At 30.8% G+C, this 60,948-nt stretch overlaps 6 protein-coding genes, 1 long non-coding RNA gene, 1 other non-coding gene and 1 pseudogene across 17 annotated transcripts; 5 read left to right on the top strand and 4 right to left on the bottom strand.

The window, feature by feature from the left end:
* Positions 1–4,790: 4,790 nt before the first annotated feature.
* On the bottom strand, positions 4,791–7,006 carry LOC137822043 (LIM domain-containing protein WLIM1). The gene is made up of 5 exons (XM_068626934.1): positions 6,670–7,006; positions 5,969–6,065; positions 5,839–5,879; positions 5,502–5,591; positions 4,791–5,329 (listed from the first exon to the last, which is right to left on the bottom strand). Exons 1-5 carry the CDS (start codon positions 6,802–6,804, stop codon positions 5,102–5,104), a joined length of 591 nt encoding a protein of 196 aa, XP_068483035.1. The 5' UTR covers positions 6,805–7,006; the 3' UTR covers positions 4,791–5,101.
* Positions 7,007–8,035: 1,029 nt separating this feature from the next.
* On the top strand, positions 8,036–8,107 carry TRNAP-UGG (transfer RNA proline (anticodon UGG)). Its single transcript has one exon. It is a non-coding gene; the product is annotated as a tRNA-Pro (tRNA).
* QQT1 (P-loop containing nucleoside triphosphate hydrolases superfamily protein) lies at positions 8,064–12,467 on the top strand. Of its 2 annotated transcripts, XM_068626932.2 has the most exons (11): positions 8,165–8,407; positions 8,733–8,858; positions 8,980–9,024; positions 9,151–9,230; positions 9,526–9,600; positions 9,738–9,841; positions 9,923–10,079; positions 10,184–10,271; positions 11,173–11,245; positions 11,324–11,455; positions 12,169–12,467. In XM_068626932.2, exons 2-11 carry the CDS (start codon positions 8,767–8,769, stop codon positions 12,226–12,228), a joined length of 906 nt encoding a protein of 301 aa, XP_068483033.1. In that variant the 5' UTR covers positions 8,165–8,407; positions 8,733–8,766; the 3' UTR covers positions 12,229–12,467. The 2 variants fall into 2 exon arrangements, with proteins under 2 accessions (XP_068483034.1, XP_068483033.1); XM_068626933.2 differs by lacking the exon at positions 8,980–9,024 and having other exon boundaries at positions 8,064–8,407; positions 9,048–9,230.
* A 2,336-nt stretch (positions 12,468–14,803) lies between these two features.
* On the top strand, positions 14,804–15,997 carry LOC137822922 (uncharacterized). Its single transcript, XM_068627946.2, has one exon. The coding sequence runs from the start codon at positions 14,911–14,913 to the stop codon at positions 15,667–15,669; it is 759 nt and encodes a 252-aa protein (XP_068484047.1). The 5' UTR covers positions 14,804–14,910; the 3' UTR covers positions 15,670–15,997.
* A 4,680-nt stretch (positions 15,998–20,677) lies between these two features.
* LOC137821481 (uncharacterized) lies at positions 20,678–21,391 on the top strand. The gene is made up of 3 exons (XR_011082815.2): positions 20,678–20,698; positions 20,930–20,974; positions 21,332–21,391. It is a non-coding gene; the product is annotated as an uncharacterized LOC137821481 (long non-coding RNA).
* A 1,012-nt stretch (positions 21,392–22,403) lies between these two features.
* LOC137821647 (protein NPGR1) lies at positions 22,404–26,550 on the bottom strand. Of its 4 annotated transcripts, none has more exons than XM_068626336.2 (6): positions 26,224–26,550; positions 25,791–26,019; positions 25,086–25,344; positions 23,659–24,890; positions 23,121–23,268; positions 22,404–23,018 (listed from the first exon to the last, which is right to left on the bottom strand). In XM_068626336.2, exons 2-6 carry the CDS (start codon positions 25,986–25,988, stop codon positions 22,708–22,710), a joined length of 2,148 nt encoding a protein of 715 aa, XP_068482437.1. In that variant the 5' UTR covers positions 25,989–26,019; positions 26,224–26,550; the 3' UTR covers positions 22,404–22,707. The 4 variants fall into 4 exon arrangements, with proteins under 4 accessions (XP_068482437.1, XP_068482435.1, XP_068482436.1 ...); XM_068626334.2 differs by having other exon boundaries at positions 23,121–23,271; positions 26,224–26,518; XM_068626335.2 differs by having other exon boundaries at positions 23,121–23,271; positions 26,111–26,346.
* Positions 26,551–32,479: 5,929 nt separating this feature from the next.
* ATCSA-1 (Transducin/WD40 repeat-like superfamily protein) lies at positions 32,480–35,579 on the top strand. Of its 6 annotated transcripts, none has more exons than XM_068626450.2 (9): positions 32,480–32,831; positions 32,917–33,183; positions 33,382–33,541; positions 33,852–34,030; positions 34,188–34,398; positions 34,554–34,708; positions 34,783–34,872; positions 35,088–35,150; positions 35,254–35,579. In XM_068626450.2, exons 1-9 carry the CDS (start codon positions 32,670–32,672, stop codon positions 35,293–35,295), a joined length of 1,329 nt encoding a protein of 442 aa, XP_068482551.1. In that variant the 5' UTR covers positions 32,480–32,669; the 3' UTR covers positions 35,296–35,579. The 6 variants fall into 6 exon arrangements, with proteins under 6 accessions (XP_068482551.1, XP_068482553.1, XP_068482550.1 ...); XM_068626452.2 differs by having other exon boundaries at positions 35,088–35,169; XM_068626449.2 differs by having other exon boundaries at positions 34,173–34,398.
* A 5,252-nt stretch (positions 35,580–40,831) lies between these two features.
* Positions 40,832–42,207, bottom strand: LOC150025183 (increased DNA methylation 1-like; annotated as a pseudogene).
* A 7,890-nt stretch (positions 42,208–50,097) lies between these two features.
* Positions 50,098–56,865, bottom strand: LOC137822041 (uncharacterized). The gene is made up of 13 exons (XM_068626931.2): positions 56,202–56,865; positions 55,926–56,094; positions 55,760–55,840; positions 55,307–55,401; positions 55,115–55,230; positions 54,903–55,013; positions 54,668–54,777; positions 52,654–52,963; positions 52,479–52,556; positions 52,350–52,400; positions 52,172–52,261; positions 51,966–52,043; positions 50,098–50,342 (listed from the first exon to the last, which is right to left on the bottom strand). Exons 1-13 carry the CDS (start codon positions 56,209–56,211, stop codon positions 50,292–50,294), a joined length of 1,350 nt encoding a protein of 449 aa, XP_068483032.1. The 5' UTR covers positions 56,212–56,865; the 3' UTR covers positions 50,098–50,291.
* Positions 56,866–60,948: the final 4,083 nt, after the last annotated feature.

The following is a 60,948-nucleotide window of genomic DNA, read 5'->3' as shown; positions in this document are numbered from 1 at the left end:
ATTGTAACATCCTTAATTTTACCCATATATAATGAAATAAAAGTAAAACAAACAATATCTAATTACAAATAAACATATACTACTTTCTCATATGTGTATTTCAAAAGAAATATCCCTTTTCATAGGGATTTAATATATAAATCAAAAGTTTTAACAAAACAAAACATTCAAATAAAACCATCTCATCCTTCAGCTGTTCAGTAAGGAGCTCTATTACTTGCAATCTCATATGCTCCCGTGTAAAACTCGATCATCACAGATAAAGAAACAACACAAACACATAACAGCGTAAACTATCTATATAAAAAGTTTTGATATAATTTAAATTTCAAATTTATAAGCATAATTCATCAATTCTCATATGATTTCTCAAACCATCAAGTGTTTATTACATTCATAAAATTCATCTTTCATACGTCAGACTTCTACTGACTCACAACACATAGACACTTGACTCTACTTTCAGAAGACTCGTGCGTTGACTTAGACTCAGAGATTTGCACCTGTCATACTATCTTACTGTGAAATCCACACAGCTATGCGCATAAAGAATCTCATTATCATATCTCTCCTTGTATGACAGGGTTAACTCATATAACATGTCAAGTTAGTTATCTTTCAAACAACTTACCCATTCATATGAACCTCCTTCGACTCTCACCACCTGAATAACTTCATCTATATGATTTCATTATCTCAGGAGAGTCAAGATATCTCCTTCTAAACGAATCCCTAGTCAATGCACATCCTTAACAATCTTAACACGGTATTTTCTTTCCTGAAAATACTATGTTTTGATTAAAATTCATATTCTAAACATCACAATCTCCAACATCAAACAATCAAATCATTCCAAATTTTAGAATTTCCAAAACACACAACAATTCATTTACTAATCATATAAATGTCTTGAATCAAAAGGGCTTCAAAGTGTATCTAAATAACATCAAGTTTTACTACCAAAAAGAGAGACAATAAAAGGAGAATGAAAGAAAATTATCCCTCAACTACAACTATATCCAACCGTCCTCAACTTCTTCAAATTTGCACAAACAAGAACTAATTCCAACATGTATTATAATACTTCAATATTTAGAATTATTGCAAGATTGTTACACCAATTACAAAAGGAGAAAAGGAAAGTATTATCCAACATTGTATAGCATTTATAGAATGAAAGAAAAGAGCATGAACAATAAATGTTCTTCTTTTTACTTTACATATACCTAGCACCACGTATCCAACATTATTTAATAAAAAGGATGGGAAAGCCACAACATGAAAATTAAAGTTTGATCACCAATTGTTAAATCCAACAACTAATTTATCTCACCAGAATTCAGATTACAATCGACATAACAATTCTCTAAATAATCAACTCATAATTTACTTTAAAAATTGTCACAAACAATTTTTAGTTCATAAACTGCATCATCACGAAATAATCAAAATATATACTCTGAAATTGTCAAGAAAATCATCACAAACCTTTTTCAAATACAATATATATATATATTCTACACCATCTACTATATCTAAATTTTTCATTTCAATCTCAAACAATTTTCAATCTACACAAAACAAGAGATCCTGCAAGAAAATTTGAAACTGGTGACCACGTCACCTCCACATCCAGATTTTCTAGCCTAGGGTTCTATTTGACAATTTAAAACTAACTTCCCTTACCTGAACTTTAGTTGATGCTCACTAGGAGCTCCAAATAGCCTAAAGGTAATTTAACCTGCACCACATAATCCTGATAAAAATCTAACTATATAACTAGGTTTGTTAACAAAATTAACTCTGAAGCTAAAAGAATCATATGCAAAGCATTCTAATAAGATCAAAATTAACTCAAAAAAAAGGACCAAGAATGAACTTAGGTTATGATCGGACAATCTTATAGGGTTCCCTGCCAGGAGTCCAATGGCAGACTCCGATCGCCAAACTGATAAGCGAGGACATTAGAATCTTAGAGAAAAGGGAAAGAAAAGGAAAAAGAGGAACAAAACTGAACTTACTAGTGAGGAAATCATAATCTTATAGAGAAGGAGAAAAAGGAAAATGGAAACTTTTAGAGAGATAGTGGTTATTTTAAAATGAAACCTGAATAACTGAATTTTTTTATTTATATGTCATTTTCATTTTAGTAATAAAATACTCATGTATCATTTAAAATATACTACTTCTACTTAAGGTTATTTTTTAGATCCTTACATTAATATCTGCTTTAAAAACAATCTTATCATCTTCTTTGAAGTCATTTAACATACAAAAATTCTTCAATTTCGTTCCAAGTTTTGTTAATTTATTTGACGCATTTTCTTTAACTTTTATGTATAAAAATATAATTTGTATAATTATATAATTATATATATAAATGAAAATGTAAATAAGAAAAAAAAACAAATATTAATATATAAAAAATAAACATGAGCATATACGAATAAATAAACAACTAAACATAATAAAATAATATAAACTATGCATAAACATAAACAATACATGTAAATAAATAAATTGTTCAAGAATCAACAAACTAATACAAATTTTGAGAAAATTAAGTAACAATAAATAATTATGTAAAAGAGAACTCCATTGTAAAAGGCTAATAAATCGAATTTCATTATTTAGTAGGTTAATCTCTATTTGAAAAAGAATCTTATGGTTTTCTTTAAAGTCATTTAACTTACATAAATTCTTCCATCCCGCTCCAAGTTTTATTGATTTATTTGATGATTTTTTCACTATTTTGTATAAAAAATATAATTTATTTATATATATATATATATAAATGCAAATATAAATAAGAAAATAAGAAAAATTACAAAACAAATATCAATATATAATAAATAAACATTAGCATATACGAATAAATAAACAACTAAACATAATAAAATTAATATAAACAATGAATAAACATAAACAATACACGTAAATAAATAAATTGTTATGTAAGTAAGAATAAACAGTTATGTAAAAAAATGATTCATCCAAAAAAGCGAATAACTTGAATTTCATTATTTGGTAAGTTAACATCGGCTTAAAAAACTATTTTATCGTCTTCTTTGAAATCATTTATCATATATAGATTATTTTATCCTGTTTCAAGTTTTATTGATTTATTTGACACTTTTTATTAAACTATTTTATATAAAAGTATAATTGATATAATTAGATAAATATATATATATATATATATATAAATAAGAAAATAAATAAATAAATTACAAAACAATTATTAATGTATAAGAAATAAACATCAACATATATGAATAAATAAATAAAACTAAACATACTAAAATTAATCTAAACAATGCATAAAGATAAATAATAAACGTAAATAAATAAATAACGAGTATGATATTAAATAATTTAAGATTTGTATTTATTTAAGATTTTGAATAATTTAGAAAATTTATTTATTTTAAATTTTTATTTGAGTAAACATTAAATCATTTAGATTTTGTATTTGTTTAAGATTTTGAAAATAATTGTATTAAGTATCTTAAAAAATGTGAGAGAATCGTTATCTGAAATTTAGTGCAGAATACATGTGCAGATGTACAAAAAAAAACCCTGCACATGACCAAATGAATGTCATAATCTAAAGTGCAGAATTTAGTAGAAGCAAATGTCTTTGACCATAAAAACAAAGATTAACCATAAAAAGGGAACGTCTTTGAGAAAAAAATGTTTTAAAATACGGTTAAAAATCAAGTGAAAATATTCAAAAACCTAAATGACTCCGATAATGATTAAACCCTAAAATTTAAACAACAAATCTCGAAAAAGAACCAATCGCATCTCGCAAAGTTCTTACAACTTTAAAAAAGACTCAGCGAATGATGCAATTTTGTTTTCCAATGCGTAAAAAAAAGAAAAACATTTTACCCCGACGTGGTGGAGGATACAATGCTTGAACATACGGGCATTCAGTTTCACAAAGAAGGAAATAACGAAGAACCTATGAGAGAGTAGCAGTGATTGTGACAGAATAGCAAAAAAGAAAATAGAGTAGAGAGAATGAGACAGAGCAATGAGAGACGCGGTGAAGGAAGAAGAAAGTATGGATGTGCCACGTGTTAGTTTAAATGAGAGTAGAGAGTGCCACGTGTCAATCGTAGAATGGCATTCTTGAAAGATATTTTGGATAAAATTTTGAATGCTTGAATTTTCCCTTTTTTAACGAATTTTGCGGGATTGCCATGTGTCAAAACTTTTTATGAGAATGCCCTCCATTTATATTATAGATAGATTTGATTTTTTTTATTTTACTTAGTGGAAGACTTAAATTCAAACTTGAGTTTCTAAGTAAAATTTAAATCTAAAGGTAATAAGAAAACTTATTGAAATCATTTTATAATATATAAATAAATGCAAATTTTATTATGACTTAAACATAAAATTTACTTTTTAATTCAATTTCAAGAATTGTTTCGAATCTATCTTAATAAAAGTTTATTAAACTTATTTAATCATTCATTATCAATCACTTATAAATATATAATAATAAAAAGAAATACTAGTGTCCTGAGAGAATGTGTGAGAGATTCCACATTCGGTGTATAAGTTGAGATAGAGTTAAAGATAGAAGGGAGAAAATAACAAAAATATAATAACCGAAACATGACAAAACTGGTCCTGGTTTTACCCACACCATCCTATAAACCACAGGCTTTTGCATATGTTCAACGAAATTGAAATAGAACTTATTTATTTCTTTCATTGAATATTTGGGTGACAATTGGTGAGTGGGAAGCGAAATTTCGAGAGTAGGATGCCGTATCTGTAGCAATATGAATACATAGAGAAAGTTTTAAGAAATTCAGTAGCAGTGGCTTCTGAAGCACATTCAGAATCGAATGCCATATTGATGTCTCATTTTTGTATCCACAACTCACAACAGAAACAAAAGATGGATTTCCACACACCCCACCCACTAGAAAAGGGAATATCATATTTTTCAAGAGTATTCTGGACTCAGTAATAATGGTAAAGCATGAGAGAGATATAGCATAAACACATGATATACAGAAATATGGAACTTGAGGAAGGGAATATTCATTCTCAGACTTTGTCATAAGTCCAGCATTTCAGTTCATGTCTCAGCTGCAACTACTTCACCGTTGGTTTTCTCTTGAATTGCATTCTTCTCGTGGTCACCTTCAAGCTGGCTTAAATTTCCCTTCTCCTTGATCAGTTGGATGTGGTGGTGCTTGCAGTAGAGTTTGCCATCGTGTGCAATGTAATTAGAGGGACTAATAACACACCCTCCATGAGTGCATTTGAAACAACTCTTGTGATAAGGAGTTCCATTCACAGTGACCTACACCATTTCAAAATATATAAAACTTAATATCCCTTTCTGTAATAGAATGAAAATTTTAGCACTTGGCATCATGGTTTAGATTAGAAAAGGAGGTGCGATGGATTCTTTGCACTTATGTTATGAATGGTGGCACAAAAATGTCTGATGAAATTAAAGGTTGTGTTGTTACCTTTTCGGTGGGATACACTGTTTTCTGACAACCAGCACATTTATCTCTGGTTCCACCAAACATATTCAAGACTTTTGTTGCTGCAGGTTTCTGATTAGATACAGCCCAAAATTAGATAAATGCTAGGTAACTAACATGTTGTCGAGTGCCAACAACTAAAATATTTTTTATTATTGATTTAACTTTATTATAAATTATAGATTCATTAAGAATTGAATGTACAAAAAATATATATAACTTTGAATAAATTTTTATCAATAATAAAATTTATGCTTAACGGAGTGTGTTAACCTGTTTTATTGTACATTAGTAAGCATCAAGATGTAAGATTGGTTACCTCTTCGCCTGTCTTGTCTGGTTTAGCAATTTTTGGTGTCCCTGATCAGCCAAAAGGAAATAAGGATAAGTGACCGAAGAAGAAAAAAATAGCAAGGCCTTGAATAATTGGATTTTGGATCCTTTGTTACCTTCGAAGCTTTTGTCAAGACTACCAGTTCTTTTGAACAGTTGATCAAAGTGTGGCTTGCAGTAAAGAACTCCCTCAAAAGAGTTATAGTTGCTAAGCTGCAAAAACATTACTAAATCAGTATATTTCATAAAAAAACAACTCCAGTTACACGCCTTGAAACAGTAAACTTTAGAAAAATCAATACACATTGCCGGGAAAATTAGCAGAACATCAGGGTAATCATATAAAAACTAAAGATTTCCAAATCAATTTTAGTTTTTGATTAAAAACAAGTGAAAGGAGAAGGCGGAGTTAGATCCACGTATCTGAATGAACAAACTAAAAAAAGGAAAATAAAATAAATAAGAGTAATAGATAGATTTAGCAATATAACTTTGGATGGATTGTTTTGAGGTTTATTTTTCACTGTTTAATTTCACAACCTGGCGTTCAATTTGGCAAAATGAAATCCAAGTGAACTTTTGGAAAGAAAATTATTAGGAGACATGATCGAAAACATTGAAGTTATAATAATATCAGGAACTGGCACAGGAAGTGTCTTGGGATGAAAATGTATAATTTTGAAAACCGAATTATTAGTCAAAGACATCAGATCCAGGGACAGAAAGATCTGAATAGAAACACTACAAAACCATGAAGAATTATTATATCATATATCTGTAGATACAAATCCAAAGATGTTAGTTAGAAGAGACAGACCTTGAGTGTTCCTTTGCAATGGTGGCATCTGAAGCAAGCCTTGTGGAACACTCGATTATCCGCTGTCAACTTATCAACCAGATAAACTGTTTTGTCACAAGCCATGCACTTCTGAGTTGTTCCTGCAAATGCCATATTTTCCTATTTTCTCCCCTTAGCAAGGTGCAAATGATCCCTGTGTGGCTTAAGTAGATTTTTCTTGGTAAGGGAAGAGCAAAACGATGAAGAAGAGGAGATAAGGATAAAGGGGGTGGTGAAATGTGGGAGGCAGGAGACAAAAGCAGACACCCCAACAAATATACTGTCATTCACAATCATTTTGTCTAATATTTTAACCACCTAACTCACGTTTTCTCCTACACATTTTTAATGTCTTCAACTGTTAAGTTAAATGCGTCACACTAAAAGACAAGAAACAGCCACAATAACATAATTTGTACGCAACAAAAAAGATGAAGTTTAACTTTTGAGCCAAGTACATATCCAGCAGTAACTTCCAATTACAGTGTTATGGGGATTTTTTTTTCTACCATCATCATTAAATTTGTATTTTTACTACTTTATGAAGTTTGGAAGATGTATAATCATTATTTCAAATATAAATATAATGCAAGATAGGTGGAGACCATGACCCTACCGATCATAACTCACTGGCGTTTGACCTAATAGAATAGCCAAAGTCTCCAACTAAGTCCTTAGTTGATTAATTAAGGAATATATAGCCTGTGTCCACACTTTTTATATGGTTATGAAAAACAATCAATATAATTAAAACAGCTAAATTATTATAAACCAAAAACAATTATGAAGATATAAAGAGTTACACACAGAACTGTTTTATTAATGATACAGATATAAGATGATTAAATTATACGTATTAGATTTGAAAGCCAGTTTGTAACGTGGGGTTCCATGGCACTGCGTTGTTCAACATCCAGCTGGCTTGGTTTCATTGTCGAATCCCACTTTTGAAACAGTATCTGAGATTTTTCTTCAGTTACAAGGGATGAATGGCATTCCAATGCAACCCTTATAGGCACCTGAATTTTCTAAAGTTGCACTACTTTTACGTTTAGCATTTGGAGTAGGAGGTGGAGGAGTGAAATATGTTATGATATATTGCGTTGGCGATTTTATTTGTATATGGAAAAGATGGGGGATCAACATCAGAGCTATAATTTAGCACAAACTACCTACAATGATGGGTTTGGTGTGTCTGCAATCTTCAGTAACACTCAAATTATGACGACAGCTTGCATTTAATTTCTTATTGTCCCACACTATGCAACTCCACAGTTTGCATTCAGGTAAGCAAAGTGTCAACAAACAAAGGTTTAATATTTTCGATTCGTTAATATAATAAAGAGGGCATTTGGTCTAGTGGTATGATTCTCGCTTTGGGTGCGAGAGGTCCCGAGTTCGATTCTCGGAATGCCCCTTCTTTTTGGTAAATAAACACATTTTATTTAAATTTCAAAATTAAGCGTGGAAGGGTAGGGTTTATAATGACCCAATTCAAAAAATTAAAAAAGTTTTTTTTTTCCTAGGTTTCTCCATCGCAAATCAGAACCAAACAACTTCCTGCTCTGCTCGACTGTGTCGCCGATCATCACAGCTTACCCATTATAACGCGTCGCTATTTCCGACGCTTTCATCGCCGCCGACAAGGTTCGCGTCACCATCGCCGGTGTTGTCTTCATCGTCGTTGGTCTTCGCCGACAGTGACACTACTGTTGGGGTGCGTCGGTCTTTGTTTTTGCTGTTCAGAGTTTTTATTCTCATAGATACTTCTTATTTTATCATTTTAGTACAATATAGCATTTTAAAACATATTGTTTCTCAGTGTTGTGATCTTGCTTCCCCATTTAGATTTGGAGTGTATTTTTAATTTATAATTTATGTTCATGCATATAAATATTCCGAACTCTTATGTTGGAATCGTCTTTTATCGTCTTCCTATCTTCCAGTTTGAAAACTGATTTATCTCAAATCAGTTATTCAGATTCTGCTTTGCCCTTTTAGAAGGTTTAATTCGACTTGTTATTATTATTATTATTATGTAGAGAGGTAGCATTGGGTCACAAGGAAGGAAGGAAAATGGTGTTTGGGCAAATAGTAGTTGGGCCTCCTGGCTCTGGCAAAACAACTTACTGCAATGGCATGTCTCAGTTTCTAAGTCTCATTGGAAGGTAAGCCTTGCTCTCTAAAGGGATATTATTACATATAGAACTATTTCTTATTATGCTGATTGTAGGTTTTTTCTTATTAATTTTGGGTATTGTATTTGCCTTGCGTTGCTTTGGAATCTAGGAAGGTTGCTGTTATCAATTTGGATCCTGCTAATGATTCATTGCCGTATCCTTTCCACTCTTTTACAGTGTTGTTCTCAAAAGTACACATCTTAGCTGTATAGTTCTATTGATGTGTCCCGTTTTAGTTGTATGGTTCAAATGTTATGGTTTCCCCTAATGAAGAATATAGCTATGAATGTGCTGTGAACATCGAGGATCTTGTGAAACTAAGTGATGTAATGGTGGAACATTCGCTTGGTCCAAATGGGGGTAAGCCACTTCCTTCTTTTGTTGAAACTATTTATTTATTTATTTATTTTAAGAGAAATTCCTTTCTAATGCCATGGAACCATAGTACTGTGTGTATTGGACTACTGAAAGTATAGACATGGGCTGATGGTTTTCTAGATTATGCTGTGTAAATTTATTACCACAAGTTAAACAAGTTACTCAGTGTGCAATGGTTCTTGTAAAAGGAACTTTGAATGTGCCACACCAGCTTTTCAAATGTATTGTTGCCTTGCTGTTTACGTATTCAGAAATTTTTCTTGTCTTGTACAAGCAGGTCTTGTGTATTGCATGGATTATCTTGAGAAAAATATCGACTGGTTGGAAGCAAAATTGGAACCTCTTCTGAAAGGTCGGTCCATTATTGTGCCTTAATTTCTAGATGTACAGGCTAAATATCAAACTTTCAATTCCAAAATTATTCTTATCTAGACCCTACTTGTTCTGTTAACAACACACTATAGTAACCTGGCAGTATTTACATTTCAGATCACTACCTACTCTTTGATTTTCCTGGCCAAGTTGAGCTCTTTTTTCTTCATTCAAATGCCAAGAATGTCATCATGAAGCTCATAAAGAAATTGAACCTAAGGGTATAGTACTGTTTGTTACGTCTTACTGGTGTCAAACCGTATGTTACTTTATGAACTCATTTATATGTTTATTCTATGCAGTTAACGGCAGTACATTTGATTGATGCCCATCTTTGCAGTGACCCTGGGAAGTATATTAGTGCATTGCTTTTATCCTTGTCCACAATGCTACATCTAGAACTCCCTCACATAAATGTCTTGTCAAAAATTGATTTAATTGAGAGCTACGGAAAGCTAGGTGCAGTCATTACTCATTTTCAGATCTCAGGCGTTAGGAGTATTTTACTTTATTCTGGTTACAGTGACAGATTTACATGCTGACTTTATGTTTGATTGTTGCAGCCTTTAACCTTGATTTCTATACAGACGTGCAAGACTTGTCACATTTACAGTATCATCTTGATCAAGATCCTCGCTCTGCTAAGTACAGGTGTGATGTGCTATGGTGATTCTTTGACTGCTAACCAGCTTTTGTTTCTAATAGTATTTTGATATTTTGTAGTTCTGTTGATAATATTTAACTGTTTTCTTTCTTAAGATAAGATGCAGAATTTAACATTAGTTCTGTTTGGAATAACAGTGTAAAATTTAGTTTATGGATGCTCATTTTATTTTTTTGCTTCTTAATTTCTTCTTCTTGAAATGCTTATGGAGAACAATTTATCCAAAGAGACCTATTGCATCTTCTATATCTTGTCTACCCTGGCCATTGAGGCCATACTGAATCGTTGCAAAGCTACATTGTTTTAAATTTATTTCTGTATACTACTCATTAGACGAAAAGGAATAAAGACAGATTTTAAATTTTAGTGCTTCTGTCAACAGCTCCCTCTATGATAGAGAGCTACTGGTCTAAAATAATATTCATACACCAACATTGCATATATAATTTCTCATTAGGGTGCTCCATTGGTTGTAGCAACTTATAATGACAAATGTGCAACAATTTTGTTTAAAAGAAAGAAGAAAAATATGTATTAATTGAATGATTCATTCATTTGGGTCACTTGCAATGTTTATAATGGGCTAGGATCCAAACTGTCTAGATGTTGAAATATGCCAATGTGGATGGATTAATCAAATTCCTCGGTTTATATTTGGGATTTATGTTTCCTTATTCTGAGTACATTTTAAATGTTAGCCTTACAAAGTAAATAAAATGTTGGAAATGGTAATAAAGGAACGTTAACATGTGTCAGAAATTGTTTTGTGAGTATACATCATACTTAACTCTTTCTTGTTGATCACCTTCTTCTGTTCTCGAATTCATCCTTCAGATTGACATTTGTTGTTATTCTGAGTAGTAGTATTTATCTTAATGAAATTTGCAGAAAGCTCACAAAGGAACTATGTGAAGTTATTGAGAACTTCAGTCTTGTGAGTTTTTCAACCTTAGATATTCAGGTAAACTAACTATTCCCAGTATTTTCATCTGTTTGCATAAAATGTTTTGGAATCCTGAATTCGAATTTGTTTTTTCAGGACAAAGAGAGTGTAGGGAATTTAGTGAAGCTGATAGACAAATGCAATGGGTACATATTTACCGGTATAGAAGGAAGTGCAGTTGAATTTAGCAAGATTGCAGTTGGTGCGGTAGATTGGGATTATTATAGATATCCTTTTTTGTCATCTATTCTCAATTCTGAACAGTTGAGGTGATTTACTATAGAAACTACCATAACTTTCACTATTGCATGACGGGACTACCCTTGCTCATTGCTTTCCAATGCATATACTGTTTTTAACTGATTCTTGGCAGCCTATAATAACAGTGATCGTAAGTGGTATCATATACATTATAAACACAATAGTTGTCTTTCCTTTGGGGAACACGTTAACTAAATTATTGTGGATTCTGGATTCAATGCATTAGCATTAGAATATTCATGTAAAACCTCTTTGGAAAATGTTTTGGTTGGAGGAAAATTTGCCCTGTTTTTTAAATCAGTTGTTCATGGGAGCATTACATGGCCAACCTTTTAGATGATTTGAACATCATAATCAGCTCTGTAACTCTGCAGGTAAGTGGGCACATTTTTCCGTTGTTCCTTTGAGGATTTATTACATATTTGTATTTGATATACAGAAATTATGACATTGCTCTCAACCTCATTAGAACATTACCTTGCATTATTGATATCAGATGTGGTTAGACAATCACTTGTGTGATCAATAGTCTCTAAGTTGCTTTTGAGATTGCTAATGCTGTAGTCTTAACCAGTGTTCTGATAATCATGGATGTATTAATTTTATTGCCTATTCTCCTTTGACCTCTTTTCTGGTCAGATTCTTTTAATTCTGAGCTTCCCTTAATTCAGCAATCTACAGTTGCAGCAGTGCAAGAGAAGTACATGAAGGATGATGAAAATATTGATGATAATGAATGATGGGGAAAGGTGAATAAATTAAAGAGAATGGCACTTTGCTGAGTATTTTTACTTTCTCCATTCCCTGTTGGTTGTTGTTTTGCGTACCTGTGAAGCCATGGTGAACTCTACTGATAGCTTGTGTTGTGCCTAAAAAAATGTTCCAGATGTGGTTGACTGTGTATAATATTATAATCCTGGATGAGAGTTTTGGTTGTTTTTTAAGTCATTTCATCTTAATTATCGCATCAAGCGTATAAGTTTTCGCTTTGGGGCTGATAAGTTTTAGGGTGGAACTGAGATATCTATTAATACCACAAAGGGCTGAAATGAATTACATTTTATAAAAAGAGAGACTATATTAATTGTTTATAATTTCAATAATTAAAATGACATTTTTTTCTAAATGACATCATAACAGTTGAAATGCTGGGCGAATGTATTATGCTATTATATGGTCAGAGGCACCCTTCTTCCACCATAAGATGGATAGTTTCCATAAACATGTTAAATTAATGCGGTTGACTGAAGAAAATGCGTGATGAGGATGCTTCAGAGCCACGGTTTCTTGAAGGATGTAAAATATAGGAAAATGCAGAGTTTTGACATTGAACATGTCAAATGATTAACGTGTAAGTTCCCAACCCGTGAATATTATTGAATAATAGGAAATTTCACCGAACTGAATTTCTACAGGTTTGAGAATGTTTCTAACTGCACCGGCACTTGTATTCAAAATAATTCTAATAAAGAACATACAATAACAAAGGTATCTTCAGTAAATTTTAGAAACTACGAAAGAAAAATTGTGTCTTATAAATGGTAGTTATGATTGTGTAAACTTTCAAGAATGTGAATCTAAATTGAAAATATTAATTACAAACTTGTACATATTAATTAATGAAATCAAAATTTTGATATTTTGAATGTTTTTAGTGAACATATTTTAGGGGCATTAAAATGGGTTTGATTGCGGGTCACCATGGATTAATCTACTAACCCACCTAATTATTTTATTTGGTAGTGTAAGTTATTTTGTTAGGTTCAAAATTTTGAATTTAATATTGATTTTTTATAAAAATATGTTTATTTTATTTTTATTGCATTTAAAGGAAAATGGATTGACCTTGCCAACCTAGATTAATATCTTGTATTTTGGCTGGTTAATTTGTGAACTGGATCAAATGCATGGTAAGTTAGACTCGAATTTCTAACATATACATTACTTTTACAAATAAAAGCTATACATGTATACAAATAAAACTTGTTAATATGAAGATTGTTCATTTAAAGTGTGAAGTTATGTTATGGAAAATAAGTGTAAAGTTGCTCGTTAAGAAATCAATAATAGAAATTAAAATACATATTTTTAATACTTATATTTTGTAGTCAGTATCAACTGGTTTTAATGCATGTTTATTGTATATGACAATTTTATGTGCACTACAACTTTAACTACTAATTTTCTAATAGGATTATTAATGTGCTTAATCCTTACATTAAAAATAAAAACATGTACTACAATTATTAATATGTAGATTTTGGATCCACATACTTTTTTTGAAACCCTTTTATCAATTATAGTGTTCACCAATTTTATTAATAATAAATTTTATAACTCGAACAAACAATTAATTAGTTTGTATGAGACATCTAATGATCAAGTAGGTGTGTTATAGATGGAAACTACACTACTTTCTTTAATTATAATCTAAAAATGCGATAATGTTATAGTTTAATGAAAAGTAACTTTTAATTTATATGAAAATTCTAAACAAAAGAATCTAAATTAAATCTTCTTATATAAGGAGTAAGTTATGTTTAAGGAAGTCTTTGAAATAGACTTTTTCTGTATCAATTTAATTTAATTTTTTTTGAAATAGCAGTAGTTTTATATGTTGATTAATTTGGAAACTTCGTGTAACCAAGAATTGTAAATCACGATTTTTTCTTGTTTTTTCCCTGCTGCCGCAGTTTCACGTTCGATCTCAATCAACCCATTTTCCTTCTAAAAATTCAACCTGTATATTTGGAAAAGTATATCCATAAACGTTTCTAAGAAAAATAAAAGAAAACTACCTTTTTTATAACTAAAATTACTTTTTATATAAATTTAAAATAAAAAAATTAGGAGAAGTGATATAAAATAATCTTTATAAATACTAATCTAAATTTATGATAAAGTTCATTTTTTTTATAATTTTCCATTACTATTTATAGAAAAAAAATATTTAAAATGTCTTAATAATTCATATATCTTAAATTGATAAAACAAAAAACATTGAAGTAGGTGTTGTCCAATTTGGTATCATTAATGAATGACAAAGACTTCTTCATTTAACCAATTCCCTCCTCCACAAGTATGTTTAAATTAAAAGAAAAAAACAATTCTTTTCATTACAGTGTTTGAAATTTGAAAGAATAGCCTAAGCAATGAAGCAAATTTTCTCTCTCTCTCTCTCGGATAAGTCAAAGATCAAGATAGCCACGTTGGAAAATCTTGATGATTAAATTTGAAGCAGTTTGATTTGACCCTAAGGCGTGTTTGGCTTTGTTTATTATTTGATTGGATCCAGTCAAGTCATAGTCTTAACCGCGATAGATATATTTCTCAATTCATCTTCTCTTTGTTTCGCAATAATCTTAAACTCTCAGAAAACTCCGCCCAACAACGTTAAGCGAAATCTGTTGTTCTTTCCACACATGTTGAACCATTTTGTCTGTGGCAGTTTCCAGCACCAAGAAGAAGATGTTGCACCATGTTCAAGCCCCAAGAGGTCCAAGAGAAAAAAAGAAAGTAGAAGCAACAACCCGTACTCCGATCGAGGCTTAGATAAATTTTCAGCACTTTTGGCTGATCTCGACGAGAGAAGGCAAAAGGTTTACTCTCAAAGCAGTCCTCAGGAGATATCTTTGGTTCGGTTTGCGTATTCAAGCGATGATTTCGTTCCCATAGTGGTCAAAGTGAAAAGCAAGGATCGGAACAAGAAACACACGAGTGAAGAACTCGGAATACAACACTTGACATCTTTCTCGGAGCAATTGGAGAAATCAGCTGAAGAAGCAACCGTGGAAGAAAGGAAGCAACAACACAAAAAGTTGGACTCTCATAAGAAGAAGAATTTAAGCTTTTCTTGGGATATGCTGAAGTGGCCTTCTTTCTACGTGCCAGCGGTTGTGGTTTTGATTTTGGTTTTTTTGATTGTGTTTGGGAGATCTGTTGCAACACTTTGCACTTGTGTTGTGTGGTATGTGGTTCCCACGTTGAGTGAATGTTATTCTGATAGTTCAAAGCCAAAGAAATCGGTGATGAATTGTAAGAAGAGTGATTATGTTTGGGGATGGTTGAATGACATGAAGATGGTGAATCCTGAAGAGTTAGCATCTCCAAGAAATGGCGATTTCAAGGCTTATTCCAGTGGCAAGAGTTCAAGGAAACATGGCCACCAGAAAAGCTGGTGAGAATTCATTTTCTGATATAACCCGTTTCTGTTTTTCTTTTTGGGGTTTCTTCTTCTATTTCCCAATTATGGGTTGGAAATAGGATAGTTTCCTTGTGTAAATATGTTCACTTTTTGTTGGTGACGTTCTTGAGACAGATTCATATTTCAATTTTTCTCTTCTTAACGTTCTGCCAGTGTAATTAAATCTTTATAGGGTTGGGTTGATCCATGTACATGGAGTTTGTTAATATGGTTTTGTTAGAATCAAGGTTCTCAGAAACTTGCTAAAGAATTAAAAAAATTACAAAAAAAATGTATTTCCAGTGACTAGTTCTAGATTTTGTCCTATATGTTTGGTCAAAATATTATAGTTTTTAACACCAATGATTTATTATGTTAGAGGTTAAAACTCTACGCATTGTTTTATGTGGTTGACTTAATCTGCGTGTTCATATAGTTTTTTTTAATTCTTACAGAATTAAATGATTCAAGACAATCCTTATAAATTTAAACGATTTCAATTTCAATTAATTTATGGAAACTTCACTTCCTTATACTATTCCGGTAAATAAACCATTCTTGGGTATTGCACGTGAATGTGTGGATTTTTTTCCATATCATTTGTCCATTGGCCATGTTTCATCGAAAAAAATTGGGGAACCTTTGATATTCATACAAAGAGTACTGATATTTTGTATAGAGATAAATATTTTAAAATAATTAAAAGTTTTTTAAGGAAAAACTAAATTACAAATTTAAAAATATATATAAATTATTATTTAGGACAAAATAAAAGTGATATTTACTCGTCTTATAATGTGTTTTGCGTTAGTTATTTTTATACTGAATATTTTCAATTAAATAGAAAAGGTTATAATGACTAATCATTACTAGAAGAGAATGGGTATTAGTGATAACATAATTTTAAAATGCTTCCTCCATTACTACTCTTTAAAGATTTTAAATGTACTATGTGTGACCTTTCATTGGATTATTTTTTTCAAATTGACCTAAGTTAATTACTCTGAGTCTCATTAATTGAAAGTGTAAGATTAATTTTTAAAAATATCATATTTATTTTTAATCTTAGTGTATTAAAAAATTACATTTTAGAACAGAAATTTCTTTAACATATTTACTATATATTATCAACTAAATTATTATTGCTTTAGTCTTTAAATATAAGGCAAGAATTTTATAACTTTTTTAATAAGGTATTTTATATTAGTATGTTCCTCTCATAGAATTTTAAAAAAATAAAATTTATGTGACTGTTATTTTTAGAGTTCAAAACTACATTATATTTTATCATTTTATACTATTATCATTCCCTCAATACTTAATTAATTATTTTTTACATCATGTATTTATTACAATGAAAAAATTAAAAAGGTAAAATAGAATATCTTATAAATATTTTATTAAAATTAAAAAGAACATTACATCTTTTTATTTATGTAAAAGAAAGGATACTTCAAAAGGAATAAGTAGTTTTTATCAAACATACAATTTATTTTCCTTATTTTTTCCTATTAAATACTACGAATATGTGTATTTTTATAAAGAAATAATAAGAGTATATTTAGTACGTTGAAAATTTTATTTTAAAAAATCAATAAAGTTAATTCAATTAATTACTTTTTATTGATTTGTGATTCGATTTTAAAAGTTTAATTTTGATAAATTAATTAATTGGAATTTATAACCAGCATTAGATATTTAATGACTAAAACAATAAAAAATAAATTTTCAAGTGAGATATTTAAGATTGAATGAAACACTTTACTTTATAAATTATAGGTCATGCATAGCGGTTATGATTTAGGTAGTGCAGTCACCACGTTTATCACCTTCTTTTGCTTTAACTGCCAACTAACTCCCTTCCAACCAAGTTAGACTACGAAAATCATTTGAAAAAAATTATATATTTGCAGCCAAGAAATTTAAAAAATTAAATATAATCATTTAAAAAAATACAAAATGTATTTCATATTTATCTAATAAGGAAAGTAAGAGAAATAAAAAAAAATCAGAAGCAACGCAGCTCCAGCTAAAGTGAGTATAATTGTGTTTTTTTAAAATATATTAATATAATCAAATTATTAATACAATTATATTTACTAAATCGTGAAAAAAAGAAATATATAAAAAGATCATATATATATATATATATATATATATATACTTTCTTGTTTATTTTACATATTTATTTACTTATTTTATTGAAAGAAAAAAAAGTTTTATTTATCTATAAATTTTTCCTTTCTTAATATTACTATTTTATTTTACAACTAGAGATATTTACAATTAATTATATCTATGAATTAATTGCATATTACTATTTTTCCTTTTTTAAACATTACTGTTTTAATATCTATGAATTAAGTGTATATGCAAAAGTTAAACTTATATTCACCTGTATATTCATTAATTAAGTTAATTCAGGAAAACAGTGCGTATTTAATTTTAGTACTCCCAAATTCAACCACTCTTCCTTACAAGTCTAGAAGCTTTGTAAGAACGTAAGATCACGTCATAACTCCCACGCCATACAATTACTGAATAAAAAATATATATTTTGAAATCTTAATAATTGCATACAACTCTTGATTTAACTATTTACTAATAATAAAAATTATCATAATAATAATAATAATTGTGATAATAATAATAATAATAATAATTGTGATGTGGGTGTAAAAAAGGAGTTTGTGAAAGTATCATCTCCTTCCTTCCAGAATAGAACACAAAACTGCTATTTCAGACATATTCCGTTCGCACTGTAAAATACAAAAAAGTTAGGGTGAATACTAAATTATATAAAGTTTCATAGTGCATTTCATCTGTATTTCGGGTAAAAAATTCTTTCTAAGATACATTATTATATACAAGTTTAGTGAAACACACAGACGCGACTCCTGACTACCATTTTTCTCTATAGAAATAATATATATATATATATATATATATATATAATTTTAGATTAGTTAAAATTAAAAAAAATTAAAAATAAGTATAAAGAATGATTGAAAATTAATGTTATTTTATTTTATATGTAAAATTTTATATAAAAATGTGTGAAAGTATCTTTTCTGTCTCTTTTAAAATAAGTAATTAAGGAAAGAGCGAAGAAATTATATAATTAATTAAAATAATTTTATTTTTTAAATAATTTATATAAAATAATAAAATAATTTATTATATTAATAAAATGAGATATATTAAATAAAAATAGAATTAAAAAAATTGTATAAAAAAAATAGTTATAATAGAAAGTCTGTTTATATGTGATTTGATATACAATTATATTTAAATTATAAAAATTAATTATGTATCTCAGGACCAATATATTAAACAAACAAATCTTATCTTTTACTTTTTATAACTTTTTTTTATCAAAGAGTAAGCGGCAAAGTCATATGTTTGGAGTTTTTATTTTCCAAATGTCAAATCCCAAGCGAATCAGAAATTCGTGCAAAGTCATATGTGGCCGCAGAAACGCAAGACAGCTCAACAAAAAAATTGTGAAATTTTGATTAAATACAAGTCAACGGTATGATTTGATCCATGTAATTGATGAGTTATTTTTGTATATCCACGGATCTAGATGACACGTTATTTTTGGATAAACTTAAATTAATAATTTGAAATTAAAAACAACAAAGTAAATAAGGTAAATCAAACCATATCTATAACAGAAAATCAAACCATATTTTTTTATTTTATATTTAGTGAGTGAAGAATAGGGTGTCACGTTGTTATCTATACAAGAATATGATTGTATAAAATATTTATTAAAAAGAGTGTATATATGAATAAATAGCATAAAATAGTTTTGTATTGGTTGATTAGGGTAATTAAAGGAGAGTGCGTTGAAAGAAGTATAAATTAAATAAAGTAATGATTGGATGACAGAAAAAAAACGCGGAATGGCGCAACGGAATTTGATAAAAAGATGCAAAGCACGTTGGCATTTCGGTGTTAAAAAATTGTTAATAGTAATATTAATATAGCATCTTAGTCATCATCACCGAATCCACAATAGAAAGAAAGAGAAATCCAAGGAAAAAGGGGAAAATACAGTTTGTGGAGGCGTGAGGGGAAGAAAGAGAAGGGAGAAAAGGAGAGAAAAGGAGCATAGGGTAGGGGTGACACACAGAGAGAGAAGGAGAGAGAGGGGAGGGGGAGAAGCACGAAACCATGGGGTTGTGCTTTGGTTGCTTCGACGGAGGCAACAAGCGAATGACCAAAGAGGAAGAGAGATTGGCCTCTGAAGAAGCACGTGCAAGAGCTGCTGAAGCCGCCCAGAAAAAGTATCCACCATTTCATCTTCTTCTTCATCTTCTTCTTCATCAATGCATGCATTCATTCTTCCAAATCTTTCATGCATGCATGCATGCATGCATATATGCTTCTAAAAAATAATCCATCTATTGCTTTCATTCTTATGCATCATATCAATCTATGTCTTACGTTAATATATATCCTCCTTGTATTTCTACGTCAAGCATTTTCCATGGTGCTTCTTATTCCTGCAAATTGGGATTATGGTCTACGTTAATTACATGCGTCTGATAAATATAAACATGCACGTATCACATATGCATGCATGTTGTGACATGAATTTGGCATAATGGCAGAGCAGAAGCGGCTGAAAAAATGTATGATGAAAAGAAGTAAATTTTTTGAAAAACTTTTAATACTCGGAGAGTTTTAAAATTTGGTCAAAAAGATCTTGAATTAAAAAAAAAAAATGTAGACCCTGGGCAACACAGAAAATTTGTAAAAAGATGGAAAAATAATATTTTTACCATGCCTTTTGTTTTTTGGGTGACGATTTCGGTATATATTCATGTAGAGTAACTTTTTGGTGTTCATTGTCATTGCAGGCAAGAGCAACCAGGAGAAGCAAAGCAACCAGAAACGGGAGAAACGGCAGAAGCGGCAGAAACGGCAGAAATGGCAGAAATGGAAAAGGAAGCTGAAAACTCCAACAATGGCGAAGCGTTTGTAAAGGTTTAGAGAAACTAGGGGCCACTTGATTATTGGTAAATATTTTTTACTCACTCTGGTTAAATTTCTGCTAAATCGCTATCATACAATTGTAGGGAAATTCCCTGAATTTTTTTAAGAATTTATTGCATTTTTTTCAATTATATCTTTTTAATATTTTCCCTCGATTTGGTGCCTTGTTGCCCTTGCCGTTTGGCTATCTATGTTTTCATGGATTCATTAGCTAACATTGATAATATGTTTTGACTTTTCATCCGTTGATGCAGTGGCAGCTGGGTTGAGGGCTAGACCAACTGTTTATTAAATTTAAGGTGAATAAAGTTTAGCTCTAGGTTGCCCCTTTTAAAACTTTTGTTTCTTGTAAACAAGATTTGCATAAACAAAGTGTAAATGAGGCTGCAATATAACAATTTATAAGGTAAAATCAAGTTTGCATTGGATAAAATGGTAGCCAAATGAAAGATCTTTCAAGAATTCTGTCTAGATGATTTTCTACATTGTGTTGATCAGGACAATTCCTGAGTAACTATGTTGCTAGCTGAATGAATTGTCAGTTAGCAGTAGAAATTTATACCTTGTTTTCTGTGCAAAATGAAAATATCTTCTTCCAATTGAGAATTTGGAAATGATTTGTCTCATTGGTTTTCCCCTTTCTTCTTATTTTGCAGTATTAATAAGTATAGGTCCAGACAAATCCTCTGCACTGCCAGCTTTCCCCGGAGATGAACAAACGGTCTTTACTACAACTGTACCATCGGTCAAATTAGTTGTTTCCCAGATCATGAAATATTATGTTTGATTGGAAAGAATTCGTGATGTAAAAAAGGAAACAAGGATGTAGCTTGGTCATTTTATTCCATTTGTTGGTATTGAAAAAACTCCATTTTCCTTCCGCAAAAATTGAACGCATCAATCAGTTTACGTTATCTGTTATTTTGTATTTGCTTTTATTTTGGGAAGGGGTTCTTACAAGTAAGAACTTGAACTTGTTTCATGATTCTACCAATGGTGAAATACGTGCTATGTATGCCATTAATATTTTGAGCTACCGATAATATGAAACAAATTAAACGTCAAGAGAATAACTTTAAAGTGAAAGATTTTTAGCAGTACATTCAGAACAAATTAAACGTCAAGAGACTAATTTTAAAGTGATCTTTTAAATAGCAATACATTCAGACCAAGCGATTCCAGGTCCAGCTCTGGGCACGCATTATAAATTGCACCAAGAAAAAGTGAGAAATTTGAGCATCTCATCTTGCAGTCAACCGTGTAAGTTAGCAGGGGACTTTATTTTGGATTTATGATGACTTTGCAATGAAGCCTTCCTATCATATGCATAGACCAATTTGATTATCGACATGTAGAACAGCTCAATACTCATTTCCCAAATCTTGGTGTTTCTTTCTTTTACGGGAGAATTGAAGAAAGCAAAACTTTATTGAAAATGTTGGATGCTAACATAAAATTAATAATGGGATGCTAGATCAATGGTTGAAGTCGTAACATGAAGCTTGCTTGTCATTTTTGTTCCATTTTTTCGTTTGCACAATAACAATTAGTAATAGTGACGACAAATAGGTAATTTTCTTTCACAATACAGAATCGATGTACCAGAAACACAAAAGTAATAATCAAGCATACAATCATAAGAACCTTGACTATCTAGTTCGTGTTACTATTTGACAGGATACTATGTAAATAGGTAATTCTCTTTCACAGTACAGAAACGGTGTACCAGGAGGACAAAAATAACAATCAAGCATACTATTATGAGAGCCTCGACTATCTAGTTCATGTCATTATTTGACAGGATACTACATGACGTTACACCATTTCTGTCCACGGTTAATTCTACTTGCGAAACAATGACAATTTGATTTGAGTAGAATGAAGAAAATCTGTTGATAAGTAGCTAGATTTAGTTAAACATTTTCAACAAATCAACAACCAAGCAATGATAATTGCGGGATGAGTATTTTTGTCACTTAGTTGCTGCTCGGTGTTTTCTATCATTCTCTTAGTCAAACTCATTTTCCCTTGATTACTTAAATTTTTGCACTGGAGCAGAAAGCTTCAGCTCATAAGCAGCTTGAAAGAACTCTGCTGCTTGCTGTAATGAACCTTCCATTTTTGAAACCAATCCAAGGTTGAACCAAGCATCGTGGTTTGTAGGTTCTAATCGTAAAGCATTCATTAAAAAACTTCTTGCAATTGGAAGTGATTGCATACCAAGTTTCGTCAACAATTCTGCAGTAGAAATGATACTGGGAACGTAATCTGGTTCTACTGACAATGATATTGAAAAGGAAATAAATGCCTCTCTGTATAATGATTGAGCTTCAAGCATCAACCCTGCAATTGTGCACAGGAATTGCAAATTAGGTTACCATGGGCACAAATACTCAATGCAGACATGAGTTCAACCATAAAAACTTGAACAGACAGGTTCCTTACCTGTAATATGCCAACTTCTTGGAGAAAAAAACTCTATCAATTGGGCCTTGTCAACACAAGTTTTTGCATCGATCAAGGAACCGATATCTGTATAAATTGTAGCCAAATCCTGCCAGGCTTCCATTTCCAACTTCCTTTCTGTTAATGCCTGCTGAGAGGGATGAAAAAGTTAGAAGGGGAATTCTTCTCAAGATTTCAGAGATGAAACTAATATTTACTCAACAAATAATATATATATATATTATAATATATATTGCACCTAATGGTTAATTCCCATTGTTCCACTCTAGGAATAGCTAATCTTTGGACATCCAAAATTAAAAATCTAGCATATAGTTTTAGGAAGAGTGAAGGATGACAGGAGTTTCTTGCAACAGACATTCAAATCCCTTAAGAGAATTACTGTTAAACAAAGTCAGGGGATAACCATAGTTGTCCTAGCAGAAAACAGTGGACAAGGTATTTTTTCTTTTGAATCAACTTTAACATCAGTCTATACAAGGGATGTTAGGGTTCTTCCTTTGAATGTACTACACACCTCTTGCCTGCATGCTTGTTCTCGATTAATGTTATCTTGAAGCCAAAGTTCCTTTTTTGCTTGAATTAGTGCAAGCAAGATCCTATATGTTTCTATTGCTTGCCTGGGTTGCTGTTGAGCAATTTGAAGTATAGCTTTCAATCTCAGAAGATCAAGTTGATCCATCCCCCCGGCCTCATCTAAAGCAAAATCAACTATAGTTTCTGCATCCTTAAACCGATGCTGTCCAGATACTATAAGTGCTAACAGCTGCCAACCTCTCGAACTGCCAACAGTCATGTCTGAGAACATCATTATGTTGTTGTAAGCTGCATCCAGATTCCTTTGAATTGCATTTTCCAGTCCAAGGCTGAATATTGCTTCCAGGTCATCATTTCCATTTACAGCAGCACAGTTTAGAGAGTCCAAAGACTCTCTTTCAAATATACTTCTTTCAGAATCCAGTACAGAAATTCTGGCGGCAGCACCATAGCAGATTCCAAGAAATGTATGGCCTTGACCCAGAAAATGCTCATTTTGATGCTTAGCTAGCTCAATAACTTTACGTGAAAAGTTAATGCCTTCATGAGCATGGCGAGAATCTAGGGAACAGAGTTTTGCTCCAAGCAAAAATGAAGGAAAATGGGGTTTATGGTTTGCTTCAGAACTCCCGCAAGCCTTCCTTAAAAGGTTCAATGCCACCTCATCATGTCCTGCTGCACTAAAACACAGAGCAAGAAAGTACCACCTCTCAGCCCGACTATAGATACCTGGAAGGATCTGCTCTACATGATCTGCAAGTAGCTCAAACATCCCAGTGACTGAAAGTGCAAACGTAAGATGATCCATTATTTCAGCATCCCAGTCTATTTCCCCAATTGCCACCTTGCTCATGAGTATTACTAGCAAATGTATCGCTTCTTCAACACTGTTGGTAGGTGTTGTCTCACCCCACACCTGCAACTGAGAGGATAGGCTAACTTCAACACCGCCATAGAGTAGTGTCGTAGCTAAATCTTTTTGTACAGCAGCCAACCTTTGTGGCTCCAAACTCCATGGCTTGACCAGAGCACGACGATACGCAGCTACAGCTTCATCCAGAAATCCTGCTTTGATCCAAAGCCTTGGAAGTAATTCCAAAGCTTTATGAAACATCTCTTTCAACTTACAATCTTCGCCAATACCCTCAGGTATTCCATTAGGAAGGGCAGATTCAACTGTATCAAGAATTATTCTGCACTCCTTTGCAGCCTCTGTAAAATTTATAAAGCACTAAACTCATCGGAATTGGCACCCGAAACCTCTCATCCTTAATAATGAAGTTAAATTCAAATAGAGTAACGTTCATGATCTCATATGCAAAAATTCAATTGCACAATTTAACATAGAAGATATTGGAAGTAGTTCAATTCAAGAAAAGGTAATATAATATAAAATTAGTTACCAACCAATGCATTCCCCAAGCTCCTCCAATGACCTTGCTTTAAGCAAAATTGCCTCAAGAAGCAGGCTAACAGAGTGCAATGACATCACATTTGAAACAACGATATCTGCCTTGGAACGTGGTTTCCTCTGCTTGGTTCTTTCAGCAATAGCCTTGATCATTCTCAGGGTCAAACCCTTGATGTCTATACCCTGAAACACTTGAAGTGCAGCATCGAAATTCCCTCTTTGGTATTCAAGTCTCCCCAACAAAGCCCTAGCCTCCTGGAATCCATTCAAAACACACATGACACATATAAACCAAAAACAAATTCACACGGACACACAAACACAAGATGATTGTTCTATTTTAAGCAATGCTCAGAAGTATGCGGTTGCATTAACTACTCAGAAAGAGAATTTTACCACCTATAGTAATCTAAATCAACTCGAACACGATTACCCATATAAGAACAAATTATTAGATAATGCAGGATTATCATGCTTAGATGGTCTCCATTAATCTCTACAGTATCAGAACCCGAGTAGTTCAATTTAAAAAATAAAATTAGTAGCACTCAAATACTTCTTATCAAGTAGAAGATTAGTTGAATCATCATAGTTAGTTGCGGACCGTACAATAATTTCTCTAGTAAAACATGCACAAGGTATCCTAAAAAACACTAACGGAAAAAAGTAATCGAAATGCATTGGTATTTGGCACTACCAACCTCATAGTTTAAGGAAAGAGCTTCTTTAAGCGTAGATTCAGCTTGTTCTACTTGCGCTTCATCGAATTTAGGTTCCCATTCCCCGGTGGTCCTGGAAGAGAGCCCGCTAGCGGAGAAATCCCTGGTGGCGAGGGAGTCCGGCGACTGCGGCGGCTCTTCAAATTTGAACTGCTCACCGGAAGAACAAGCGCACAACATCTTCTCCGGTCACTCCGCCCTCAACGCACACCTTTTAAGAAACGCGTTTCCGTTAGTGCAAAAGCAATTGACAAAGTAAATGAAACGAAGAACAGCGCGATTGTTGGTGTAACGTGCTTTACATTACAGTAATCGAGATGGAGACATGAGAGAAGAGGATGGTGAGAAAAAGTGAAGAGGACAAAAGGTTGTGAAAAGGGCGAGACATGGAACTTGAACAGTGCATTGGACTCACCAGTGTTTGCTCGGATTCCGATAATTTCAACTAACTTTACCCATTCGTCAACACAGGGACCAATCCCCAGGTTCTTGTGCAAATCCTAATCCGAGATCTGCAAAATTCAACTTTATTTTTTCTGTTTATTCTGTGAGTCGTAGAATAATAATAGGCACAGTAATGAGAAGCAATGCTGCTGCCGGAGCCTTTCGTCTTTCAATTTTGAACTATGAAGTTGGTTAGTTTGGCATTTGAGAGTTGGAGGTTTGGCGTTCAAATATTTTTTTGTTTTCAGTTTTTAAAAGAAAGCAACAAAATGCGAGGAATGTTGAAATTGAAAATTGTAAACGAGGGTTGCACTGGGACCACCAAAGTGAGGCCTACGCTGGACGCTATTGGAAGGGACAAAATTGTCAGATACATACAAAAGGAAATAAGGAGAAATAGATAATAAAAACAGAGCTAAATATTAAATAAATCGATACCGTTTGGGATTGGTTTGTTTATTTTAGAAAATCACATTTTAATTTTAACTACGAAACTAAGACACATCTCTTAAATGATGTTGGTGTAGAATATTTATATCGGATACTAATACTTGTATAACATTTGTAGAACATGTATATGTGAAGTGTCAAATTCAAAAAATATTTGTTGAATTTTTAACAATTCTAATACAATTTTAACATAATTTAAAAAAATATTTTTAAAACCTCAGTATCTGTTTGTTTCTAGCCGCAGAATGGTAAAGAAAGTTGAATTGTAGGAAAAGTTGAAAAAACGAAAAAATAAAAGCATCAAAACACAAAAAAAGAGACAATTCTTTGGTTTAAAATTTTCTCATACTTGTGAAGAGATTTGTGGGGAAAGATGAATTAACATTATTTTTGTTTTAAAAAGTTAATAAATTACATCCATGTAAATTATATTTCAAAATATATATATATATATATATATATATATTACATTTATAATTTCTTTATTAATTATTAATATTAATTTGTATATTATAAAAAAATAAATAATAAACAAAATATTAATTTTAATTATTAATACGTATTTTTATTTTAATTTATTTTTATTCTAAAATATATTTCTAAATTCTTTTATATTAAATTATTTTATAATTTTTTTAAAATTTATTATTTATCAAATTTGTAAACTTGTATTTTAAATATTTTTAAAAAATTAAAAAATTTCACACAACTATCACATCATTCACAAAATTCAATAAACTTTCCTCACAAATCTACTCTAATATACCCCACTCCAAACAACTTCACTTTCCTCTCAAATCACTTTAAATTCACTCCCTCAAATCTCTTCCCCAATCCAAACACACCCTCAAAGTTCTTGTATACTTTTTTATTATGATTATAAAAATAAGAAACAAATCTTTTTGAATCTGTTATGAAAAACATCTTTTTGCTCTAAAAAATAATCTGAAATATACTTGTGCACGTAAATCTTTATTGTCAATTTTTATAATTTATAATTATATAATATATAGATTTGTATCCCCGTATCCTAAATTTTAGAGATTATACGTATCTATTTGTCCGTATCAGTGTCTGTGTTTGTGTTACATAACTTTTAACACAATTTTTTTAGTATTTTTGTAAGTTTATATTCATAAAAAAAATGCTCCAGTTTGTGAATTTGACGTGTTATTATTTTTTATTTTAATAAATTTAATCATTCATGAAAAAAAGTGCATAACTAGCCTTTCTTTAACAATACGTGAAGAGAATATTCGTTCTTGGTTCTTGTAAAACTTACTTAACCCCTCACTAATTTTAAAACTACACTGAAGAATTATTCATTACTTTCTTATCATTCCCTTCCGCTTTCAATTTAAGCTTTATATGATATCCTCCTTTACGTACTTTTTATTTTACAAAAATAAAAAATAAACAGTGTATCTCTCTTTCATCGGACATTAATATTTGTTTCATCATATAGTTATTTAAAATATAAAAAAGGTGTTAATAATAATAATAATAAAAGAATATAAAATCATAATACATTAATGAAATAATAAAGAATGTAGTATTATTGATATAGAGTCGGAATTATTATTGTTAAATAGGATATATTATGATATTATAAAACTAAAAAAATAACATGATAAGATAAAAAAAAACAAGATAAAGTAATGATAATAAAGATAGCAATAAAAATGAAAATAGTTATAATAATAATAAATAATAATAATAATGAATAGAAGGAATAAATTTGATAATAATAGTACTAATGATAACCACATTAGTGATAATTAATAATGAAAAGATAAAGACAAGGAGAAGTTATTTACAATGCTACACACCAACTTTATATATGATGGTGAAATGATAATAAATAATAATAATGATGATGAAAAAATTACAATAATAATAATTTTGATAAAAATAATAGTAAAAGTTTTGACCATAATAAAAGTGATGAAAATTGTTTTAAAAAAAATTATTAGAATGACTGTACTAACGTGATTTCTGTTATAACGAAGATGAAAATGATAACAGATATAATGTAGGTAGAGATGGTAAAAAAAAAAAAAGAGATGATGATATAGTATGAGAGTAACGTATTGTTTTCTTACCCAACTCCATCATTCGAATTAGAAATATAACTACGTTAATAGAAAATGATTAATAAAAAGATGAAAAAATATCACGTACTGTTGGTGCACAGGACAATTAATTATAACAGAATATGATAATTATAGCAGCCTTAAATTTTATATCTTGACCACCAAATAAATCTTATGAATTAACTGAGAAGATACATTTAAGTAAGATATATCATTACATTGAGACAAAACAAAATGTAAGATAATTTTCAATTCTATCTTGTATCTATACTATATTATATTATAATGTCTTGATACTATAGTATAGATCATGATAGTTTTCACACTATCATTTTTTTTCATACTCTTACTTAATAATCAATAATATTATCATTTTATCTTAAATTTTTGTTTGTATTTATTTTATTAGTTAAATATAATATATTTTATTGTTAAAATGAGTTATAAGGTGAAAGTAAAAGAAAAAGATGAATGCCAAAGAATTAGTATTGTATAATATAATAGGATACAAATATGCAAATATGATAAGAACAATATAAACATAAATTTTATTTTGTGTGAAAAATGAATAATGGTAGTGATAATGATTATGGTTTGTGGCAAGTATGTGGGCGATGATACCGAAAATAGTAATTACAATAAAAATAAAATAATAAAGATAAAATAAGAATGTAAGTGACAATTAGATTATCAACAATAAAGTAATTATTTTAAAAAATAAATGATAAAAATGTTATTGTTTTAATAATTATGTTGTAATTGTTGTTACTAACAATAATAGTGATATAATAATAATATATATATATATTATTATACCGTTAGAAAATCTACGTTCACGCAATATATTATACTTGTCAAACATACTTAATATATATACACATTTCATATCTAAATAACTAGGTTAAAGTATTATGTCAGACTTAATACAAGATTAATATCATCATAAACATCTTAAAAGTTCAAAACACTCTAAATAGGTTTATTGCATTCAAGTTAATTATGCATTTAATAACAATTAATATTCAAATCACTGTAGATCGAGTCCTAATTTGAGTATTGAAATATCTTTTGCATGTATCTCATCACTGACTAAGATGAGAATTGAAGTAAAAAAATGAACCCATCAGAAATTAACATAAACAAAGATCACAAAGGACTTCTTTCCTACCCATATAAGAACATGTATGATAATAAAAATAACAATGGTGATAATCAAATAAAAGTGCACTAATTGAAAAAATAAGAAAAATATGGAAGTGGAACAAAGTTCATATTAAAATTGCTCAAAAAATAAAACTGAAAAAAAGGAAAATTGGTGCGTTTATTGAATTAAACTATTATGTAATTTTTTTTTAATATTTTGCATGCTTTGTTTCAAGATATACATTATTGAATCATCCTACATTGTGCTATGAAGGAAATTCCTATTCGTTTTTTCTTCAAAATTTTATGAATTAGCTATACATAATATTCTAGTATATTTATTTGATCAAAATTTCATTGAATACATTATTCCTACCTCATTTCGAATCGCAAATATAAAAAGGGTAAATTTTTTAAAAATATAAGTAAATGAGCAAGTGGTGTTTAAAAGTATAACTTGGAAACACACAAAAAAGTTGTGTTAGAAGACTTTGATTTGCCATGTTTTAATGCATGCTTTCATTTTGTTTAACACACGAAGAAGTCAGATGTTTTAAAATGTGATTTTCTTTATTACTAGAAGTCACTCATGTATATATATATAAGTGCACAAAACATATAGAGAAAAGAGGATAGTGACTAGACATAACAAATATTATATGATAATAAACAAATAACCCACTCCCCTTCAAGAAGTTAACCATGTGCCAGAAAAATACCTCCAAGTTTGATGCAACATCTTTCTCGTTCCACCAACCATCTCAAACAACTTTTATAAACACATTCATGATAAATGAAACTATAAATGGTAGAAAGAAAGAAAAGTTATTCCTTTGGAGATGCGATTTGAACCAATAAGAATATGGAATCCACACAACCACACTGTATATTAAGATAAAACAAAAGAAAGAAACAAACTTTAACATCTTTGCTTTTTAAGCAAGTAAAGTTATGAGAGTTGATGCAACATTATTCTCCTCAATCAAACTAATAATTAAATTGACAAGAAGCAAGGTAATCATACCCACAAAGTCCTGTCAATCAGTACTTTTCCTTTTCACAACTTTTCATATAACAAGTTTCTAAAATCTACCTATAAATACACACTTTTATTCTCAATGATGCGACTTCTTCATATATACACATATATAAGAAGGTGAAATCGTACATAAAATCACAACATCTTCATTAAAATTTTAAAAAACTTTGCAAGCTAAATTTTACATTGAAGTCTAATTTTATTTATTTTAAAGCTGTAATTTCAACATGATTTATCTATTTGAATATTTTTTACAAAATTTATTATGATAAATTTTAAAAAAACTACTCCATAATATACTTTCTTTGTGTCCGGACTAATCATATGTTTTATACATCATGGTTTAAAGAGTATATTCAATATTTTTTTTAAAAAAAACTTCTATTAGTAAAAACATTATTTTAACAAGTCTTATAAATATAATTTTAAATTAAAAAATATTATATAGAATTTTTCTAAATTAATATTTACAAGTTTTACAATTAGAATACTATTTGTAATAATGAGGAATTTGTATACGAAACTTTTATCTATCTTAATTTTTAAAAAAATCATAATTCTAAAGTTAAACCTATTTATTATGATGCATGAGAAGAGTAAAATTCAGCAGCGGAGGCTAAAAAGCTGGAGGAAGAGGGAATGGGAAATGAATTTTTTTGTCAGAGCATTTTTTTAAATGATTAATGATATTTTGACACCCTACTCCACTTTACACTTATAATAAAATATTAATATTTATAATAAAAGAAATTAAAAAAATAAAACAATGTTTTTAATAAAAATATAGACAAAATGTAAAATATTTAAATAATTTTTAAAATTAAAATAATTAAAATATGAATATCTAGTGGAGTGTAGGGCGGAACAATGGGATAAAAAAAATCATTTTTCTTTTTAAATTTCACATTCCTCCTCCCACTTTTCCTTGTCTCCTCTTTTCACTTTCTTTCTCTTTCAATTTCATCTTCTTTCCTAACCATAAAACTTGTATTGATTTGATGTTACTTAAACTTTAAACAATAAAATAAGTTTTTTATTGACAAAATATTTGACTAGATACACTTTTACCAATCAGATTATGCTCTTTTAAAAGCATTTACGTATTATAACTTAAAATAAAACTAAAATAACAAACCAGGTGAATGTTTTTTAATTCTTATTGTTGGCAGAAAAAAATTAAGTGGATAAAAATAGAAAAGAAAGAAAGAGGTGATAAGTCTGATGAATTTTAAGGATAGTAATGGTGTTACCGAAGAAAGTGTAGGATAACAAGACTATAGAAAGACGAAGAAGGTTAGAGTCAGATATGAAAAAAAAGGCAAATAAATGACAAATTTCATGGGAGTTAAAACCCTAACCAGTGTGCACACGGAAGAAGAAAGTGTGTAATTAGCGTTTTGATGACACACGTAGGTGTAAAATGGGGGAGTGTAGATAGTAATTTCAAACCTGAATTGAGCAGAACGATTTGAACAAATTGGGCCGAAAGGCGGAGTCCAGTTGAGATTGCTGCAACGTCATCGTGCACATATCTGTTGGAGAGGACAAAGATTATGCGGGAGAAAATTAAGCGGAAAACAGAAATAGAAGTGTGAGAAGAGAAGAGAAGAGAAGAGAAGAGAAGAAAAGAGAAGAGAGGCAGAGAGTGTGATAATTGTGATCGAGTTGAAATCAATCAAAGATGCTCCGAACATGCATACGCATGTGTGGAAGCAGATCAGAGACAGAGAAGGTGGGAGAGTGCATGCGAACCATTTCGCCAATAGCATAAAATCCTATCGCACTTCGCAGCTCCAATTAGCGAATCACAAAGACATCGTGTCCCCTCACAAGGGCGCTATCAACTCCCTTCAGGTACATACTCCAACTCACTCTCCTTCCACCGTCAATTCAAATCCCCACCTCCTTTCCACGCTTTCCAATTTCACCGTCAAATCAGATTGATTCGACAGAGGGAAGGTATCTGCTCTCCGCCGCCTCCGATGCCTCGGTAGCCGTCTACGACGTTCAACGATCCGCCTCCGCCGCTTCCGAAGCAGCGGCCGCCTTCTCCAAACACAGGTGCTTATTTGTCGTTGACAAGCAGCACCGACAGGCCCACAAATATGCCGTCTCCACAGCCATATGGTATCCCATTGACACCGGTTTGTTCGTCACTGGCTCATACGATCACCACATTAATGTTTGGGATACCAATACCACCCAGGTCACTATCATATTTTCGCTTTTAATCTATTTAATTGCAATGCACTTATTTAAACGGCATATTGGCTGCTAGTACTGATGCTTCTACTGCACACGATTTTGTAATAATCATTTTAAAAGTTGATATTTAATAGGCTCAGAGTGTATGTATGGAAACTAAACTCTTAATTTAAATTAACTTGTTCACTGAATTGTGCAGGTGGTGGTGAACTTCAAAATGCCGGGAAAGGTGCATAGGACTGCAATGTCCAATTTGTCAACTTCTCACATGCTTATCGCTGCTGGCACTGAGGATGTCCAAGTTCGCCTCTGTGATATTGCTTCCGGGGCTTTTGCTCACACTTTGTCCGGTCACCGTGGTATGTCAAGACTTTTATCTTTTATTATTCCTTCTTCTTAGTTTATTAATTTACGCATGGCTTGTTGGCTTTCTGGTTATAATTTATTTGACTGAGGTTCAGTTGTGGATCATTTGGTTATCACTTGTGTAAACTTACATGTTTGTACGGTATGGTATGGTTCTGTTGCGTGCTTCTTACAGGAAGTATTAACATATGCTGTCGGCCAAATGATTTCGCAATTTAGATCTAATGTTGCGCCAGAAAGTAGATAGATTTCTGAGTGCTTATTGAAAGAAGGTTTTGTGTCAAATGTTTTCTGTGATGACAGATGGTGTAATGACTGTTGAATGGTCTAATTCAAGTGAATGGGTATTGGTTACCGGGGGATGTGATGGTGCAATACGATTTTGGGACATCAGGCGTGCTGGCTGTTTCCAAGTTTTAGATCAATCTCAGACTCAGTTTGGAAGGCGCCCACCTATACTCAAACGGTCCACGATAACTAAGGTTTTAATTTTTTTTTCTATTTTCTTCTTTTAAGATTAGCATTTCCTTGTGTTATTGCAGGTCATGAATGTTTTAATATGGTTGCTGAAATATATCTAGTTTTGTTTTTTTGAGTATTTATGGTTTTCTTATAATCCCAAAGCCTTATCACTCACAGGATTCAAGTACAAAAATGCGAGGTGCCCAAAAGAAACATGCTAATGGAAGTGGTAGCAGACAACATCCAATTGGCAGAGTTCCATCCAAGGGACCAATGAAGCAGAGGTTACATCCTGGAATGCTGTCTACCCAGGATCGGGCGACTGCTCATTATGGTGCTGTGACAGGGTTAAAGGCAACAGAGGATGGCATGTATCTACTAAGTGCAGGTTGTTCATTAGTTATTTGATAGTAGATTTGTAGGAATTATCCACGCAATAATGATTTGATATGGGACTCTGTATTAAACTGTTTCTCACAATTTGTTAAAATTCTGTTCGTATGTAAATTCTTTCTATCCGTATTATGTGCTGCTGCATGACAGGGTCTGATTCAAGATTAAGGTTGTGGGATGTTCAATCTGGTTGCGACACACTTGTGAACTTTGAAACAGTTCGTCTGCAAATAAATAAACCTCTTCAATTAGCCACCACTCAAGATTCAACCCTTGTTTTTGTTCCGTGCATGAGATCTGTGAAAGTATGTCTCTCCTGTGTATTATTTAGATGTACAAATGCAATGAGGAACACTGATCTTTGTTTTGAATTATTTAGGCATTTGACATGTGGTCTGGGAACACCTACACAATATTACGTGGCCACTATGAATGTGTGAACTGTTGCTGGTTTAATCAACAAGATCAGGTATGTTCATGTCCAAGAGGTGGTGGTCTGTTTTCTTTTCCTATTCTTTTTTAATCAGTCTATCTGGTTGGTTACATTGTCCAGACTCCCAGGATAATATGTAAATTTCTTATAATTTTTATTAATTATCTCAACAGCAAAGCTCTCATTAATTAGTCCATTCAAAATAACCCAAACTTCCATGCACTATTTAATGATTTTCCTTGTTGTCACAGGAACTGTACACTGGTGGAAATGATAGACAAATTCTAATCTGGTCACCTGCTAGATCAATTGATGTACACATTTTGAATCAATGTTGTTGGTGTTGTGATTGTCATGCATATATGCTAGAGAGACTTCCATTTTGTCTTTGTCTGACCTCATTGAAATAAATTGCAGGGTGAAGGACCTGCTGAGGATCAGGATAGCTGGAGTAGTTGAATCTTGCCTCCATATGTGTAACAACTTTCTCTTGTTCATCTTCTTCTGCCCCTTCTGATATATGCTTGTGAGATTTGTAGAGGTAGGCTTGTTCTGATTTTGGTGAAACGTTTTAAAACACAAAAACTGTATACTAGTAGCCATTATTTGTGTAGAATATAACTTTTTGTGTCACCTTTTATCATTTCATCAGTGTAAATTGAATTGTCTCCTTGTTGTAAGTTGCAGTATAAACTCATTTTTCATTTTTCATAATGTTTTTTTAATAAAATGTTGTGTACATATGTGCGGACTCAAACCTTTATATTGTTCCAGCTGATAGTATCTTACTAGAAGAAAAAAAAAGGCTTCATCAATTAAGCCCTTGAAAAAAGAAAAATGTCAATAACCATGTAATTGTTTAATAATTTATCTGATAGTTTTATGATAGATAATAGTTCTTTATTGGACGCCAGCTTGAAATATTTGCGCACTGAGAAACTGAGTGGTAACTCTGCAAGTCTAAGGATTATGATTCGATTCAAGCGAGCATGGCTAAAGGGATAAAAAAGGACGCAACATCAACTAGTGAATAGTATTGTCTGTTGCTGTTCGCATCACAGTATTTCAAATACATGAATGCATTTACTGTTAGGAAACTCCCATTTCTTAATATATACTTCAGATATTTAATTTGTCATGCATAACTTTTAGTGATGTTAGGTAACCCATAGACTTCCCACATTGATGTGGATTTGATGACTAAATAATTGTATTTTTCCATTTTGTAAATTCTAGAAATTCCAATTGGTCAATATATAAATTGATTAAGGGTCTCAATATATCAAGTTATAATATGATATTGAGTAGCTATGAACAATTTTTTTTTAACAAATACATACACCTTTGATTTTTTTTTATCTCTTTCTTCTTAATAGATCATATTTCTTTTGAAACGTCTCACTTCTTTTTTTATTCTTTCTCTAGGTGTTGGTTGACATTTTACGTGACATTTTCCAATAATTTTGGGTCTCCGTAGGATAAAGGAAGGTCCTCACAGAAGAATTATGACGATTTTGGTTAACAAAGACATTCACTTAAGTGATCAATTAGTGTAAAGAGTTCACAACAATTTTGCTATCAATTAAAATAGATCCAAGTAAATGCCTAAATCTCTAAATTATTGATAATTTGGCCTGATCCTCTTGCTATTTCATTTTAAGGATAACAAGGTGTGTTACCTAGATTACATATTATGTATAAGAAGGTTCCCAGCAGTTATTATAGACATTAGGGATGTAAATTAAAGACAGATATTAACAGCAAATGCACTGCGTTCCAGTGTAATAGTGTCATGTCAATGTTTTCAAGTTACTATCAATGCTTAATACATGCAATATTGGATCATATATAACAGCATTTCTATTACAAGATATCGTAGTCAAAGGTCTTAAATTAAATCTAATGTAGGAATCTTTATAAGAAATTTTATAAAAACGTATTGTCGTGGCATTGAAAAAGTTTTAAATTTAAGATATTGGATTTTTAAGAATAAAAAATAACTATAAATCTTATCACAACTAAATTTTTTAAATTGTAAAGAGATAACATTTTTTTTATAATTAAAGTTGTTTAGAAAGTAATATATAACACTTCTCTTAAGATAAAGGATATAGATTATATAGTATAAATTAGGTTTGAGTTGTTAAGAGCTTTGTAAAATGATTGAATTTAATGAATTAAGTACAAATTTCCTTAGACAATAATTTTTCTTGAATAAAATAACAGAATTTTCATTTTTTGTTCTTTTCGTGAAACATAGAATTGAAGTATTGTGAAAATCTATTCATTATGACAATACATCCTCCTTTACTAGATTTCACAAAATTTCAGTTTTTAAATATTCATACCAATTCACAAGTGAATCATATCATCATTTTATATTGAATTTCAACACTAGATCAAACAACGGTATTTTGGTATATTGTTATTTGCTTTTGCAAGAAAAGATATCCCCTCAAATAAAGACACAATATCCTATGAAAAAATTTGCCCATTTAACATTAAAATACCAAAGATAGGTACTTTCTCTATCTTCATATGGTAAACCTTGTCCAGAAGTCTTTTTTGAGGCATTTGAGGATGAGAATGATAATATTCCATTGATAAATTCAAGAAATCTACATATGACATGAATTTAGAATCAATGATTCATGTTTCTGTCAAGATATTTAATGCATATTTTGTTGTTGGTGTGGAGAAAAGAGAAAAATTATTGGAGGTGAACTAGTGCACATATAACAATGGTTATACTCAAAACCTTGATCACAAGTAACTTATAAGATTAATTACTAATATGACTATCATTATCGTAACTTATGGCAGCGATTCCGACCTTAGTAGGTCCAAATCAATAAATAATAATGTGAGAGACATTATAATTATCATTATAACAATCATTATTATTATTTTTATTATTTTTATTACTATGACTTTAATTTTGGATTCCTAAAATTTAGCTAGAAATTCATTAAAGAGGATGTTGCGTTGGCAGTGAAAGATTTTCAGGCAAATGGTAAATGGTCCTAAGATCAAATGCGTCTTTTTTATGCTTGATTCCTAAAATTTTTTTGTATGCTCTTGATTTTACATACCAAACAAATTAATGATGTCTTTCACAAGGAAATGGTTGGTGTCACAAAAACAAAATTCTATGGTAGAGGTATGGATATATTATGTACATGTTCATAATGCACCGGTGAGAAAAGTTGAGAGAATTATCCTTATCCTTAGTTTTAACCGTCTTGTTGAAGTTATTTATATTAAGACTTTTTCATTATATGTATTGACCAAGTCGGTATAAGTTATATCAATACATCATAATTTAATTAGCTTATATTTCAAAATTTATCCAAACTATATATTAATTTCATTTACAACTAATAGGATGTAGGAGTTAGTGTTTTTTCATTCCTTTCTAATTTTTTTTATTTAATTTAAAACTAATGAATTGTTGGAAATAACAATCTTAGAAAAAATCATCATTATTAAATAGCTATAAATGGGAAAAAAAATATTATGTACAACCTAATCAACGTAAATTAATGTTAAAAATAAAATAAATATAATATTCTATTTTGGAAATATCAACTAATCTTAAATTTAAATACCTAATGAAATATGTTTGAAACTATAAACAAAATTTTAGTCTCTTGAACCAACAAAGAGTATACAGAACGGTTGTATTTCACGTGGTGATCTATGCTCCTACCCTTCCCTACACCAATCAACATTAAACCTGAAAATTGCCCTGAAGCAGTGACGCAATGGTACTATGTTAAACATTTAGTATTGCTATACTAAAAACTAGGGTTGCCATAAAAAAATTTATGCCTTCATTCATATTGGTTAGTTCCTATACGACGACTTAAGGGTCATGGCCTTACAAGTAAAGCAACTGCGTATAATATTGCGTAAAATAATTGCATATAATAATTGCGTATAATTTGATAATTATTATTTTCTTAATACATCACGGTCAAATAACAGAAGAAAGTGGAACAGGAATTCTTACCAGCCAAGAAACATCTATGTTCTTTATTACAACGCAAAGTCAGGTAAAGGCTGCATCAAAGAAAACGGAGATTGTAATGAAACCTTCAAAATCTTTAAGAAAACAACTCTCCATCCCCAATACCCTACGTCTTTACAACCAAAAAAGTAAACAAGAGAATCCAGAAAGAGAACGTCTTCTCAACCAAAAAAAAAGGAAAGAAAAGAATTCAAAAAGAGAAGCGGTGTCCTCTAATTTGTTTTGAATCGAGTTAAGCTTGGATGGTGTGATCATCTCTTGGATGGTGGTTTGGGAGCTAGGATAACAATGAAAGCACCAAAATGTTAGAACTTTGTTACTGCTATACTAAAAAGTAGCACAAATTTTTTGTCTTCATTCATATTGCTTAGTCCTATATAAGGACTTAAGGGCCATGGGCCAGGAAGCACACCAGCAGCGTGCGTTGCGTGATTCTACTGTGTTTTTTGCACTTGACTGGGTGGACAGTTGACCGGAAGAGAACTTCGATTCGCCCGGCCAGCAGGCGGGCGGCGTGAAGTAAAGATGAAACTGGAAAATAACATACTAAATAAAATGACAAAAAAAAAAGCATGGGCTTAATCCAAAATCTTTCACCCAATTGGGTTGTTTTTTTTGGGTCTTGTGCTTATGTAATTACTCATTCTAACCTACTACCTCACATCATATAAGAAATGATATAAGATTGTACGTAAAATGAAGAAGATCTCTTATTTTATAAGACCATGTACAATATATGAATACTCCTCCAAATCATAAGTTAATTAGGTAGAGATCCACTAATCATGGATTCTATTATTATTAAATTAATTGCATATCATTGCGTATAATATTACGTAATTTGATAATTATTATTTCTTTAATACATTACTGCCAAATAACTGGAGAAAGTGGAGTATGAACTTTCCTTACAAGCCACGTTTTGTTGAAAAATTTGGTATGCTGAAAAGAAAGAAAAATGGGAACGAAGAGGGCATCCATCACACAAGACTAGTTCACCACCGTAACGACAAACGACATACAAATGTTATCATTTCGATAACCACCGACACCCACTTCCTCTTCTTCCACAAATCCGTTTTGCTGAGAACTCAACTTGCTTTCGTTTTGAATCAAAACTTCAACTCCATCTAAAATAAGATAATCTTCACAGTCTCTATTGCAGAACCAATTCCCTTTACCAACATCGTCTTCTTCCTTTTCCATCTCGATATGTACTGGTGCTGGAGCTTTTAAACGCCCAATATGTATTTCCCTCACACTGATGACAAATTAAAACACTTGTTCACACCCACATTATGAGCACAATCATCTTTGCATCTAGGTCGCCTGCATATTTTGCAAAAACAAACACGACATAACCAATCACCATCAGGAACATGGGTTAAACCTAAACACCTTAGGTGGAATGAAGAGGGGCATCCATCACACACCACTAGTTCACCACCGTAACGACAAACGACACAAATGTTATCATTTCGATAACCACAGTCACCCATCTCCTCTTCTTCCACACACCCGTTTTGCTGAGAAAACATGACTTGTTTTTGACAATCTAACAATGATCTTCCATCTTCCAAGAAAATGCTTGAATTTGGTTTGTGGTGTTGTAAAGACTCAGAATCTAGTGTCTCACTTTCTTGCCTCATTTTTATGATTAACCGCGCAGACTTACCTCTTCTACCAATATATAGAAGTGTATGGAGACTTTCTCCCTCCAAATTATAAATTAATTATGTAATAATACACTAATCGTGAGATTCTATCATTATTAAATTAATTGCATATAATTGCGTACAATATCGTACAATAATTACATATAATTTGAAAGTAGGTGAGACTTATCTGAAAGTTTCATCTTGACAAAATCAAATGATTTTGTCCAAGTGTCTATCGCATTGTACGAGGAAGGCAGAACCAACCTCTCCACCCCCAAGTAGGTTAACAGTTTTTCAATCTCATTCATCAAGATGGCACACATCCCTTGTCTTCTACCGCAACCCTCTTACCAAAAATCCTTACAGTAGCAACAGAAACCACCTCCTTATCCTCTCGAGAACCACAGTATAAAAACCACGATAATTCAAGCACAACGTCAGTTATCACATCTATACCAGAAAAAAACATCAATGACTGGATCGAAACTCCCATGTGTTGAAAATTATGTTTTTTAACTGCAAATAAATGCACATAAGTGCAAGTGATATTTTATGATTCTGTTTTAACGGTTGATTTAATATTTCTAGGTAACTGCTCATTAAATTAGTTAAGAGTTTGTTACGTACTATAAATGTAATTGTTAGCAAACATAATAAAATATCTTCCTCTTTCCTCTGATTTATTAAAAAAAAAACGAACACCATGCAATACATCAAGAGCTGCACTCAACTTACTTTCGTTTTGGCTCAAACCTTCAACTCCATCCAAGTAAGATAATCTTCTCCATCCCTTTTCATCGCCTTCAACAACGTAAGATTATATGAAGCAACATCAATAGTTTTTCCAAAAGCTCATGCAGAAAAATATCTCTACTGCAGAACCAATTCCTTTACCAACATCGTCTTTTTTGTTTTCCATCTTGGTATATGCTGGTGCTTTTAAGCACTCAATATGTTATTCTCCCTCACACTGATGACAAACTAAAACAGTATGAGCACAGTCATCTGGTGAAACCAAGAGGGCATCCATCACACAACACTAGTTCACCACCGTAACTACAAACAGCACAAATATTATCATTTCGATAACCATAGTCACCCATCTCCTCTTCTTCCACAAACCAGTTTTGCTGAGAACTCATGACCTCTTTTTGACAATCTAACAATGACCTTCCATCTTTCAAGAAAATGTTTGAATTTGGTCTGTGGTAATCTAGTGTCTCACTCTTTTGCCTCATTTTTTTAATTGACCGCACGGACTTACCTCTTCTACCAGTCATAGGAGTAAAGCCTTCTCCTAATTCATCATTATTATCATCCTTTTCCTTTACTTGCACAACCTGATTCTCTTTGTAGATTCTCTTGTTTCCTTTTTTGGTTGAAACAAAAACTTTGTTTTCTCGAAGATTTTGAGGGTTTTCTTTGCAACCGTCTTCTTCGATGCAGCCTTTACATGCCCTTAACAGATAAATGTAATTCTTGCCACTAGGTGATGTGTAACGCAACTCTCAAAATTTCCAACCCAGATAAAGAAGATGTTTATTGGCGTGTAAGGAGAGTTCCCTGCGCAATGTACTCTTTCTCCTGTTATTTGGTAGTGATGTGAGGTAGTACCATTGCATCACCTTCAAGGAAATATTCAGGTTCAATGTTGATTGGTGGAGGCAGAAGGTTTGGAGCCATAGATCACCACCGTGAGAGGGAAGACAGCAGTACACTCTTAATCTTCGTGTAATCTAAAAAACCTTAATTTTGTTTTGTGGTTCACATACCAAGGGACTAATATTTTGTTGGAAAATATTTTAACACCCTCTATGCCTTACACACTATTGACACTGCACTTGGCTCTGAATGGTGATGTGGCAAAGGGTATTATTGTAAAGTCAGGGTTGGTGATCTAGCAAGGATAATTTTGTAACATTTGTAATTATTGGTGGAATAATTTTTGGGAAAGGTTTTCGTAAGGATTAAAATTTGGCTTTAAGAGAGAGCGCGCGGGAGTAGGGTTTGAGAACGGAGTGAGAATTTGGACTTTGTCATGACGGCGGTGTTGGAATCGGGCGGTTGCTGGTGCGGTGGGTAAGCGAAGTGTTAGAACGAAGAAACCAGGTTTGTTGATATGTAAGTGGCATTCGTCGGAGGGTTTAGGGTGTTCATGGGGGTAAGCGTCATTCGTCGGAGGGTTTAGGGTATTCGTCGGAGAGTAAGCGGCAAAATGTTGAAATAAAACGCAAACCGAAATCGAACGTTAATGAATTGTTGATTTGTTGTTGTGTGCATTAATGGTTGTTTGTTGGACCATGGTAGGATCGTGGGTGGGAGTGGGTTTGAGTTTGTGGCACATGTTCATGCTGTGAATAGGTAACCAGTTTTTTGAACTTGGATAATCACTTTTCCGGTTCAGCGAACTCCAAAAAAAGACAAGGCAGCGACAATTAATTTCACCTACATTTGAAATGTTACCGCGGTTATCACTACCAACTGCGATAAAACACCAGTTTTTTGAACCTGGGTAACCACTTTTCCCGTTCACCTACATTTGAAATGTTACAGCGGTTATCACTACCAACTGCTGTAAAGCACCATTGTGGGTGAGATTGAGTTTGGTTTTGTGGCACATGTCCATCCTGTGTATAGGTAAACCAGTTTTTTGAACTTGGGTAACCACTTTTTTGAACCTGGGTAACCACTTTTCCCATTCAGCGAACTCCAAAAAGAAACAAGGTAGCGACAATTAATTTCACCTACATTTGAAATGTTACAACGGTTATCACTGCCAACCGCTGTAAAACACTCCACTGAAAACTTTTGTCATGTCGACACCAAAATTATTTGTCGTGTCACCACCACGACGCCATGCCTATGCCACTTGTGCAGCGTCAAAAGTAAGTGTGTAGGGTGCAGAGAGTGTTAATACATCGGGACCCTATTTTGTTTTATTTTGATTGTTTCAAAAAGATTTCATTAAGTCTTTTTAAAATTTAAATTTAAGATTACTCCATATTTTCAAGATAGAATATTATATTTATTTTATTTTTAACATTAATTTGACTTGATTAAGTTGTATAGAATATTTTCTCCCATTAGTTTCAAAATAAAGAAAATAATAAAAATTTAGAAAGGAATGAGAAACACTTATGCAGATAAAAAGACAAACCAGTATGCATAATTTTTTTTTATGTTCCTAATTTTATTTTCTGCATATATAACTTTATTTTCTTTTGATTAATTTTTATTTATTTATTATAATTTTAAAAAAATGAAAAATAAAATAAAATAAGTGTACTATTCAGCATATTTTTTTTATTTTATAAAAAAATAATTAAAAAAATATAATATTCACTTTATTTATTTTCTTTAAATTGTTTTTATTTTATTTTCTATATCTCTTATTTTTATTGTGTTTTGATTTGTTTTTATTTTTTTTTTCTTTATATCTTTTATCTTTATTTGATTTTGTTTTGTTTTTTATTTTATCTTCATATATCTCTTTTCTTATTTGTTTTGATTTTCTTTCTTTATATCTTTTATCTTTTCTTTATATATTTTATCTTGATCTTATTTTGTTTTTATCTTTATTTTATATTTTATATTTTTAGTTATTATTTTTTTTTTACCATTATTTATTTATTTATGGCTTTTTTTATTGTTGTCTTTTTTTATATTTTATTTATTTATTCTTTCATTTTTTTCTCTAATTTTTTTTAAGCATTGTAGTATTTGTATTAGCCCATATTTCCAAGATAAAATATTATATTTATTTTATTTTTAACATTGATTTGCGTTGATTAGGTTGTATAGAATACTTTTTCCCCATTTATAGCTATTAATATGATGGTTTTTCTAAGATTGTTATTTCCAACCATTCATTAGTTTTAAAATAAAGAAAATAATAAAAATTTAGAAAGGAATGAAAAACACTAACTGTGAGTGAAATTAATATAGAGTCCAGAATTGGATAATTTTGAAATATAAGCTAATAAATTATCATGTATTGATTTAACTTATACTGCCTAGGTCAATACATATAATGAAAAAGTCTTAAAAAATAATAGACTAAGTAAAAAATTTGAAAGTAAAAATTATTAAGAGAAAAGTTTCTTTAACACCATTTATAAATAAAAAAACTATTTAACAAACACTTATAATAATATAATAATATTTTAAATTAAAAAATAAAACAAAAAATAAATAAAATATTAATTTATTTAAGTATGAGATGTGTGTTTTCAGTATTTGCAGAGTCAACATATGAGCACCCAAATATTAATTATGTATAAAATAAATGCGAGATTTCTTATTATAAGCTATGCTTATCTGGATATACAAAATGATATCAAGATGTATCACGTTTTATTAGTTGAATCAAGAATATTATGTAAGAATAAAATGACTTGGAGCACTAAATTATTGAAATTAATTTTTATACATTTTATGTTTTTGAATTTTTCGATTTGATTTTAAATAGTTTGAATTAAATTAGGAAATAGAAGAATAAACAAAAAAATTATTCAATAATGTCTTAATGATTTAAATCTAAATGTTATTATTCAAATTTAAGACTGGGATAGTTTTATATCATATCATTATTTACTTTAACATGTAATTTTTCTGTAAATGAAAATATTTTATTGTAAAGTTAATTTAATTAGGTATCACGTTAATTTTTTTTCTCTATATTTCAGAAAGATAAAAGAAGTATGAGATATGTCATCTAAAACATCTATAGTTGATATTGCGTGTTTCAAATATTGAATTTGTTAACTTGTAAATCAATCTTTCATTTTTTTTAATGAGCAAATCAATCTTTAATTTGTCTATAAAAGATACAATAAAAGGGATTTTAGAATATGAAAAGTATAATTAAAACTAGTGAAAACATAGTGGTTACAATATTGTGTGTTTGTATTTTTTTAAAAATAATTTAAATCATTAATAAATATTATAATTAAAATTTTATAAAAAATTATTATTTTAAAATATATTTTAAAATATTTTCTATATTTATTCTACGTAAAAGATGTTGAAAAATAAAAATTGACTAAATGGGACTAGTTTACATATGAATTATGTTTATCATTATTTCATAAAAATGTAGTTCTTTAATAATTACCTAATATATGTGGAAGTGGTATCCACACTTAGGGTGTGTTTGGATTAGAAGTTGTGGGTGCGTGAAAAGTTGAGAGTGTGGGTGAGTGAAAGTGTGAAGAAAGTGTGAAGAAAGTTGAGGGTGTTTGGATTGGAAGATGTTAGAATGGATGCGTGATGAAAATTTATTGAAAAGTATGAATGATGTGATAGTTGTGAGAATATTTTAATATATTTTGAATAGTGTAAATTGTAAGATTACAAATTTACCCTTATATATAAATAATTAGGAAAATGAAATATTAATTAGTTTAAAGGATATTTAAGTTAATTAAAATAATTAGTATTATATTATTTAATTTCTATTACATTATATATAATAATAAAGTATACCTTTTTGTCCATGTGTAAAAAAATAATAAAAAAATGATTATTACTTTTATACATAATTTCATAATTAAAATAATTATAAGTTTCAATTATAACTTAAAAAATAATATAAAATTAAAATGAATTAAAAAAATAGAATATAAAAATGAAATATGAATTTATGTCCAATCAAAAAAATATTAACTAACCCTAAACCCTAAAAATATTATTTACAAATAAAAAGCTATTTCTTATAAACAATTTAATTTTTAAACACTAATAACTATCTACAATAATTATTAATTTTGTGCATATTTTAGTTAATTAAAATAATTTAAAATTTTATTTATAAATAAAATAAAAATGTAAAATTCAAAGAAATAATTAAATATAATTTTAAATATAAGTATAATTTTATCATTTTCTATCATTTTCTTCTCTAAACCTTGACTGTGTTTTTAATTACTACAACCTTTTTTATAATTTTTTAATTATAAGATTATAAATTATGTATAACCTAACAAAAGAAACACTAAACATTATTATTATTACTATTTTTAAAATACGTATTCATATCTATAATTTTAATTCATCTGCAACAAAATAAATATTCATATTTCAATATAATCTTTCCTTCCAATACAGAATTACACAAACAACTTATCACAATAATTAATTTACTAATATAATTAATAAATTTTTCCTAAATATTCAGATCTAAAATTACAAAGTAATTAACATCAATAATTACTTTCAAATAATTTAAACAAATTCAATTCCAAAGAAAATTTAAACATAAATCTAAAAACTATGAACATAATTGATTATCAGTTCCCTTCAAAAAGCCACATAATCGATTATCCACAGACATAATCGATTATGCTTGTAGTGCAAAAACTAACATAATCGATTATGTTAGTTTCATAATCGATTATGGTCAAAATAACACATGACCCATAATCGATTATGGTTGCCAAAAATTTCCAGATAACCGATTATGTGAACAAACATGAAGCTGAAATAATCGATTAAGTTCAAACTGAAATAAAAAAAACGTAACCCAAGGCACACATGAACCACCAAAATCACTCTCCTACCTCTATTCTCACTAAAGACCCTCTCCAAGCACTATATCAATGCAACTCTTTCTCTGTCAAGGCTAGCCAGATGTATATGTGGTGTAGATATGGTGGTCTTCGAAGACACTTATATAATGGTTCATCGTGGCAGAAAGAGTTACTATGCGTAGCGTGAACAAGGGGCATCATGGTGAATGAAGGAATCCTACGTGGCTTTCCACCCTTCTCACCCTCCTATCTCCTCATATCACAGATGAACCAAAAACCACTCTCCTTTTCACTCACCCTCACCCATCTACAGATCCAAACGGGGGTGGCACCCAACATCCGTCTGCGCTTAAAGTGCCACCCCCAAAAGCAAACAAGCCCTTAAGGATTTAGAAATTGGCATTCCAAAACTTTTGGAGATTATACTATTAAAATAGTAATTTTGACATAAGTTTTAATTTTGAAATGTTATATATAGAGAATATAAAATGAAACCGATGTAATTTACAACGATTCATTACTATAGAATATATTATCAACATTATAGTTGAATTATAAATATCTTTGCTTAAATGTATGTGTAAAATTTTATAAATAAATTGAAAATAATAAAAAGATGATTGAATAATTTACACTTTAATATATTTAAAAATATGGATCGAACGTATAAGGGTTTAGATTTAGGGTTTGGGGTTTAGGGTTTAGAGTATAACATTATTTTATAATACCTTATTTGGTAGTTCAAATACTGAACCAATATAAATATATGAGAAGTGAAACATTGTCAACTTGCATGAGTCTACAATCTCATCTATTTGTCTAAAATTTCAATTTTTTTTTGTATGAAATGATGAAAATAACTTTTTCTTCATATGAATCATAGATTACTGGAGCAAATTGTCAATATATCATTACGGTAAATATATACAGACAGAACAACTATCTTAAAATACTTTGTTTGGTAGTTCAAACACTAAAGCGATAATTCGATATATGTTATGTTATTTTTATTTTTCTTAAAAAAACTAAAATTAAAATTATTTTCTGGATCTTTTATCAAGTTTTTGAATTTCAAGATACAGTCCAACTTTTTATGAATATATATATGCTTAATTTCAAATTTAATATTAATTTGTCTTTGTTACTTATCATGGAATATTTGTTCATTTTCATCGCTATTAATTATAATGATTTTATTGTTCCTAATAGTTGTAGATTACACATGATTTATGTGAACTAAATAATATAAAACTAAAAGTTTGTTAAGCTAATTTAAGATTGTAATATGAAAAAATCATTTAATAATAACTAATTTTAAAAATAAAAAATAATTTATCATAATATAATATTAACTAAGTTAAATATTATTTTATAAACTAAAAATTTAATGATATTTAAAATAATTTTTATTATTAATAAAAAAATAAAAAATGTTTTAAATTAATATTAATACTAACTACTCTAAAATCTAAATTAGTTTCTAATTTTAATAAAAACAATTTTAATACCAATAAATTGTTAATTTATAAAATAGTATCTATATTAATTAAATAATTTTTTTTCCTTTAAAGTAGTTGTTACTAAATGATTTTCTTATAACCTAATGTAGGTTAGCTTCCATAAAACTTAGGAGGGGAAGGGTTAACACAGAGTAATTGGATAACTTTTCAATAATCTTAAATTAAAGTCAAATGAGTATTCCTTTTAAATATCTAAGATTGTCTATAGGTAGGAATCCAAGGAAACAAAGGGTTTGATAAGAAATAGTAGATAACATTATAAATAAGTTAGGTAGTTGGAAACGAGGGATACTTTCCTTTGAAAGTCGTGTCTGTTTAATCAAATCTGTAGTTTCAACACTTCCACTACTTATCATTTTTTAAAGCACAAAAAAGTATCTACAAAGTTACCACTAAAATACAAAGGATTTTTTTTATAGGGATAGGGTCATATAACCGAAAATATCATGGATTAAGTGGACAAATCTATATAGATTAATGAAAAATCGTTTACCGGAAATAAAAGACATTGGAAATGTTAATAAGGCCTATTGGCTAAGTGGAAGTGGAGATTAGAAATTGAAAGTTAAGGATTGTGGATTAGGTAATTAACTCAAAGTATGGGTCATGGAGGAAATTAAAATTGAGTGAATGGAATAGAAAAGAATCATGGTGGTGGATGGATGTCTGCAAAGCTTGTGAGCAAGGAGAAGAACTTCTCCAACTGCAAATAATAACCCAAAGATATACTAATGACAAATGGGTTTGGAAGAAAGATAACGGTAGAATGTTCACAGCATTGTCAACATACAATAGACTGCAAAATGAAGATTAGTAGGCATATGAACACTTATTGGTAAAGTGTAAAATGACAAATATGAGGCACAATTACATCTCAAATATGTATAATTTCACAATTTTTATATATTTTATACTTGTATCATTCTCATATCTAGCTAATATCTTATTTAACCAACAACGTCTGTTCTTCACAAAACACCCAAAAAAGAGAATAAAAAAATTGAAATCTTTGATAAAAAAAATATATTTACCTGATTTAAAAATATGATCAGTCCAACTCCATACTCATCTTGCTACCTCATCAAAATTGTACTATAACAATTCAAAAATATGCTAAAAATATTTTTAGATGAAATTTAGAAAGAATTAAAAAGTACTGAATTTTTAAGAGATAAAATTCTAATGAAGTGAAGAATCAATTATAGTTTTTTAGTAGTCAATCATGAATTTAGTAACACATTCAATAAAAACAAAAAAAGATTAATGTATGTTATAGTGAAAATATACTTTAATAGCTTTAATTATTTACTTTTATGAGTATATAAATAAATAATTATTAATATTAATTATTTTATCATAAAATATTAATCTTCAATGACTGTGATGTAAACTAAATTTATTTAAATATATTTGAGTATAAATATCTTAGTTATAAATTTTATTTATTTATTTTATATAGTTTTCAGCTATATGAATTTTCTAAAAAAAACTTAAAAGTAGGGAAATACATTTCGAAGCAAATGAAATTCGTTCTTAATGTCTATTTGTCATTCATATTATAACATCATAAAATCTAACGTCAAGGGAATATGCTGTGTAATTAATAGAAGTACAGGACTAAACAGAGTACAAACAGTGATAAAATATAGCAAATGTTGTTACATCAAATGAAGGATCGAATCTCTAAATGAGACATAAATATTGTTGTTCCCAGTCAAATTCATGCATCCTCGTCAACCATACCGACAGCGTAGTGGCCGAAGTTTTTGCCCTGTAAATTTTAACAAAAGAAATCAAAGGAAAAAATAAGCAAAGATCTACCCAATGGTTTTTATTAAGGGTGGTCATGCTCTATATCCAAATAAATGGATTAGATTTAAAATTCATATATTCACTTTAATCAGCCCAAAATTTATTTGATTTTTTTTTTCATTTTGTTAATTATATTAAATTCATTTTAACAATAGACTCAACATCGCCCAGACGGCTAGACAAATCAACGGGCTGAACGGCTAGACATCCCGAGCCCAGACAAATCAACATTGGCCCGAGCTCGAACGACTCGACATCGACATCGATGCGAGCCTCGACATCGACATCGATGCGAGCCTCGACATCGACATCGATGCGAGCCTCGACATCGACATCGATGCGAGACTCGACATCGACATCGATGCGAGCCTCGACATCGACATCGATGCGAGCCTCGACATCGACATCGATGCGAGCCTCGACATCGACATCGATGCGAGCCTCGACATCGACATCGATGCGAGCCTCGACATCGACATCGATGCGAGCCTCGACATCGACATCGATGCGAGCCTCGACATCGACATCGATGCGAGCCTCGACATCGACATCGATGCGAGACTCGACATCGACATCGATGCGAGACTCGACATCGACATCGACGCGAGCCTCGACATCGACATCGACGCGAGACTCGACATCGACATCGACGCGAGACTCGACATCGACATCGACGCGAGACTCGACATCGACATCGACGCGAGCCTCGACATCGACATCGACGCGAGCCTCGACATCGACATCGACGCGAGCCTCGACATCGACATCGATGCGAGCCTCGACATCGACATCGATGCGAGCCTCGACATCGACATCGATGCGAGACTCGACATCGACATCGATGCGAGACTCGACATCGACATCGATGCGAGACTCGACATCGACATCGATGCGAGACTCGACATCGACATCGATGCGAGCCTCGACATCGACATCGATGCGAGCCTCGACATCGACATCGATGCGAGCCTCGACATCGACATCGATGCGAGCCTCGACATCGACATCGATGCGAGCCTCGACATCGACATCGATGCGAGCCTCGACATCGACATCGATGCGAGCCTCGACATCGACATCGATGCGAGCCTGAAAAACTCACCTCGCCCTGGGCTTGGATGAATTGACATTGACTCGGGTCCATGTGACTCGACATCGACTCGAACGACTCAACATCGGCCCAAGGCCTGAACAAATTGACATAGACTCGAGCCCAAACGACTTGACATAGACTCGAGCCCATACAACCCTTGGGCCCATAGGCCCGATTCGACATTAACTCATACCTTCTCGGCTCGACATCGGCCTGGATATCAGTCGGGCCCGCTCTAGCACAACTAGACATTGGCATGGGCCAACTCGACTCAATATACTCCGCCGACTTGAGTTGACTCAATATTGGCCTATTGTCCCGGGGCCGAAAGGCTCGACATCGTCCTGAACCTTCTCTGTTCGGGCTCGACTCGGGCTCGACTCGGGCTCGATTTTGTAATTTGAATTTTTGTCCCACCCGTATTATCAATTTAAGTACTTCCACGGGAAGATAAAAGTGAGCGTTCTCATTAACAGTAAGAATACCAACCTCAGATAATATCCGTTGCTTATTAAGTAATTGCGTCCTAGCCTTGTTTAAAACCGAATTTGGAGATTTAAACATTCTCTGCGGGTAGAGGGAATGGGGCACGTCAGCGCATGATAACGAGTGGGGTGGGGTGTGGGGGGAACATAAGAAGAAAGGCATCCACAAGAAAAGTCAAGATAATTGAGCACAATCACATACAAACGTACCTTTTCACCACCAGACATTTTGTGTTCATTGTTATTAAGATACTTTCTCTTCGGCGAAAAACCAAAGACATCATGTAGGAACTCATTTTCCTGTTTGCCAATGGAAAGTGGAAAAAAACAGGTGTAAACAGATTATGCAATAACCAGAAGCTTAAAGAAAAAGGTTGAGAAAGTCTACCTGCATATGCTTAACGAATCCTCCTCCAAGAAAATGCTTGATAAAATTCAACTGCAAAAATCTGAATGTCAAAATGCTAAAAAGAAAAGAGATTTCAAAAAGGGTGGAAAGAAAGCACACAAGAAAAACCTGTATCATTTCAGACCATGATGATGTCTGCAGGGAATCACCCCCAATCTTCATTGAAATATCCGGGTAGTAACCATACTAGGATCACAAGGTAAATTCAGTACAGAATCCTCACCTTCACTAGCAGAACATTTTATTATCATATAATAACAGTAGTAGTTAGTGACTAACATACCTCAAAAAAGTCCAAGATATCTCGGAACAAGTTCCTTTGACTATTAAGATCTTTCTTCGCAGAACCTTTTCCACCCGCCTCCATGGAAAGCTTTTTGCATTGATTCAACACCTTTCCTTTCAGTCCCTGTAAAAATATGTAGCTTTCAAGTGGTTTGCTCCCTTCTTGAGTTGTATCACTTGCGCTGTCTGGCTGGGCAGAAAATTTATCTATAACTCCAATTTCAAAAATCAGAGCAAGTGCTTCACCAGCAGCAATTCGTACAGATCTGTCTTCCTTGTCTAGAAGACTAGATAAATAAGATATCGAACTGCATGATAAACAAACATTAAGTTGGATCCAAGGCATGGCTATACAGTAGAATGCAATCCTCTCTGGATATTTTTTGTCACAACAAATAATACAGATAAAATTTAAACCTAAAATAGTGTCCAAATTTCTTAACTGGAACTTTCAGGAGAGAAAAAAAAAATAAAAAAAAAATTGACTTCTTCATAAATTAAAATTAGTTTATGCATAAAGTAATTTATAGAGGACCTCTCATAGTTTCTCCTCCAATTTTGTTCTAACTTACATATGAATAAAATTGACTTCTTCATAAGTTAAAATTAGTTTATGCATAAAGTAATTTATAGAGGACCTCTCATAGTTTCTCCAATTTTGTTCTAACTTACATATGAACTAATTTATATCTCACGGAGAAGTTAATTTCATTTTTTTCTTCATATTTCTCTCTCCCATAAATCCTTCTACAAAAGTTCGTTCAAACAAGCTCATATAACACTATCCTACTGGTACTTCAATTCTACCCAGATCATAAATACCTTACTGAAAATAAGCAAATAAAATACCTAAAAACAATTCATGAAAAAAGTGAGGTAGAATAAAAAATACCCAGGGTTTGAAAATTTAAATATCAGATTTTTATGTTGTTACATATCAGACTTCATGTGTCAATAAATAACAGCTTTATCTCATAGTTTAAACCAAGGTTAGCTATAAAATATTTAAACTCAACTAATATCCTCATTGTTCATTATTGAAATATATTCTGCACGTTTTGTGCAATCCAGTTTTGACCTTTCACTCGCGCAAAAATTGAATACAGGCTTTTCCTTATGTGGGCTCTTTTTCTTAATGACAGGCAACAAATGCTGGGGGTATAGGAAACAGTTAAAACCTGGTTATAACTGTAGGTAGTGGAGCAGTTCAGGGTAGAGCCTGATGCACCCAAAATGGTGGGCACAGTAAACTGGATAGTCGTGAGCAAACAGCATAGTCAATAGTCACGCTATCTCTTGATTCCGAAATTGGCCTCTGAACACTATAATTAGGTCTTGTTTGGGAGGGGACTACTTACAAAATTCCAATTTCTAGATCAATATTCTAACAAAATCAATCAAAAAGCTGTTGTTTCTCACTTTTTCTCACAACCCAACACCGTCATTTATGTGTATAATATCTTTCAACCCCCTCATTTATCTCTCAACTCAGCACTCTAGAATTTGATTTCTCTTCTTCGGTGACTGGTTTCTCTTTTCTCGTGACTAGTTTCTCACTTTCTCTACCTATCATTCTGTCCAGCGACAGGGTCTGTTACAGATAGCTGCCTCTTGTTCTAAGTCATGGCAACATGTAGGAAGCATATATTTGACTCTCGGGGTACTTGTTCTGTTTTTTCAGATAGCTATGAATTTTTATTGTTAATTATGAAAAAGTGACATTAATTTTAAGTATTTTTTATCATTTTGGAGAATTTATTTGTATATAGTATACATCACATAAACTACATAAAAATAGAATAGTCATTATCCCGCTATTATGACTTTTGGGCCAGCCACTCTGAACCGCTCCTTGGGATATTAACACACTGGGCTAAAGTGATTCAACATCATATATGCATTAAAATGATTTTGACATCAGAAGCCTCCAACAAAATGCAAATTAGCATGTTATCTAGCTAGAAGTAGTGTAGAATTAAATAAAAATGGATGTAAAAGGACAGCCTTCTTACTTTTGCCAATTTTTTGAATTTAACTTCAAATTGCTCACGGTAGAGAGAAGAAACGACCACGCAGACACCACATTAGCTATTAATGAAGCAGAAGGTTTGACAGCAACCACCTAAACACAGAAAAAAGTTTATCATGTGACTTAATTTATCATAACTACTATTACAAACATTAGAGAACCTTAAAAGGGGTGATTAGTGAATAGAACAGATTAGTATGTTTGAAACAGATACCTACATTGGAACCTAATTTGGGATTAATAATTCGCCACATCATGTCCATTGATCGTTCTGTTTCTTCCTGATCAATCCCCCCAATAAAGGTGATTATAGCCAAACACTCCAGCAACTATAAAAATCATCAAGCAGATAACATTCAGCCTTGTAGACAGAGAATCAAAAGGAGAAGTGTGAATACAAGAATTTGAAATATTCCAAACTCCTACTCACTGATGGAGTCTTTGAAACATCTATCCTAGATGTGAGAGATTCATCCAAATGACGGATGGATTCTTCAAATATTTCGCGGGCATTATCACCACATCCAACAGTCAAGGCCAGACAACCTTAAAAATGAATGACATTAAATATTCAATTAAATGAAGTAAATACTAAACATGATTAAGTTACTCAAATTCTTACCAATGGCGTGAGATGCCAAAGCTATCTCTTTAGCAGATGCCTTTTTAGTTCCCTTTTTTATTGAAGCAAGACATTGATGTAATAACGTAGCAAATCTGTTTAAAGAAATCACCTCGAGGTTATGCAATAATCACTTTAGCGTGAAAAATGAATTTCCGTGTGCTTATATACAGATTGCGAAGTGAAATTGCAACTTAATTTATAAATAGAACCAACAACAAAACCTAAAAACCAAGGATCATCATTGGAACACATATAACTCATATTTTCAAGATATATGATCTTGCTTATTAAAGCACATTTATAAAACTTATCTTTATTATATTTCTTTTGCAATAAAAACAATAATTAAATTGTGATGAAACTTCCTGCCAATTTGTGATTGGATGAAGTGTAAGTACACTTCAATTAAATTCTAAAAAGAATAACACAACAGCAAGCATAAAAACCTACTTCTTCTCCACAAACTCATGCTGCATGTTGCTATTGAAAGCGTCTATGATCGATGACAAAGCTTTCTCCCTCGTGGAACCCCTTAATAAATCAACAAAAATATGTTAAAAATCCCTTCAGCTCCATCCACAATGTCAATTTAATTCGATAACGTTAAGCAAGGTACCTTTTCTCATCTAATGCATCGAGAGCTTGGTCGAGTAACGAATCTTGAACAAACTGCACATCTTCAGCCCCAGACACCGACATGAAATCAGAGCGAGCCGTTGACGACGAGGTTACGCTACTATCATCATCGCTATCGAACATCGCAGCACTTTTACGTTGAGAATTACCTACACAGAACACAAAAAACAAATAATTAGTTAATTAATTGAACAAATGGAAAATCCAATTGAGTCGGATCGATAACCACAGAAACCCTAGGAATCTGGGAGCTTACGTTTTCCCATGACAACGGTTTCTTTGGTTCGTTAGTTGGGTTACTAGGGTATGTGTGTTACAAAAAAGAATCGGAATTTGAGAAAGAAAGGGATGAACAAGTATCGAGTATGCGTAAGGCGGAAACAGAATCGAAAGGTATCGGAATTAGGAAAGGAAAGAACAACAGCGATGTCACTAGTTTTGAATCGGATGATGAACAAGCCATTAAAATTCTACAACAATCAGTTGGAATAAGAGAGCTTCTCTCAGAGAGAGGAATTGTTACCGAATACGATTGGGATTTCGTGTTTTATCTAAATAGGTAGATGGAACCCTAAGAGATAAAACACGGCTTCTTTTTTTTTTGACTTAAATAAAACGAGGTTTTGATTATTATGAAGTACTAATTCTTATTAATTATTTATTATTTAATTCTGACGAAATAAACGGAATTATTCTAACCGGTGGGTGGTGTGAAATGGGAATATTCCGTAGATGTACGGTTGCGTGGCGCGTTTTTAAACCGTGAATGTTAAGGCTTTGCCCTTTGCGATGAGGACACGTGGCTATGATCTATTGCGTGGTGTGGAACACGTGCCGTAACAAGGTTGTCTACCTTGATTGCCTTGCCGTTTCGTCCTTGATTTGATTTTGATGATGATGCGGCGTATGCATCCCCCAGCTTTCACCACCTTTCTAGGAAGTACGCTTATGTAAGGAAACACGTTGGGTTTTACCATCAAAAGCTTTTAGACAATTTTTATTGTTAGGAACATTGTGGAATATACTACAACAAAAGAAAAATTATTCTAGTTCCATCTTACTCAGTACACCATAATCAATTATACTCTCTCTTATACAATTTTATTTTAACTCATACTTTTAACAACTTAAACGGAATCAATTTTTCATATAATCCTATTTTTATTTTTATTTCTTCATCTATCATTTTTTTTATATCGGTATTTAGTATTTTTTGTTTTTATTTTCGTATTTAACACCTTTTATTTTTATTTCTCTATCTAACATCATTTCAAAAATAAAAAATAAATAAATTAATATATTAAAAAAATTAATTTTAAATACATTAAAAAATAAATGTTTTTAATGTTTAAATAATTAGAAAAATAATTAATAAATAAAGAAATAGTTTTTTACAAAATAAAAATTAAAAATAATAATAAATTAAAAATATTAGTTTATTTTTTTTAAGAATGAAAAAAGTAAAAAAATTAAATCCTACAACAACATAAAAGTTAATCTATAAACAAAAATTAGTATTTATTTATTATTATTAATGTAATCATGTTAATTTCAAGTAAAAAATACAGGACATAAAGTCAATTAGTATTAATTAGTAGTAGACACCATAAATGCAAAATCCTACACACAAAAAACTAATGCAAATGATATACTTAATGCTTGAAAATGACTAGACACTTCAATATTATCTGTGTTCACTACTATACTATAAATACATTAAAAAATAAATGTTTTTAATGTTTAAATAGTTAGAAAAATAATTAATAAATAAAGAAATAGTTTTTTACAAGATAAAAATAAAAAATAATAATAAATTAAAAATATTAGTTTATTTTTTTTAAGAATGAAAAAAGTAAAAAAATTAAACCCTACAACAACATAAAAGTTAATCTATAAACAAAAATTAATATTTATTTATTATTATTGATGTAATCATGTTAATTTCAAGTAAAAAATACAAGACATAAAGTCAATTAGTATTAATTAGTAGTAGACACCATAAATGCAAAATCCTAAAAAAAAAAAAAACTAATGCAAATGATATACTTAATGCTTGAAAATGACTAGACACTTCAATATTATCTGTGTTCACTACTAATGCAAATGATATACTTAATGCTTGAAAATGACTAGACACTTCAATATTATCTGTGTTCACTACTAATTAATATTAATTGACTTTCATTTTTTATAATTATATCTTGTATTTTTTATTTGAAATTAACATAGTTACATCATTAATAATAATAAATATAAATACTAATTTATGTTTATAGATTTAACTTTTATGTTGACGTAGGTTTTATTTTTTTCTTTTCTTCATTTAAAAAAAAATTAAACTAAACATTTTTAATTTATTACTTATTTTTATTTTGTAAAAACTCATTTTTTTAATAATTAATAACTATTTTAAATATTAAAAATATTTATTTTTTTAATGCATTCAAAATTTAAATTATTAATTTTTTTAATTATTCTAGTTTCTTCTTACTCACTACACCATAATCAATTATACTCAGTCTGATACAATTTTATTTATTTTAATTCATACTTTTAACACGTTAAACGGAGACTAAATCCCATGGGCCTAGGGCTAGGGCTCAAAATTTTGGATTTTAAAATTATACATATATAATTTAATATAAAATGTATTTTTAATATTAAAATTTATATTTTGAAATAAACATATATATTTTTATATTAAACTATATATATAAATCTAGTTTTTTAATATTAAAAATAAGATAAAAATGTCCTTCTGTTTTTTTACACAAATAAACTATTTTTATTTTATAATTTTTCATCTAGAGATATTTGTTATCATTTTATTTTAAATAAAAAAAAACTGAATATTATTTATTTTTCGAGGTTTTTCTAGTTTTTTTATACAATCTTATTGTAAATTATTTGAGAATTAAGGACTATTTGTTGATCTTTATAGTTTAATTTCAGATATTATATATAAGATTAATACTTTTCAGGTTTCAGACTTATTAGCAATTTTTTCCTTCATCCTTTGAGTGTTTGTGTATATATTGCATTTCTCTTTAGTTTTATTTAAATACATGGATTCAAATATGTGACTATATAAACATTAAAGAAGGGAACAACTGTGTTTTAATTATTTATCTTCTAAAATTTGCTTTAAATGCATAGCAATTAATTTGTTACAAAGTTACGGGTTATAATAACACGGTTCGTTTTAATTTAATAAACTTTTGAATATGATTAATATCAGACAAAAAAATTACGAAAAAATTGAGTATTTTATGTAACATCTGAAAATAATATTTAATATTTAAATTTTGAATTTCAGACCAAGTATCATAATTTGTTATACTATACATGATAACTCATAATAATGACTTGGTTTGAAATTGGTGTCTTGAATTTAGTCAACAACTACTCCAAATATACTTTGATTAACTTCTTCATAAACATTTATTGGAGAAAAAAATAAAATGATTTTTTTCATAACTTAAAATTATTTCATAAACATTCATTTGGAGACAAAAATAAAATGATTTTTTTCATAACTTAAAATTATTTCATGTTCAACTTACAAGATGAAAAAAACGAGAGAAGTATAAAAGTGTTTATATAAATTAGTTTATGTCTAAAAGCTAATTTTTTATTTTTCTTTTCTATAATCTTGTGAGAAAAAAAAACTCTAAAAATTTTTCATTGTTTTGTTAGGTGTGTATTAAAAATTTTCCATTGTTTTGTTAGGTGTGCACTTTTGGAGTGCAATGTCAAAGAAATCGCTAAAATTAAACCATAACTGAGAGAAAATTGAATGGTAAATAAAAACTCAAATCTGAATAAATATTTTCATACAAAAGAGTCAGTGAAACATTTCACCGATTTTATTCATAAACAATCGGCTTTCGCATCATAATCTCCACCTAAGCTACATGGCTTTGGCGTCTATTGTCAGTAAAGAATCTTCCAGAACTTCAAAACGACATAGTATTTGAAACAACCTTCTATTAGATAATATTGCTTTTAAATAATAAAAAATAAAAAGTAACCAAATATGAACAAAAAAGGGCATAACTTGCTCATATCCTTTTTCTTTCTCTCGCACATGCAACCATTTGTTCTGATAGTTCCTCTCTCCTTGTGTTCTCATTTATCTTTAACTTTAGGTGCTTCCATGTCGAACTCACGTTGTCTCCTTACGTCCTGGATCTCTCATTCGCTTCTCTCCCCTTAGTTGCCTTATAAAACGAGACACGTTTACGCTTCAAACGCTTTGAAAAGTGTGAAGAAAAGGAAGGTGGTTGTTGTTGTTGTTGGGTTGAGATGAACAACGTTGTTTTCTTAAAAATTTTGAGAGTTTTATATGCAACTTCCGTCTTTTTCGATGCTTGTCACTTTCCAAAAATTTCCAACTTTCTCTTTATTAAGGAAATAATAATTATCAAATTATACGCAATTATTGTATGCAATTTGTTTATACGTTATTGTACGCAATTATATACAATTAATTTAATAATGATAGAATATCCCTACATAATTAGCTTGTATTTTGGAAAAAGAAATATATATATATATATATATATATATATATATATATATATTGTACGTGGTATTATGTACATACAAACAAGTAAATAAGAGATCTTCATTTATTTTTTTCACCAGTGACGAGTCTGATGGAAATCTGGTACAAGGCTTAGCTGTCGATCAAATTTAGCAATTGGCCAAGGTTGTTTAATCGTTCAACATAAAAGTGACATGTTTATAAATGTTGCAGGTATGTTTGCCCATAACTCGTCTATAATTCTGCTTTTACAAAATCATGTATTTTTGGATAGCAGAGCAACCAATCACATTACATACGATTCACAATTTTTCAAACACATTTAATCATCATTTATTCCAAATGTTAATGTACCACAAGCTCAACCTCATCTCATCTCATAACTCTCAAAGGTATTTTTTTCGTTATTTTTTTAATTTAAATTTTATGATCGTTGTTCACTAAATTGTTGTATATC

Source organism: Phaseolus vulgaris, chromosome 9, assembly GCF_051622355.1.
Source record: "Phaseolus vulgaris cultivar YP4 chromosome 9, ASM5162235v1, whole genome shotgun sequence".
Classification (NCBI taxonomy): domain Eukaryota; kingdom Viridiplantae; phylum Streptophyta; class Magnoliopsida; order Fabales; family Fabaceae; genus Phaseolus; species Phaseolus vulgaris.
The sequence above is the reverse complement of the archived record's forward strand: the minus strand, read 5'-3'. Positions and strand labels throughout refer to the sequence as shown.

What these genes read in the sequence shown, in the direction of transcription:
- LOC137822922 (XM_068627946.2), top strand. Translation starts at nt 14,911, where the DNA reads ATGTTGAACCATTTTGTCTGTGGCAGTTTCCAGCACCAAGAAGAAGAT.
- QQT1 (XM_068626932.2), top strand. Translation starts at nt 8,767, where the DNA reads ATGGTGTTTGGGCAAATAGTAGTTGGGCCTCCTGGCTCTGGCAAAACA. An exon ending in TTTCTAAGTCTCATTGGAAG is followed by an intron (nt 8,859 to 8,979) that starts GTAAGCCTTGCT and finishes TTTGGAATCTAG; the next exon opens with GAAGGTTGCTGTTATCAATT. An exon ending in TTTCAACCTTAGATATTCAG is followed by an intron (nt 11,246 to 11,323) that starts GTAAACTAACTA and finishes TTGTTTTTTCAG; the next exon opens with GACAAAGAGAGTGTAGGGAA.
- LOC137822041 (XM_068626931.2), bottom strand. An exon ending in CATGAGTTTGTGGAGAAGAA is followed by an intron (nt 55,402 to 55,759) that starts GTAGGTTTTTAT and finishes TTCTTTAAACAG; the next exon opens with ATTTGCTACGTTATTACATC. An exon ending in ATGTTTCAAAGACTCCATCA is followed by an intron (nt 55,014 to 55,114) that starts GTGAGTAGGAGT and finishes TGATTTTTATAG; the next exon opens with TTGCTGGAGTGTTTGGCTAT.
- ATCSA-1 (XM_068626449.2), top strand. Translation starts at nt 32,670, where the DNA reads ATGCATACGCATGTGTGGAAGCAGATCAGAGACAGAGAAGGTGGGAGA. An exon ending in CGTGCATGAGATCTGTGAAA is followed by an intron (nt 34,709 to 34,782) that starts GTATGTCTCTCC and finishes TGAATTATTTAG; the next exon opens with GCATTTGACATGTGGTCTGG. An exon ending in GGTTTAATCAACAAGATCAG is followed by an intron (nt 34,873 to 35,087) that starts GTATGTTCATGT and finishes TTGTTGTCACAG; the next exon opens with GAACTGTACACTGGTGGAAA.
- LOC137822043 (XM_068626934.1), bottom strand. Translation starts at nt 6,804, where the DNA reads ATGGCATTTGCAGGAACAACTCAGAAGTGCATGGCTTGTGACAAAACA. An exon ending in TCTTGACAAAAGCTTCGAAG is followed by an intron (nt 5,880 to 5,968) that starts GTAACAAAGGAT and finishes TTGGCTGATCAG; the next exon opens with GGACACCAAAAATTGCTAAA. An exon ending in CAGACAAGACAGGCGAAGAG is followed by an intron (nt 5,592 to 5,838) that starts GTAACCAATCTT and finishes GTATCTAATCAG; the next exon opens with AAACCTGCAGCAACAAAAGT.
- LOC137821647 (XM_068626334.2), bottom strand. Translation starts at nt 25,988, where the DNA reads ATGTTGTGCGCTTGTTCTTCCGGTGAGCAGTTCAAATTTGAAGAGCCG. An exon ending in CTCTTTCCTTAAACTATGAG is followed by an intron (nt 25,345 to 25,790) that starts GTTGGTAGTGCC and finishes AATGGATTCCAG; the next exon opens with GAGGCTAGGGCTTTGTTGGG. An exon ending in AACAAGCATGCAGGCAAGAG is followed by an intron (nt 23,272 to 23,658) that starts GTGTGTAGTACA and finishes CATCCCTCTCAG; the next exon opens with CAGGCATTAACAGAAAGGAA.